This window comes from Myotis myotis, unplaced genomic scaffold, assembly GCF_014108235.1.
Source record: "Myotis myotis isolate mMyoMyo1 unplaced genomic scaffold, mMyoMyo1.p scaffold_m19_p_11, whole genome shotgun sequence".
In the NCBI taxonomy this organism is placed as follows: Eukaryota; Metazoa; Chordata; class Mammalia; order Chiroptera; family Vespertilionidae; genus Myotis; species Myotis myotis.
The window spans coordinates 25,698,031-25,758,978 of record NW_023416315.1 but is presented as its reverse complement, the minus strand read 5'-3'; the positions used below and the strand labels follow the sequence as shown (position 1 = coordinate 25,758,978).

General features: G+C 42.8%; 1 protein-coding gene and 1 pseudogene across 6 annotated transcripts; one reads left to right on the top strand and one right to left on the bottom strand.

Moving 5' to 3' along the window:
• Positions 1-2,731: 2,731 nt before the first annotated feature.
• Positions 2,732-7,970, bottom strand: SP8 (Sp8 transcription factor). Of its 6 annotated transcripts, none has more exons than XM_036327944.1 (3): positions 7,856-7,970; positions 6,996-7,413; positions 2,732-6,835 (listed from the first exon to the last, which is right to left on the bottom strand). In XM_036327944.1, exon 3 carries the CDS (start codon positions 6,800-6,802, stop codon positions 5,339-5,341), a length of 1,464 nt encoding a protein of 487 aa, XP_036183837.1. In that variant the 5' UTR covers positions 6,803-6,835; positions 6,996-7,413; positions 7,856-7,970; the 3' UTR covers positions 2,732-5,338. The 6 variants fall into 6 exon arrangements, with proteins under 6 accessions (XP_036183837.1, XP_036183841.1, XP_036183839.1 ...); XM_036327948.1 differs by having other exon boundaries at positions 6,996-7,092; XM_036327946.1 differs by lacking the exon at positions 7,856-7,970 and adding an exon at positions 7,456-7,846 and having other exon boundaries at positions 6,996-7,092.
• A 20,777-nt stretch (positions 7,971-28,747) lies between these two features.
• LOC118665692 lies at positions 28,748-29,485 on the top strand (annotated as a pseudogene).
• Positions 29,486-60,948: the final 31,463 nt, after the last annotated feature.

Below are 60,948 nucleotides of genomic sequence, written 5' to 3'. Positions count from 1 at the left end.
GAGGCAGCGTTTTGAAAGGCTGGGAGCTCTCCTGGGCTCAAAAGCTCCCCCTGAATTCACTGACAAGGAAAATGAGGGAACTTTGGGCAGTGCAGACAGACCTCAGCTAGGAGCCCCGCTAGAGAAGCAGAGGGCGCCGCCGCTGTCCCCGCTGCGCGGCAGGAGTGCTGGCCTGAGAAGCAAAGTTAGGGAGTGGGGGGCTTAAAAGAAGCCCCAGGAAAAGGACTCAAAAGAACGGCCTTGGAACCGCAGTGGAAAGCGGCAGCTTGGAGCCGGCGCTTGAGTCCTGCTTTTTCAGTCACCCCCACGCTCCCCGCGGTCCCCAGAGCTCTTAAAGCCCGGCCGTCGTTAGGAGCCGCAGCAAAATGTAGATGGCTGCTTCCTCGCCGCCAGGAGTCTCCGCAGAAAATTAAATTAAATTAAACACGCGCCCAGGGACCAGAGAAAATAGATCCCCCTCCCCCCCGACTAGAGCAAATCAACACTTGTGTGCACAGGGAGTGCAGCGAACCTACAGCGATGCCCACTGGCGCGCATCACCTTAAGCGGCAGCCGGAGCCCAGGAGAGCGAGGAATTACCGGCTCCCCTTTAATCCGGAAACAGGGAATAAATAGGACACAAGCACATTCTGAATCTTATTTTTTTTCAACAACAGCATCAATTGTGTATGGAGCAACGTCTTCAAAAGATGCCACCCAGAACAACAGTCCTAACTTAAAACCGAGCAAAGCTTTCGTCTACCCTTCACGCCTTTTGCTTCTTAACATGATTTTCTTTCAATGCAGTGATAGAATTAACTACTGGGCTATTTTTTTTTAGAAGAGCAGACAACTGTAGAAATCATGTTTTTAAAAAGAGACTTGATCATACCTAAATTTTTCTTAAATGATAATGCCCGTTTGGATAGAAGCAAGAAAAACTCAGCAGGAAAATAAAACCTTTTTTCCCCCAAATTACCTGCACCAAATCAACCCCCCTTTGAGGCTATTTGTATGAAAAATTGAGCAAAAATGCAGAACTTCTTTCATTATAATATTTACCTCTACCATTTTAGGTGAGAGGAGAAAAATCAAATCCATACTTCTTTCTTCTAAAGTCCCTACCTTAATTTACCAACCTAAAGGATCATCAGACCCTTTAGCTAGTCCTCTAAAATAAAATATTTACTTTAAAGAAATTCCTCTACAGGCCTGCTGTAACATTGCATTTGAGAATCTCACCAAAAGATCTGAGGAGGGCTGAAAATTTTGATGGCAGGATTATCAATCTGCCCACTCAGGAGTCCCGTCTCATCACCTGCTTGTCTTTAATTCTTAATTTCAGCAGTCTCTCCATCAGGGAAACTCAGTTGAGAAGTTATACCAAGATTGGAGTAAGAGGACAGTGGAAGAAAAGCAAATCCATCCAGGAACTTTTTCAAAGAGCAGTTGATAATAGGAGAGTAAGTAACTCATCACATTTGCTTAAATTTAATTTCTACCATAAAATATTTTCCTTGATAGTCCAGCCTCAACAAATCACAGTCATGTATGTCCCAAAGGGAAAGAGAACATCCTCAAAGAAGTTGAGCCAGAAAAGGAGAAAGCAGAATGAGGAAGAAACACTGAAGTTTGGGGAAGAAATGAGACAGGTCAACAGAAAGGCTGGATTGAGACTGGACTGACATACGCTGGCCTGACCTCTGGGTCAACAAGTAGTTTAACTCTACCTTGATCTGAAAGACTGGAAGCTTGTCCCTTGGTTCAAAGTGAAACCCAGCATTTGGTTTCATTTGAGTGAGCCTCCAAGGCACTGTTAGAGGTGCTTTATCACCGACAAGGCAGGGAGAATTCACAATTTTGCATTCACCCACCATCCATCCCCAAAAGGGAACCCAGCCCACCCTGCAGAACAGCAATCCAGAAATACTGTTCAGTAGTCATCACAACAAAATACACCAACACTAGAAGGGAAAGGAGGAGCGGAAGAAAGTGAAAGTTTTCCATTTACACTACAGAAAAATCCGTCCCCCATCAACCACCCCCAAGAAATCATCTTCTAGAGACAATATCTTTGCCATCATCCACCTCTTAAATCAAATGTGATCTGTATGTAATGCAACTGATATTATAAATGCACCAAGCAGCTTTCCTTACCTGCCACTACATTTAACTCCTTCAGAACCGTTTCCTCCTCAGCACTGCAACTTTCAATAAAAAAGAAACAACACTTAAATTGTGTTCTGCATGTTATTCCTAGGAAGAAAGTGACAGAAAGAGACTATTTTACTTAAAACCAAAGAATCAGAGCAGCTTGCTTTCCTAAAACCATAGGGATTGAAGATCACAAATATTTGCAAAACAGCAGGATCAAGACAGTCTGCTACTGAAGCCCAAACTGCACTGTCCTAAAATATTTTACCCCTCATTGATTTGTTCCTTCTAAATTTACAATATTCATAGCACTCTGTATTTCCACTTGTTTATATGGGTAATAAGGACTTAATATACCTTTCAGTGGAAGGTTTTCAGTTTGAGACATACACCAAGACTGAACTTGGGGTGAGGGGAATGCAAACGGAAAGAAAGAAGCTAAACTGAAAAGAATCTGAACACACTAACTTTTTATTCAATTTGATTCAAAATAATATTACTCTAATAGTGAAATAGTTTGATATAATAACAATCAACATTTAAAGTAATTTTTTTATGTTTCAAAGTATGGCTCAAGGAACTCATTGCTTAAATGCACTTAGACATAACAAGACAATTTTTTATTGGCATCATTGACACCTGTGAACAATAGCCTAGTAAATAGATTAAGGTTTAACCTTCCTTTTCTTTGGTGGCTGTTTAGAGACTTTAAAAGAACAGATAACTCATTTCAGCAGGAATCTACTACTGATATTTACCTCTACATAATCTTTAGCTAAGACATGGAATGCCAAAAACAAGCTTTTGTTAGCTTGACCTCCTCCACCCACTAACAACAGAAGTTATCCCCGAACCCATGTTTTTATTTTAGATGTATTGATCTTCCAGTGTAAGTCTTGCCCTTTTAAATACCAAATGCGATCAACCTGAGTCCTTCTGGAGGGTGAGAAGGAAGCAAAAACGGGAAATTTCTTTGAATTGTTTGTTGAATTAGTCCAAATTTTAAGAGGTCAGTAAATCCTGATGCTTTGAGCTAAATCTACTGGTAAATAATTAATTACATTTCTTAGACACTATAATCTTCATCTTGGTAAATAGAGAAAACAGTTTTGCCAAATAAATCATTCTAAGTAATATTAAAGGCGATTATTTAAATATTACCACAAAACAGGATTATATTTTGTTTAAATAGACATTTAACTGAAAACAAAATGCAAATGTCCATAGTTTAAACAGGAAAAAATACAAATTAACTGGCCTAGTCTTTTATCTGAGTTTATTAATACCATTTAAAATATTACAAATAAATCAATTACATCTCATGCATTTAAAATGCAAGTCTAAAATGTTCTAGAGAAAGGCTTTTCATTTCAATGTGAAATATCCAAATTATTTCAACATTACAATGAGCAATTAGTTTGCAGAATTTGCAAACATTTAAATGTAGTGTCAGGAGTGTTTGTTAACAGTTAACAATATTACCTTCAGGAAATACACAAAGGCCAAACTTAGTTGAGTTTCACTTGGACAATTTATTTAATACATGGGTTTTGGCAAACCCAGTTATGAAATATAGGAGAACTCTCACTTTAACTATACCTGAACTGCCAGCAAATGCAAATAAGTACATGCTCCATTAAATTAAATGTCACCCCACATTTATCAAATATTGTCTTACAGTTTGATAGCTATCTAAATTAATATTCGAGCAACACTAGGCCCTGAAAGTGCGTTTGTGGCTCTGCACCTCCAGAAGTGAGTTCAAAAAACCTGCAGTCTTCAGAACTGCAACAATAACTCTTAATATTTTCTTGTAACCAAAAAAATCAAGTTTACTTCGATATATTTTCAAATATTTACTGCAAGTAATGTACAAGAAAAATACTATACAAAATAGTCTCCTGGACAGCTGCACCTCGCACCCATACGCTGGTGGGGTTATAGTTAATTGGTAACTAATCTAGAACGATTCTCCTGTGGTACAAACCATTAGGTTCAGATATATTTTACAAAGGTGTTTCCCCTCCCCCTACTTTCCCTCTTTTGGCATTTAAATTTAAACTACAGCCTCGTCTGATATCAACGATAGCTTCTTCACTTGTTGATAAGTTTAAATCACACAAAAAAGTTTCCAATGGATTGCAAGGATTTACAGATATGAGTTCTATACAAATTGATGTCTGGACTAGCAAAAAAAAAAGGGGGGGGGATTAGGCTCGGGGGTGGAGAAAAACGAGGTAGAAAAGGACAAACATGGAGATAGAGAATCTGTTCTAACCGGAAAGGGGTATTTTTGCATAAGAAAGACACCTACCCTCACCCCACCCCCACCCCATAAGTTAAATTAATTCGATCAAAATAACTTTGGGATCAGTATTAGCACAGTTTTGAGAGAAAGACTTGCTCACTGCTAGAGGAAAAGCTATCTAGGCGGGAAACCAAGTGAAGGGATGCCTTTTTTTTTTTCCTTTAGGTTTTTAGTTTTAAAATGTTGTAGGGATGAAAGAAGGCTGCTGTAGGATTCACCAAGACTGCCCTTAGTTGAAAGTTGCATCGGTTCCAACTCAGGGAACAAAGAAAAAGGGGCAGAGCTGAAGCTGGGGCAGAACTGAAGGTGGGACGCTGAACTCCGCAAACTCCGCATCTCGGCGCGGACAGAAGGGCGCCCGCACAGAGCTCGCACCGCGCGGCGCAGGGCGGGCGTTCGGGCGTTCGGCGCCGAGTCCGCGGCCGCCCCGGCGGGGATGCCCCGCGCGGGCCTCCTGCCTCGCCCTTCCCAGCCCGAGCTCAACCTGGTTCCACCGAATTGCTCCGGCCCCGGCGCAGGCCTGTCTCCCAGGCCCTTGGAATCGTTCAGCTCTCCATCCAGGGCCGCTTCCCTCCAGAAGGCCCTTCACACAATGGGATGGAGGGATGGAGGGATGGAGGGAGGGAGGGGGACAAAGGGAGGACGAGGATGAAGGCCCGCGAGGCGCGCGTTCGGGCTGTGCGGGCCTCCGACGGTGTCACCGGGTGGAGAGGGAAAGCCAGGGCCCCCGGCCGGCAATGCGTGTTACTTACATGTCCACATGCCCTTTACAGAGTTAGGTCCCAGAGGGAGTTAGACTAGAGGGACAGAGAGGTTGGAGCGGAGGCCGGGACAGACGGGGACCAGGCGGAGTGGGGTGGGAGGAGGTCAAGGGGAGGGACAAGCGCGGGGTGCGCGTCACTCCAGGCCGTTGCGGTGCCCGGGCTCGGGGGGCTGCAGCAGCTCCGGGGAGTGGCAGGGCGGGCTGCCCGCGGCGCTGTGCTCGCTGTCGGTGTCGCTGCCCTTCTTGCCGCCGCTGCCGGAGCCCGCGGAGCCGCCGCCGCCGCTGTGCGTCTTCACGTGCTTGCTGAGGTGGTCGCTGCGCATGAAGCGCTTGTTGCAGACGGGGCAGGCGAAGCGCTTCTCGCCCGTGTGGGTCCGCAGGTGCCGCTGCAGCTCGTCGGAGCGCGTGAAGCGCTTGCCGCAGAAGAGCCAGTTGCACACGAAGGGCCGCTCGCCCGTGTGCCAGCGCAGGTGCGCCTTGAGGTGCGACGTCTTGCCGTACACCTTGCCGCAGCCCGGGATGTGGCAGCTGTGCAGGCCCTTGCGCCGCAGGCTCGCCCCCGCCGGGCCCAGCCGCTCCGCCTCCTGGCAGTTGGGGCAGTCGCAGGTGGCGCGGCCCGAGTAGCGGCGGGCGGAGGAGCGGGGGGAGCCCCCGAGCGGCGCCGACGGCCCCGCGCTCAGCATGGAGCCCCCCGCGCCGGCCAGCGGCGACGGGGCCGAGTCCGGGTAGGAGCCGGGCAGCACCGGCTTGAAGCCGTCCATGAGGTGCTGCCCGGCGGGGCTGAGCAGGTGCGAGGAGGCGCCGCTGCTGAAGGCGGAGTGGCTCAGGCCCGAGTAATCCGAGTTGTAGCCCCCGAGGGGCGAATGCAGCGAGGTTTGGAGCCCCCCGGCGGCCGGGTGCAGCGAGCCAGGCAAGGCCGCCGCGCCGTTCGGGTTCTGCACGTCGATCCAGCCCGCGCCCACGTCCCACCAGCTGGAGGCGCCGGCCGAGCCCACGTCGCCGGCGGCGCCCAGGCCCGGGTGCGAGGGCTTGAACCACGACTCGTAAGGGTGCGCCATGCCCACGCGCGGGTAGATGCCCTGCAGCCCGTCCACCGAGGTGTGCACCTTGGAGATGAACACGGGCTGGTGGGAGCCGTCCTGCGAGTGCGCCGAGGAGCCGCCGCCGCCGCCGCCGCCCCCGCCGCCGCTGCCCCCGGAGACGCCCGGGGCTGGGAAAACCGAGTAGTCGTTGGCGAAGGGCGAGGTGGAGGCGGCGGCCGCGGCGGCCGCGGCGGCGGCGGCGGCGCTGCTGGAGGTCAGGGAGAAGGCGCTGGAGCCCGGCGAGCCGCCGCAGCTGAACGAGTCGGACACCAGGGCCGCGGCCGCCGCCGCCGCTGCCGCCGCCGCCGCCGCGGCCGAGGACGAGCCGCCGTTCCGGGAGGCCCCCGACACGCCGAAGCTCGAGAGGCTGGAACCCACTACATTGCAGCTGCCGGAGGAGGACGACGAGGAACGTTTCCAGGGGTGGAAGCCCTTGCCGAAGGAAGAGGAGCTGTCCGAGAGGGAGGAGGGCGACGGGCTGGGGCTGCCGATCTTGTTACAGGTAGCCGCGAGCATGGCCAGAGGAGTCGATCCCAACCGCGGTTCTTCCTGCGGGAAGGGGGAGAGGGAGAGGGAGAGCGTGGGGGAGGGGTGGCGGGCAGAGGGCCGGTGGGGGAGGGAGGAAAGACAGCGGCATCAGCTCTCCGGGAGACCTCCGAACGCCCCGCTGCACCCCGTGCCTCGCTGCGGCGCGCCGCCACCAACTCACCTGGCTCCCCCAACAGCCCCGGCGCCCGGCTGCTTCCTACTCTACGGGAGGGGACAAGTTTGGCTGCCGGCGTCCGATCCGGGAGCAAAGCGCCATGCTAAAGAAGAGTCGGACAGAGAGGCTCACCTAAACGACACTCCCGTGCCCCCGAGGCCCCGGGCGCTTCGAAACCAGCAAGCGAGCCAAAGTCCAGATTCGGGCGAGAGGAGCTTCCTTCGCCGAGAAGCCCGGGGGGAACGATCGCATTGCTTTTTAAAGCGCTCCCCGTGTAATCCAGAAAGAGTCTCGAAAATCCCGTCCCGGCCCCCAGAAACCCCTGCTGGGCTGTGTCTCCCGGGCCCAAAGCGGTCAAACTAGAAGGCTGGCTCACTTGCTCTTCCCGCTGTTCTTTTAATTTTCTTTAAAAAAAAGAAATTATCTACAATAGTAAAAAAAATAAAATGAGACGGGTTCAACGTACCTGGAAGACAAGGCGGACTGCGGGATTTTTTAAGGGGATGAGGGGAAATCTGCAGTTTGCCCAGGAGGAAAAGCTCGCTCTCTGTACCCCCGAGACCGTCGCCTGTAAAATGGGCAGGGCGCAGGTCTCCCGGGCGGGGAGAGACCGGGCGCGGCGCGGCGGCTCGCCTAAATGCCCTGCGAACCTTTTCCTGCGCCGAAAAAAGTGGCTCTGCCCCCCTCTCCCCCTCTTTCTTTTCTCCAAACTCACTTGTATTTAAAGAAGAAGAAGGGGGGGGGGGGTGGAAAAAACTCTCAATAGAGACTGATAGCCCGTGGCCTGGCCGGGGCGACTTCCACCCCCTCCGATCGGCAATCAAAGGAAACTAATGAAACCAGCAAGAGAAAACCCTGAGACTCACCCCTAGAAGTGAAGTTGCCATCACACAAAAGTGCCCTCCTCCTCTCAGAGGATCTTTTTTATATTGATAAATCAGAGGCAGTGTTTTTTTTAGAGGTGTGCAATACAATGATCAGTTCCGCCCATTCCGCCACAATTGTAGCTCCCTCTCCGGCTTTGAAGTGCCGCGAAGGCGCGGCCAGCCAATCTGCAGCCTCGCCGGGCCGCGCCGCGCGCGCGCCGTGAGGTCATCGGCGCCGCCGCCCGCCCGCCGGCCGCCCGGGGGGGGGGGGGGGGGCCGGCGGGAGGGGCGCGGGGGCGGCGTGTGAGTGTGTAACAGTGCAGCCGTGTGCGTGTGTGACCGAGCTGGGAGGCAGTGAGCCCCGGGAGGAGGGTAGGGAATGTGAGTGTGGCAGTGGAACAGTGGTGAAGGAGGGGTGCGGGAAGGGGAGGGACAGTGCCGAGAAGGGGGTGGGGGTGTGGGTGACAGTATCCCTGCGTGTGACCAAGGGGGGGAGGGGAGGGGAGAGGGACAGATCCATAAAGTGGTGAGGGGAAAGGTGTGAGTGTGCTCTAGGGTACCCGAGTGACAAACCCAGGGAGGGAAGGGGAGGTGGGTGTGAGTGTGTTTGGTGGGGGAGAGGGAGGAGTGTGAAGCTGTGTGTGTGAAAGAGGAGGGAGGGTGGATGCGTGTGCGCGCTGGGTGTGGGGGAGAGGAAGGCTGTTTGAACGTGTGTGTGTGCGTGTGTAAAGCCGGGGGTGGAGAACAGGAACAGTGCAGGAAAGTGCTCGTACGCAAGAGAGAGTAGAGATGGACGATTTGAAGAAGGCATCTTCGAAGTTGAGCGAGGGAGGCTGGGTCCACAAATACGCACCAGCGCCATCCCTGTCGCCAACTTCCTCTGGTTCCTTGTACCTAACATCTCGAGCGATCGTTTTCTTAACTTCTTAGACACCGTCACTGTATCTATTGAAGAAAATCGCACTGATTCCTACCCTTCCTTTCCCGACTCCGTAGCGGAAGGGTGGAAGGTGGGGAGGCTGGGGGATGTTTTTAGGGGTGAGTGAGGGCGTGTGAGCGCCTGCGTCCAGGAGTTGTTACTTTGATGCGGTGGTTTTCTTGTCCTTTTTTTCCCTCCCGAGGTGGGTTCATCTTTGGAAGTGCCAGTCTCACTCTAGGGGACGGGGTGTGTTTGTCCCGTGGCGATGAGTAAATTTCAATACAAAAGGATTAGGTAGAGAAAGGGGCGAGAGAGCATTGTTTTTCCTTGGGGTGAGAAATTGAGGAGCGTTTTGTGGAATTTAGGAGTCTTCACAGGAAATCACCACTGCCTCTTTCTGAGGGAAAAAATTAGGATTTTGATTGATATGTGTGGGTTTTATTTATCTGAGAATAGAGACAAGGTTTTGACAAATCTTGGACCACATATATGGAGGCGTCTGTGTCTGATAGTGTTTGGGCCAGATATCTGTGAATGCGTGTGCATGTTAATAGGTGCACTCAGTTCAAATTCAGTGGGTTTTAGTCACTTGCTTCCATTTGTGTTACTAGTTGCCTTCAGAAATGTCATTACAATTTCACTGCCACCACAAGGAAACATCTTAAACCACAGAAAGCACCACACCAGTGTAGCAAAAAGTCCACAGCCCTTGGCGCCCTATTGAATATTCATTTGGTGTTTTTTTTTAAGTAATTCATATTTCTAAGCAGTTATAAATGCTCTCAGAAATCTAATTTTAAAGCAGAATTGATTAAAATGTTACTAGCTGGGAGAATTGTTTGGTTTTTACTGGGTAAACATTTTTTTTTAACACTCAGAGCTTCTAGAGATGTAAAAAAAAAAAAAAAAATGGAAAGAAAAGAAAAGAAAAAAGCCCTCCTGGGGTTTACCGAAATCCAAAGTCAGGTAGTAATTTGTGTAAGTTTCATTGAACAGAGTTGAGGCTGATGTTGTGGTGTAAGAGTGTGTGTTTCTGACCCCTTTTCAACATTGTTGGGATATTGACTGTACATCATATCTATTGATTAAGGGGGTAAGGTACACTCTCCGACTTTGAAGTAAGTGTGAAGTAAATTAATGAACTGCTTTCTTTCTCTGAAGGCTGACGCTTACCATAAATGTCGTGTTTCTCCCTGCAAGCCACTCTGAATGATTTTAGCGTGTTGAGAAGGCGTGACAGGCCAGCCCAGAAGGAGGAAGGGGTGGGGGAAGGAGGGAACTCCGCTTAACAAATAAAAGAGAATTAACTTCATTGCTTTGGTCTTCTTCTATAATGATATTCATTTTAAGGACCTAATACACAGTTGTTCAAATTTAGGGCTTAATTCTAATCAATACCGGCACCCTCCAAGGTGGGGAGGGGGGGCTTTGAGGGAAGACTCCCTTTATGAATAGTTATTTAATCTTTTTATCTTCCTATCTTCTGGAAGGAAGTGAGGCAGGACTGTCAAAAAGTTAAATACTGATTCTGAGAGTAAACAGAGGCATTAACCACTGTTTCTTGAAAAATTACTGTTTTGAGATACCTACGTCTAAGTCTCTTATTTCTATAAATTCACTTTAGAATCATGAATTCTTCCTATGACAATGGGTCACAAAGTATGTGTGGATTCTTCAATTCACATAAGGTTGGCTTGCATTTGGAAGGTTTTCACAGGGGGTTATATGTGGATCTTTCTTCATAAGAAGATTATATAACTATATTTATTCCACTTACTCCCATTTTAAAAGGTAGGTATTTATTTCATAGTACTAGTATTGGTCAAAGGGCATTTTTTTTTTCTTAGACTACCCTCCCAATAAGTGGTTAGTGCTTGTCCTACAAGGTAAGACAGCCAGAGTAAAAAAGGAAAGATAAAGAAAATTATATAATTGACCAAACATTAAAACAGCCATAATGTTGCTTCTGGTTCAAGTGAAACTAGTCTAATGGTACCTCTTTCTCTACGTTCCACAAGTGACTCCATCATTTTACCCTTCCCCTCCACCCCCCACATAGGAGAACGTCTGAAATCCATTGTAGATACAGCCTGTCTAGCAAAACATTTCACATTGCATAGAACTCAGTTTACCTTTTGATATTGATCCTTACTCCTGAGTATTATACCATGATACTATAGAGGTCTGGACGGGAAAGGGGGAGGAAGGTAACTGCAGGCTTTCTAGCAAATTAAAAGTTTCCCCCACTCCATGTGAAGTTTAATGTGCTGGCAGGGAGGGGTAGATGGCTATTCCACTGTTTCTTACAAACCTGTGGGATCCACTTCCAATAAAGCTAAAATCTATTAGCATTCTGTATGCATCTGCAGCATAAATTTCATTTGAATTTCAAATTTAATAAACCAGGAGGTTTTTAATCATCCCTGGTTTTATTTGTTTGATATTAACATGCTTATTGACCGGGTCTGGTGACCAGTTTGATCATTACAGGACAGCAAAAAGTTAATTAAAACGACCACAGCCCCTTAATCATATCATCTGTCTCATCCATGTCCTTCTCTTTATTACCGGTGATGATGGATAGTCTCCCAGATTAATTTCTCTGTTTCTTCGATTTGGACAACAGCTTTTGGGACCTAATTTACATCCCGGGAACAACTTGCTCAAGTATATCTAACACCTTGCAGCTACAATATACATCAACATCTCCTTAGATGGAGCAGAAAAGGAGAGAGGGAGGGAGGGAGAGAGAGAGAGAGAGAGAGAGAGAGAGAGAGAGAGAGAGAGAGAGAGAGAGAGAGAGAGAGAGAGAGAATGTGTGTGTGTGTGTGTGTGTGTGTGTGTGTGTGTGTGTGTGTGTGTTTCAGGCGGGTTTGAAGACTAGTCAATGTTGCGACTTGGAAGGGCTTATGCTTTCGAAGCCAAAGACATAGAAGGTCCTAAAGCAAATTAGAGGCCTCGATCCCTGCTTTTCCTTTTCAGGGAGTGGGGAGTGAAATATGCCTCTGCTGTTGGGTTAAATAGATTAAAATGTGTAGGCACAGCGACAAGTAAATAAAGCTATTTGCAACCATTCAAGTACAATTAGGGATTTATAGTCGAAAACATCAAAGTTCTCCAGGCTTTCAAGTGTCCGGCATCACATTTACATCAAATACGGTTTTCAACGTAAGTGTGGTCCGGTCCGGTACATACAGAGCACTGAAAAAATAAATGAATCGGTGTGTGTGTGGCGGGGGGAAGGGGGGAAGCACATGAACTACATAGGCGCTACCTCTGCTGGGTACGCGTAAGCCGGGCTCCGCGCAGCCGGCTTCCCGAGAGTTGGCACCGACGCGCAAGCTCTGGAAGCAGACGGGCGAGCCGACCGAGTGGATGCGGTGCTGCCCCGCATCCCTGCCGGGCGCCTCCCCGCCCCCCCCCCAAATAAGGAAACGACCCCCAATCCCTGGCCACTGTGCGGGGACCTCGCGCGCGGACGCGTTGGCTTCTAAGTAAAGCGGGAGGAGGGGCAGGGAGCCAGCCCAGCGCCGCCGGCGCCTGCGGAGAGGAGCGGGCCGGGCCAGGTTAGGGGTGTCTCCTGGTGCGGACCTCACTGGACAGTTTCTTTCCGGATGAAAAGGCCCTGTGGGTTCCTGAGGGGGTGCCCCTTGCCGTCCACTCCCGCTTGCGGGCGGCTTGACTAGGGAGTTGCCTAACGTTTCCTGGGAAGGGAGGCAATAAAAGCTCTCGCTGGTGGTAGATTGTGGAGCGGTAGGAGGGAAGGGATCAGGCGGCAGAGCCCAGAGAGGGCTGTGTTTTCCTGATTGGAAAATGGGAACTTCCACGCTGAACAATAGCCCCTATTAGTGAGGTTATTTGGTTTCAAACTGTCCGGCCAATTTTATAGCCGAGCCCTTCCTTCCCTGGTCCTGCTTAATTGGATGCATTTGTTGACCACAGCAAAGCCATAGTGACTTGATCTGTCCCACAGGCTCTCCGAGTGGGTGCAAAGCCTTGCCTTGGGGACTCTTTTTGAGTACCTGGGACCACTCAAAATAGCATCCTTTTTTTTTTTTCTTAATTGGCTCTATATTTTTCTTCCACATCCCACTGCTTAATATTTTTTATTCTCTGCCACTTCAAAAAATCCCAGAGTTAGAGATGGCTTTAACTAAGAGACTGTCTCATCTAACTTAGGATATCCCCTGTGTTGTGCTTTGATTCACTGGGGCATTCAAATTCAGAAGTCAAGGAGGACTTTCTCCACGCATCAATCCTATGAATATGTAGGTACATTCATAGGCATCGGTAGAGACAATGGTATCTAAACTGGTATCTCTCTAGTAAAGAAAGAAAAAATATATTTCCTTACTTGTTCTCTACATGCATAATTTCATGTCCTCAGAGTATGTTGATATGACTGAGTGCTAGTTCTGCAGGCAGGCGTGTACTCTATGTTATATTTCATATTCATCTCTGCCAGCCCACAGATGAAATTGATAATGAATTCCACAGCACTTCATAGTCCCCCTTCATCAGGCAAATGAAGAAAACGTGTGAGGAAAAGAGTTTGCCCCTTTGAGGAGGCTGAGGCATTCGGACCAGTTCCTCTGACTGTTTTCCTAGAATGGATTTGTTTAGGCTGTTTTCTCTTCTGTTGTTATATATCACTTTCTCACAGCTAACATGCAGAGTTAAAAACTACTAAATTCTTATCCTCAGCGCTATTGATTTCTTTTCATTCCGTTCTGTTACTAGGGGAGGTAATGCTCCCAGATTACCCCGTCGTCTCCTCCAGACGGTTGACAATTGCAATCGCAGTTTCGGGAAGATAAATGTTACTTTGGGAATTGTGTTTAATTACAAATAATCTAGGCGCTGCACCGGGTCTCTGGCTTTAACCACACATGTGTTCACGTCATTGTACAAGGCTTATAAATGGGTGATATATATTTTGGGGGGGTGGTGGTGATAGTTTTGAAAGGGGGTACAGTTCGCTTTTCTAAAATCAGGGAACAAACTAGGATGCGCCCACTTGGGGTTTTTCAAGGGACCCTGAGAGGTAACCCAGATCAAAATAACACCAACAACGAAAAGTGTTGGGCCTACGCATACTTGAAAGCTTAAGAAAGAAAGAAAAACTGCCACTGGCATTTACCTTTAGGTCAATTTTACGAAAATAAAAACCTGAAAATAAACCACTCTTTGTTGAGTTCTTAAAATCCCTTCTACAAACCCATTTCTGTAGAGAGCATTTTTGAGCGCACGTATTCCTTTTCTGTTTCTGACAGAAGTTATGTCGATTTCCCCTGAAATGGCCCAATGGGTGTTTTTTACAGTTCCTCTTGTAACTCAGCTGCTACCTTTGTGTGTCTCATTCTTTGCTGAGATGGCAGCTCAGTTAGTGCTGTTTGTGTGTGCTCGCGTTCTTCCTCTAATAGTCTTATTAACACGAGAAAAGGTGGCGAACAGGTTATTCTCTTAACCTGACCTGGCTGTAATAGTAAGATGAGCAGCACTGAACAGATGTCCCCATTTACGCCGTCCTTTTCCCACATGCCTGCTGGATATTGCAGGCGCGCAGGAAGCTCGCTGCAAACCTGGCCCATTTCAGGCCATAATGGCCACGTTATTTCGGCCCAGTGAACACGAACAAAATCGCGTGCTTTAGAATCATTCGACTCTGAGTCCAGGAAAAGGCGGGGGGTGTGGTGGCAGTGGGGGTGGCTAGGGAGGGGTACGTCTGTGGGGGGGGGGGAGAGGGTGGGGAGCCGATTTCACCTCGGATCGCAGGAAGAGAACTTGCTCAAAAGAATTTTCCCCCAGCAAAGATGGTATAATTTACAGCGCAATTTAATAATCCGAGGGGCAATGCAAAAGCCCTTTGCGTTGTAAACCGCTTCTAATTACCTGCCAGAGCAATTAGCTGACTATCACGAAGAAATTAGATCGCTCAATGTAGCATAAATAATGTGAATAATTTTGTAAGAAGAATGGAAAGCGAGACCTGGTGTTTCTTTATAAGGAAATAACACCTCGTACTGTACGAGCCCTCCATGAACACATATTAATGTCTAGGCATGCATGGCAATGAGTCCGAGCAGGGCCCCTGGCTGCGGTTCAGCACTTCCCCCTTTTACTATGCGGGGTGAAAGTCGGCTTCCAGGCCTCCGATCTCCAGCCTTCCAGCTCACTGTAATTAACACGTAGCGACTTCAATGGGAAAACCTGTTTTCCAGATGATTTTTACAATGCAGCTTTATGTCTCATTTGGCAGTTTAAATAGCTGGAGTTGTTTTCTGGCTGCATCCCTGCTATCATCTGTTGAGCATATTTTGCTTAGAATATTGAATCCCAACCAAAACTTGGGTGCAGGGCTTTCACTAAGTTGTTTTTTTTCTTAAGAAGTAGGGATAGCAGAAGCCACTCTGAGGACACCAGGGCAAGTCATTCCCGTGGGGACGTGAAAAATACTTGCTTCCTTGAAAGAGGTTGCCAAGTATATCGGAATGTTTTTGTGTGCTTCGCTGTGACTTTATTTCAAAAAACGACACCAGGCGAATTCTATATGTAACTCATATCACTTGACTTGGTGTCTCCTAGAAGGGGGGTTTGCATGGGGAGTTCACCCAGGCTAGCAAAGCATTGTGAGAGTAAAGCAGCTAATTTTGGAAACTGCCAGTACATTTAGGGATCTGATAACGCCACCAAGCTCCTTGTAATTTAGTGGGTTTGTAAATTACAAATGAGAAGACAACTTCAAAAGATGTTTGGAAATCGAATGTGTGCTCCAACACCTACACACACACACACACACACACACACACACACACACACACACACACACACTGTTGCCCACAGCTCCCCACACTTGCCAGTGCCTCCAAAATGAAGGGAGTCCCGGCCCCAGTCTCCCGGGTAAATGAGATGAATCACACGTTTGGGTCAAGTTGAATCAGCCCGCAGAGTTTCCCTGGGAACCAAACTGAACTGGACCTGTGTGTTGGCCACAGCAAAAGGTGTGGTACGGGTCCCGCATTTGCTTGGTCCTGCACAGCCTGTGGGGTGAGTCCTGCCCCAGCAGCCCTCCTAGTTTAGGGTTAGTGTCCCCACACCCCACTCATCCCTACACACGAACGCTGCAGCGAGGTCATTTCTAAACATCTTCCACGCCTGGTGGCAGGGAGTTTTGCAAGACTTCGCCATGGTCCCGGCCCGCCTGGCTGCACACGCCCAGTTTCCTTCTCCAGAAAAGACAGAGAGGATTTTGCTGGGGACTGGGGAGTTCTAGATGGAAACAGAAGGCATCACAGTGATTGATTTCGACAACCCAGGCTACGAAATGGATCACTGCTGTTTATGGCCTCACGTCTATGCACCACCTTACCCCCTCCCCCCTCCTCCCCCCCCCCCCCGCCTTTAAATAGAGGGGCACGAGTTCAGGGCCACGGTTATAAGGGGCAGGATATAAGCCTACAGAGAGTGGGACACACGGGACAGATGCCGCCCCCACTTTGGACGGTGTTTAAAATATCCACATCAGCTCTAGGAAATTCGAGACGTGATGCCCTAATCACTGGGTTCAAGGGCATCTGCCCTACCCTATTCGAAGTCCCTCTTCCAAGTCCAGACAGAAACGCCCATCTTAGACAGTACAGGGGACACGTTTTTATTAAGGATTGACAAGTATCGACTCCAGTACTCAGCAGAGGTTATTTAAGAGGAAATAAAATCTTGATTTTGCTTATGGACGCTGGAGAAGCAATAAATGTTGCTCAGATACTGAGGAGGCATTTTCCTACAACCCTTACCCACAGCTCAGTGTCTCCCCAACCCTTAGCACCACCCCTCCCCCAATGCTGCCTTGAGGATTCCCCATCTTAAATAACAGGGACCCTGCTGGCCATCAAAGGAGGCTGCCCCATTTTAATTCAAAACAAGACCCGGGATTGCAGGACTTCAGGGGGTAGGAGAGTAAGGATCAGACCTTTTCCTCTTGAGGTGTCTGCACTTACTCCCCCATAGTCAATGTAGTGTCCCCTCCCCTTTGTCTTTATTTAAAGGATTCCTTTCACATTTTTTTTGCGATGCTCCTTCACGTGAAGGAAATAAGATGAACTGATGACAAAGATGCCTGTAATTGCTCTAAAAACATTTTCCAATGGGGCCTGGTAAAGCAAACACCTGGGTCTTTGATGGGCACTGAAGAAAGCAAACATTGGAAGAACCAAAGCCTGCCACTTTGCAGTCTACACTAAGCATTTACAGCCCTGAAATGGACCGCTCACTGCCGCCCAACCGGCAGCGATTAAGGACAGAAAGTTCTCGTTTTTCTGTAGATGGTGCTTCAGACAATTTTGTAGATTATGTCTATTTTAACGTAGGTGAGCCCTCCAACCCCCACCCCCACGAAGCTGGAAAAAGCCGTTGTTGCAAAAATGGGACCATTTGATAAGTATTATCCAGGGTTAGTTTACTCGAAGCTTTCTAGATAAAAATGTTGGAAGGGCTTATGGATCCACTTCAAAACCTTGTCTCCTTTGGTTCAAGAAGTCCTCTAAGCTTAGAGACAAAAGTCAGTGATTTCTACAATTCTGGCATACTAATCAAACTCTAAGAAGAGGTGTGCAGCAAACTATTTAAGAGCCAAAGTCAAACCAAAAGCAGCATTTTGTTGTTGCTAAAAGACACCTGCACTATTGATATTATCGACCTACTGATATTAGGTCATTAAAGAGTATTTGGTTCAAATTTCAGTCTTGTAATAGATTTTAGCAAATTTAACTGAAAACAAGCCAATTAACATATAGTATTAAAGTTTCAAGATAAGTTTCAAGATACTAGTTTTATCAGGTGATTTGCTGTTGACTTACCAACAAATCAAAACTATTTCTTAAATTCAAGCTTCCGTGATTGGAATTTCTTTCTCCTTTGGCCAGCTACCTAACATTTAAGAAAAGGAATTCCCACACGGCTAGACACAGGTGGGAACATTGTTTAAAAGTCTGCGGAAGGAAATAACCACCCGGCGTTAACGTGAAAAAGCCCAGATACGGCCCCGTTTGTACCGCAGTTGGAGGTAACACCTGGGGGCCCGACTGTCCCAGAATCACCGAAAGCATCAGCGCCCGCCAGGCTCCGCGCACGAGCAGGCGGGCCGAGGCCGCCGGGAGCCCGGGGACCCGCGCGTGCCCGCCGCGGGCTGTCCAGGCACCTTCCGAGGCTCCACGCGCCCCGTGCTGTTTTGCGCTACAGAGTTTACCAAAGGCCTTGAGTCCCTTTTCTGGGCCAGGCCCGGCTAAGGGGTCAGCCAGGAGCCGAGGGCTGGATGCGGGCAGAGAAGGAAGAGGCGGGACAGGCGCCCTCACGCCGCCTCCCACGGGCCCGACGCCCGCGCCCTCCGGACAGAAGCCTCCCCAGACCTCGGCGTGGCCGCTCTCCTGCCCCGGGGGCTCTAGGATAAGAGGTGAGTGCGTCGTGGCCAACTTCCCACCCGTCGCAGGGCCGGGAAGAGACTGAGCGACGGTGTCTGGGTCGCCTCGGGAAGGCGTCCCAAGCCCGGGCGGCGCGGCGCGCAGGGCGTCTCCCGGAGCCGGAGCGCGGCTTCGCCCAGCCCCGCGCGCACGCCCCGCGCCCAGCAGCCACACTATTCGCCTTCCTTCCTTCCCGCTCGCCCGTCCCTCCCCTCCGCGCCTCCCCTCGCCCCACCCGCGACGGCCGCCGTCCCAGGTCCCCGCGCCCCCCAAGGCTGGCCCCGAGCGCAGGCCCGCGCCGCCTCGCACCTTCTGCCCCGGGCGCCGCCCGCCCGCGGGGGGCGGAGGCAGCGGGCGCGGGAGGCGGGAGGCGGGGGCGCGGGAGGCGGAGGCGCGGGCGCCGGGCTCCGCCGCGGCCCGGCCCAGCCCCGCCCCGCCCCACCCCCGGCCCTCCCCTCCGCTTAGCCGCGCTCCCCCTGCCGAGCGCCGCCCGCTCCGCTCCCGCCCGGCTCGGACCCCGCAGGCCCCGCGGCTCCAGGGCCGGGAAGCCGCGTGGGCCCCCGCCAAGGGGGAGGCGCCACTCCGCCCCGGGGCGGGGGCTCCGCGCCCACTCGCGGGCCGGCCACACCAGCCCCTGCCCGCCTGCCGGGCGGGACGGCAGTCGGTGTGCGGCGGGTCCCCACCCCGGCGCTCAGCCGCCCGCCCCGCTCCGCCTCTCCCCTCCCCGTCCCTCCTCCTCCCCACCCCCCGAGGGCTCACACAGCCGGCGGGCGGGAAGGTGCCGCCCTCGGGGCGGACGGGGGCCGGCCGGGCGGGAGGGAGAGGCTGCGGCCGCCGGAGGGGCCCGCGCGCCCCGGCCGCTGACCCAACTCCCGCTGGGCGGCCTGCGCGGCGCGGGGCGGAGGAGGCGGCGGCCGCGAGCGCCGGGGCGTGTGGACCGGAGGGGGTCGCGGGCAGGTCAGGCGGCCGGGGACCACCCCACCGGGCCATAGTTGAATCCCCGCCCTGCTGGTCTCCCCTCCAGATGTTGCCGGCCTGCACGGCTAAGGCATCCTGGGGAAATGTATACGCTCGTTTCTCTGTCGGCGATAACCCGTCAGAACCACCCAAAGGCTCGTTAACGTGCAGATGGCTGGGCCTGGCCCCGAGTTTCTGCTCAGGTCGGTCCGGGTGGGAGCCGGTCCTTTGCGTCTCTAACTCGTGCCCACGCGGTGCCGAGGCTGCCGGGGCGGGTACCGCACTTCGGAGTCTCTCCGCTCCCTGACTGTGGGGAGAGGGTCGCGCTGGGATCTCAGGCGCACTCACTGCCAAGGTGGTTTTACCTCTTTGGAAGGTCACCTCTCTATTGAATACCGACTGGATTTTCTGGGCGGAAGCTCACAGTTTGAGACTGACCCCAGGCTGGCGCGTAATTCCCGGGCCGGTGGTGCTTGAGAAAGCGAGGCTGGATAGACGTGGACCAGAGAAAGCCCTCACCTCTCATTCACAGCCGACCTGGGCAGGTGGGTCTCACTGCTCCCGCCCAAATTCAAAAGGGAATCAATGATACAATGACAGTTTCCTGTCTTATAGGGTTTTAGGTACTTTTTTGTTCAATTCAATTCTCTGAATATTTTTGCATGTTTTATATTTTACTGAGGGTTGTAAATCATTTTAAAGCAGTGCAAAACAAACACCTAGGTTTCAGGGAAGATATTTGAATGAAACTATTTTTAAAAGTCACATTACTGTTGAAAAAGTCTCTCTCTCTCTCTTAAAAAGCGTATCTATATATTTAAAGGGAACTTAATTAATTTTAACACTTTAAACATCTCCCCTGTCCTCTCAAATCTGGTTCCTCAAAAAAAAAAAAAATTTTTTTTTTTAAATTCTAGTGTGAAATATATTTTCACATTTCAATCCAGTTAGTTGAGGAAAGTTGAGAGTTAGTTGAGGAAAACTACCCCAAAAGAGACCCACTAAACTTTTCTTATTCCCAGTGGGCGGTGTTAATCATCTGGTTTGAACCTTGTAGTTTCCATTGTCAAATACTTGGGTTCTCTCAAAGGGAAGAAAGTTGGGGACTTGCATTCACTGTTTTTTCAAGAGGAGATTAAACACAAAATCGATTTAATGGAGCATCTGTAATCTTAAATACAAGAAGTCAAGAGCGAAGGCTATAATAGAAAGGTTAGCTTTCCTCCATTGTTCACACAATCTAACTCATATTTTTGGAACTTAATTATCAATAAAAGCTACTGCATCAATGCAATACCGTATAGGCAAATTACAAGAACCTTTTACTTTTCCCAATTGGGTTTAAATTGCAAATCTTAACACTGAACAGTGTGCTTCTGGCACTGAATATTCAATACAGTGAAATGTGTTTTAAGTGAACCACCCAAGGGCCCAGGAACATTTGCTTAATAATGATACTTTGCAATTCTATAGGGCCTTTCAGGCAAGGATCTCAAGTGGAATGCTCTTTAACTATACCCTGCATGGGAAACCTTGGGAATATTTTAAAGTGCTCACTTAAGGCCTACTGGAAAGAATCTTTAGTATAGATTTCACAGTATGGTTTTAAGAAATGAGGTATCACAGAATTTTCAGTCTCAGGGGTATCAAATTCATGGGTGTTTGCTGGGTACTGAATATTTATTAGTTATTCTGTGTAAAGCTGAAAATGTGTATTTCCCCCAACTATTTATTTTGAAAATTTTCAACTTTTAGAAAAGTTGAAATAATACTACAACGACACATTTAATTTCAGTGAACACCTACATTCCTTTCATTTATGTTAACATTGTTACCATTTTGTGCTTAGGTTCTCTAACTGTAGATAGATAAATAGATAGATAGGTAGATAGATAGATAGATAGATAGATATTGACATAGTTTATCTAAATAGATGGGTAGATATAGGATATAATTGTTTGCTTGTTTGTTTAGTCATGCACATACATATACTTCTCTCCCCACTCATTTAGTAAATTATGAACATCATTGCACTTCTAAATTGCTTCAGCTCACTTCTGGTTGAAGGGCATTCCTCTACCCAACTATAATGCCAATAAAAAGAATATATTCTCATCATTTAAAAAAAATTCAGTGACTCTTTTTTAATTCAGAATGTCCATAAAACTTTAAAAAAATATTTTATTGATTTTTTACAGAGAGGAAGGGACAGGGATAGAGAGTTAGAAACATCGATGAGAGAGAAACATCGATCAGCTGCCTCCTGCACACCCCTACTGGGAATGTGCCGGCAACCAAGGTACATGCCCTTGACTGGAATCGAACCTGGGACCCTTCAGTCCGCAGGCCAACGCTCTGTCCACTGAGCCAAACCGGTCAGGGCATGTCCATAAATCTTATGAGTATTGTCTGTGAACTTAGAAAATGAGATCTAAGTCAATGCTAGTATAAACAATTCTAAAATGCTATTCTATTACCTAGGCAACTTGGGAATTTGAAGATCCTGAGGTTCTGATTAAGGAATTGCTATAGAAATAACATATATTAAGTGTTTTGAAATCAGATTTCAAAAACAATACAAGAAACCGAAAATCTTTTTTTAAAATATATTTTATTGATTTTTTACAGAGAGGAAGGGAGAGGGATAGAGAGTCAAAAACATCAATGAGAGAGAAGCATCAGTCAGCTGCCTCCTGCACATCCCCTACCGGGGATGGGCCCCAACCAAGGTACATGCCCTTGTCCGGAATCGAACCTGGGACCCTTCAGTCCCCAGGCCGACGCTTTATCCAGTGAGCCAAACCAGCCAGGACCCGAAAATCTTTTTGACATGCTTATGGAACACAAAAGAAACATTTATATTCCAATTCAAGTTCCCCTCCCCCCATTAATCTGCTTTTACCTTAATTAATGTTTGATCTAAATTATCAGAATAGTGGTCTTAATTATCCACTTCATTTTGGTAGCCAGTGTAGACTTGACCAAAGTGAAAATAGCATTGGCAGTTATGTACTTTGAGAAGTGTATGTAGACAATTTACATAATTTAGCTAAAATGGCCAATGAATGGGTATCATTATGAATGTCTAGACTTAGCTTTTATGGGTAGGCAGAAGAACTAAACCTCTCCTTTTTCCAGTGGTTGCCCTCCTCCAGCTTTAAAGATTTGTATTTTTCCTGTATTGAATAAAATAGTCTCATATTTTTAATAATATAGGCATGTTAATTAAAAGTAATTATCCAAAGACTGTCAAGTATATCTTATTGCTTCTTATAAGTCCTTGAATTATGACATAATGTGTGATTTATCCCACTTTTAGAAATATATATAATTACATATTTACCTCTGTAGTGTTAGCAGTGCCTTATACTTAACATTTATTCATTAGCCTTATTCTCTCTTCTATAGAAAGTCAACTTCTAACTGCATGAAATTCCTGGGGCTTAAAGCCATCTTTCAAATAAATGTGGGTAGGGTTTTAGGTGTGATATTCACAAAGCTTTATGTAATAATGAGTGGGGACATTAAATTTGATGCATACATTTACCTCCTTGGGTCAGAATCACTGTCACTTTGACTATTTAAATGTAATTTTATGTTTTGTTTACTCTTATGTAGTTCACATTTTTAAGCATGTTTTTCTACACTATTTCAATAAAGTCTTCAGCTTCTAAAGCTATTTCTCAAGGCAAAGCAAATGTGTTGATGGTTGAGTCCATTCTATTAAAGAACTGCGATATGAATAGTCATCAGAACTTAACCTTCAGAAATGTATGGCTTAGATATAATACCAAGTTTTTGACAACTACTTACAGTTATTGTCTTTGTCCCTGGGACATTTGTTTCTACTGATCTCTGAAAGAAATTGAGAATAAAAATACTTCTATAATTGATATGCCTTTCCATACATTTGGAGAAGCTGTAAATATAATGACTGAACTACAAATCAGGAAAACTGATTTCTGTTTTCAATTTGACTGATTCTCTGTATGAGGTTAGATAACATATCACTTAAGCTGCTGGAGCCTCAGTTTGTCCATTAATAAAATAGGGATATTACTTGCCCTGTCAACTACATAAGATAGCTCTGAGGATCCAGTGAGATAAGATTTGCGAATTATCCTATTTATCAAGAACCTGCTCCAGACAAACATAAGCAGTAGATGCCTATTTCAAGATATTTGTAGTCCCTGAGTAGGAGAGCAAAAGTGCAGGGTGTCACCAACACAACATATGGTTGAGAATTGAGTATGTGTTTAATGAGTTGTACAAATCATTACTTTGGATCCTTTGGGAGTTGCGTGAACACACAACTAGGGGTCTTTGGTGGATTACAAGAAGACACATGTAACAGAGGTGGAACATTTTGAGGATTACAACTTTTACTTTTCAGATTTTTGATGGGTAAACCTACGACACACACAGAGCAGCCCTTATTATTAGACACATTTGATAAGGCTAAAAATGGAGCAGTAGCATACAATACATTTCTAGTAAAATATAGGTGGAAGTAAAAGGTAATACTAATGAGTTAAGGAAAAATGAATTGTAGGTGTTTTACTTGGATTATCAGGTAAAATGATGTTCTGAGACCTAATCAGTAAATACTGCCTTGTACCAGTATCTTATATATAAAGACAGCTGGCTTCAATTTTTTTTTTTTTTAATTGAAGTAAATGGGGCTCCAAGTCTGTCATCCTCTTTTGTTTGTCAGGGATGAGGTCCTGCCCACTTTGGGGCTCTGGCTCTACATCTGTCATTCCATTCACCAATGAGTCTCAAAGTCGGGACACTACAGCTGTCCTATTCTTTTCAGCCTTTTCTGGGATGGAAGAGATGAGACAACTGGCTGGCTGGTCAAGGCCTCATCACATATTCAGCAAGTCTGTAAGAGCACTCTCGTGTAATTGCATTGTTCTTCCCTTTATTTGTAGAGCAGAACTTTTCGATTTAAAAGGTCATTGGAATGTTTATTTTACTGTGTGTCCCTTTTTAATTATTTTGCTATGAATTGCATTTGTTAATAAAACAATGGTGTCAAACTGTTAGCCATAATTTATGTTCTACCATGCTCATGTGAGCATTTGCACAGACAGAAGTAGTGAGTGAATGGAAGAGGAAAGGAGGATCCAGTTGGAAGGTTCTGGTTAGGTTTCTTTCCAAATAAGGACTATGCTTTTGACTTTCCAAAAAAAAAAAAAAAAAAAAAAAAAGACATGTAGCAAATAGTCTTTTGTGTTTAGAAGTAGCATATTCTATTAATTTGGTATTAAAGGCTTGGATCTGTCGCAGGAACTAGAATATACTAGTAGAGAAGCAAATGGTTTACCTATTGGTTGGTGACTGGGCTGGTTCTGGCTAAACTCTGCAGCTTTCAGTTGGATGGAGTTGGCGGAGACAAGATTAAAGTTCACTTGGGCTTTCTTTTCACTGCCTTTTGAGTGTGCGTGTGTTTGAATTAATCTTTAATCATCCCAATGATCCTGATGGAAAAGTGCTAATTCTAAGGTCACTCTACAGGTGGGTTTGAGCAGTCCCGTCGGAACAATCTTTAGAGCCAACAAACAGAAAACCAAGTTTCAAGGAAGATATTCCAAACACAAATTATGGGAGCGACAGATTAATTCTGATGATAGTTTCTATTTGGAAATTCAAGTTTATTTTCTATATCTAAGAGTATTTTGCCAAAGAATTCCATGCCCAACTAAACTTACCATCGGAAACTTAATGGCATAAATAATCAAGAATATAAGCTTTCTGCACATACTAATACATTGATACACAGAAGTTGAGCAGAGTAGCTGGTATTAAAGCTAAATCAGAAAAAAATTGAAGATTTTTCTTTTTAATTACTGGGGGGTTAGAAGTCCTTTCGTCATTTGGAAGATTAGTCAAATATGAGTGCTGTACTGTAGATTTTAGCAAGATGGGAGTCATTACATCTAAATCTGGCTGTGTCTGCATCAGAACTTGAGCTTCGTATAATTCTTAGGTTTGCCCATTCTTTTTCTTTCAACTTTGTTCCCATTTTAAACTGTTAAATGTTCAACAGCAGAAAAAAAAATCAGAAAAATGCCTTACTCCATTATGTTCTACCCAAATACCCAGGAAGCATTGTACTGAGGCATCTCTAAGGGTGCTGTCTGGTAGTCCTTGCTCAGTTGCCATGAAGTTAAATGCATCATCTTGACACACGGTCATTACATCCTTTGGCTTCTCCCTTGAGTCTCATTCGTTTTTAACCCTGGCTATGCTTTTCACATTCTCTTGAGAAGGTCTCAGAAATCCTGTTATCTGGGCCCAACAGTCAGAGATTGTTTTCATTGGTCTGGGATGTGGCCTGGGCATTCGGATTTTGAAAGTCCCCAAAAGACTTTGGAGAAGTGATTCTAACCTGCAGCTGTGGTTAAAGAACCATTGACTCAAGGGTGCGCTATTTTGAGTGTGCTCAGATTTCACAGCTTAGCAGTTCCTCTCCAGGTCTTCCCTGCATGTCTTCAGTAAGGGGCGGAGCAGGTAGGGTAGGTTGCATGAATCCTGAATGGGACCAAAGTAAACAGGACTCAGAGCCCTGTAGCATAGAATATCTTTTCTTATTTAATGACTTCAATATCCTGTACTAAATGCCAACATTGCTGTCAGAGATTTTTAAACTCTTTTAAAGGGCATTATTATTTCCTAATGTAATGCCGTGTACCTAGAAGCACTTAGTAGATTTTTTTAAATAATAGCTAATTTATCATTCTTTCTTTTTTTTTTTTTAAATATATTTTATTGATTTTTTACAGAGAGGAAGTGAGAGAGATAGAGAGTTAGAAACATCGATGAGAGAGGAACATCGATCAGCTGCCTCCTGCACATCTCCCACTGGGGATGTGCCCGCAACCCAGGCACATGCCCTTGACCAGAATCGAACCTGGGACCCTTCAGTCTGCAGGCCGACGCTCTATCCACTGAGCCAAACCGGCTTTGGCTATCATTCTTTCTTTATACCCATCCCTCATGTACAGTAGACTCAATTTTATTATTAAGAGGAAAAGGCATAAGTTCACATTTTTTCATTAATGGTTATAGGGAATCTTCTCTCAAACTTTTACCTGCAGAAACTAAAAGCCTCCTCGTGTATTGGTGATTCTTATATTTTGCTTTATCTTTTTTTAAAAAGTAACTTTCCTACTATAACTTCCTGGTTAATTCTCTGAGGTTTTCTAGGCAGACAATCTACAGGTAATCATAATTTGATCTTTTCTGTAATTATAGTTCACAATCTCTTACCTGCAATCCAGTTTGAAAATGGAAAGTGTAAGATTGGCACTAAAACCTGACTTGAATAAATGTGAGGCTGTTTACAGTCTTTATGCTTCCATTTTGTGTTAATGTTCATACATTTTAATGTAGAAATATTATGGAGTATAGAATGCTGAATCAGTTTCTGTTATTACATGATATACAGTAAATTAACTTTTCTAAAATATGAAAACTTCTAAATTCTGTAACACATCTAATTCCAGAGGAATGTGGAATCCTTTATCTTGATATGTTCAATTTTTGACCTCTGTATCTAGTCATATTTAATGTCTAACTCCCTATTTGATTTTTTGGTCAAACATATAATGTAAAATTATAACTATTTTGTGAGTGCATACGTCATTAAGTTCTTTTTTAGTAATGATGAGGTTGATTCTGCCATATTTCTTGAGCAAAAGAAACAGCCATTGATTGCAACAAAAGTTTTATGTGTTGAAGGGAAAAAATTGTATTGGAGTGAAGTTGACTAGAGCTTGGTTTTACTCAACCATATTTAAAATGCTGACACAGATTCTGAAAAGTAGCTTGGAATACTTTGTCTTCATTTCACCTAACTGCAGGACACTGGGAAGTTATATAACTGAATATCGGGTAGACATAATGATCAGATTATATACACAAGCTATTCAGTTACATATTAACTGTTGGTGGTGATTATTTTAAATTGCAGTATACTCACTATGGTGGTGTGTGTGTGTGTGTGTGTGTGTGTGTGTGTGTGTTTAATAAAGACAACTCTATTGTCAAAAGCTACATCAATGTAAGTAGTCTCTGAAGAAAATATGATTTGGAAACTTCTAGTTAAATATAGCGGATTGAACATGCATACTTTTCTGTCCTCTTGCCAGAAAGTTATCAAAATCATAATGAAAGGATATAAGAGAGCAAAGTAGAACCAGAAAGGAAACTAAGAAACAAGTATTCATGGAGTCCAGGAAACAATGCAACCAAAGAGAGAAGAAGTGAAGGTATTTGGTTTAGAGAGAGCAATCAATCCAGATTGAAACAAGAAGCTCTGGGAGGGAGGAGAAAAAGAACTAAATGAAATGGAGGTAAGCAAGCTAACAGATACAGAGTTCAAAACAATTGTTATAAGGATGATCAAGGAAATTAGTGAGAACTTCAACCAAGAGAAAGCAACCATAAAAAAAGGACAGAGACCATACAAAGAACTAGTCAGAAATGAAGAATATCTGAAATGAAGAATGCACCAGAAGTAATCAACATTAGGCTAGATGAAGCAGAGGACTGAATCAGAGATTTGGAAGAGAAGGTAGCAGAAAACACCCAATCAGAGAAGCAAAATGAAAAAATAATTTTTAAAATGAGGAGAGCCTAAGGGACCTCTGGGACAACATCAAGCGTAGCAATATCCAAATCATAAGGGGTACCTGAAGGAGAAGAGAGAGAGCAAGGAATTGAGAACCTATTTCAAGAAATAATGACTGAAAGAAACTTTGGAGGTAGGACTTCAAGAGAAAAAAAAACACTCAAAAGTAAGACTATTTGATGCCCATAAAAATTGATGAATTTTGACAAATCTGTTATAGCATTTGGAGAAAAAATAGCCAGAAGTATATAAACCAGTGTTAAATCAATGAAATTAACAACTTTAGGCAAAACAAAAAGGTTAGTGAGAGGGGAAACATAATCAGAATATAACTGTTGCCCAGCCAGCATGGCTCAGTGATTGCGTGTTGACCTATGAACCTGGAGATCACATTTTGATTCCTGGTCAGGGCATATGCCTGGGTTGCGGGCTCGATCCCCATTGGGGGCATGCAGGAGGCAGCCGATCAATGATTCTCTCTCATCAGTGATGTTTCTGACTCTCCCTCTTCCTCTCTGAACTCAATAAAATAATAATTTTTTTAAAAGATATAACTTGTCTTAATAGTAAAAAATATTTACTAATTATTGCTCTAAGTAAAAATTTTGATATACTATATTGGTAAATGAGGGAGATATATGTGTATTTTTTTGAAAGAGATGAGATGGTATAAGATAGCTCAATCGTTATTCATATCATCCATAATAGGAAATCAATAGGTAACATTAAAAATATGTATTTATAATTTGAAAATATGTACTTAATGACTGAAAAGTGGTTACTTTGAGCTGCAGGATTTGGTGTGGGGGGTGGAGAGACACGGGAATGGAATGGGAAGCCCTTTAATAGTGTTCAATTTTTATATCATTTGCATGTATTACATAAACATTAAAATTAATTTTAATAGATACCTTAAAAGAAAACAACATGTGGTTTGAGGAAATACTCTCAAATTGTTATTTCACATCCAAAACAGTTAACAGATACATGTGTGATTTTTTTTTAAAAAAGGCTTCTCAAATCTAAATATTCTTGTTAAGTTGTTACTTTTGGGAATGCTAACGCTAAAGTTCTCAAAAACTCAGTTCTACGGACTCAATTCCAATCAAACCATGAAAAAACAAAACAAAACAAAACGGGTTGCCGCCACCGCTGCCGCCATCGGGCCAGCCCCTCGGGTTTCAGCGAGGCTGGGTGACGCTCTAGAATGGGAGACAAGCCAATTTGGGAGCAGACTGGATCCAGCTTCATGCAACATGACTACCAGTTATTTGATAACGACAGAACCCAACGAGGCGCAGTTTACATGGACGCATCATGGCGTAGGTGGGAAGGACAGCAGTTCCAAGGGAAGATGCCATGTGGAGAAGTGGTCTAGCCTTCCGTTCCAGAAATCCAGCCCAGCGCCAGGGCACAGGCCCACCAGCCCGCGCCAGACAGCTGCTTCCTCAGCACGGTTGTGGGCCAGCTCAAGGCCGATGAAGACCCCATCATGGGGTTCCACCAGCTGTTCCTATTGAAGAACATCAACGATGCTTGGGTTTGCACCAATGACATGTTCAGGCTTGCCCTGCACAACTTCGGCTGACCTCCTCCCAGCCAGGCACTCATGCTGTTTCCTCCTCCCTCCTCCTCCAGATACACACTCCTCCAGATGCTCCAAATAGCAAACACAAGTGAGCAGGACCGAGGTGGGGGTGGGCGCCGGGCGCTGCTGCTACCTAGGTTCTGTGCATGATGTTTGGACGCTAGACTAGTTACATCTGACAGAAGTTTGTGTTGTACCAGCGCATGCCTTTCCAAGACTTAAGTAATGCAAAAGCTTGTCTTTTTTTTTTTTTTTTAAATCTATTAACAAGTTGCTCTAGTAACCCAAAGAAGTGAAAGAGAAAGCAGCTGCCTCACCGTCCAGATACTGATTTGTTCCGATGTTTTAATGCCTCATGATACAATAAAACCACAAAAATTTTCTTAAAAGTAAACAAAAAAACCCAGGTTATAACAATGGAGGAAATAACTTACATATTTTGGCTTTTATTCCACCTCTTTGATTTCTTAGTGGCAAAGTACAGTAGAGGCAATATTCCTGGGTTTGAATAATATGATATGTGATCTTGGGCTAGTAGCTTAACTTCCCTAAGCACTGGTCTCTTCTCTAAAATCAGATAAGAGTCTCCATCTCATAGGGTAGTTGTGAGAATGAAATGAAATGTATTACTTAGCAAAATGTTTACAATGTCACAAGCATTTATTAAATTTACGACTGTTACTCTTTATTTCCCCTTTTCATTTTTCCTAGAAAAAAAGGGGGGGGGCAGTATTTAGCTCTGTTAATATGTGTTGCCTTCTACCACTGGGTAATTAGCCTATTTTTTTTTTAACTTGTTCCATTAAATAATTATCTTGTTATCTCTAGCTACATTCATTTATATAAACAAATGATTTATGGGCCATTATATGCTCTACAACTGAACTAATTTCTTAATGTGTCTTTATTATATATTATGCAATAACTGGTAACTAGTTTCTAATGTTCTGAGGGAGTAAATTTAGTAGTAATTAAAATCATGTAGGACTTTCTTTTGTCAAGTTTAAATTGGCATATATATAAAATCTGATTAAACCTTTGATGATGAAGTGCAGCTAATTTATTACCCCCATTTGGCAGATGAGCAAACTGAGGTTTGAAGACAGTATATAATTAGTTACAGGCTATGTAGTTTATGTCTTTAAGAGGTATTTCATTCTATTCTAAGTATAATACATTATATGCCTCAGTTCATTGTAACTTTATTTTAGCACTGTCATAGGTACTGATGAATAGGTAGTGAAACAAAGTTTCAAAACTTGAATATGTAGTCAGTAATAACTTTATGCCACAAATTGGATGGCATTTCTAATCCTAAATAACAGCGGGGCTACCCTTGGTTGCTTCCAGGTCAGTAAAGCGTTTCCCCATCGATTGCTCTGATTGGTTTATTTATGTATTTATTAATTCAATAACTACCAAGGGCTGTCTATGTGTTAGGCACATGGCTTGGTGCTGGATATCCACAGATGGAAAGGTATGGATATATTCCCAGAAATTGAATTGCTGGACCATATTGTAGTTCTGTTTTTAATTTTGAGTAACCTCCACACTGTTTTCCATAGTGGCTGTACCAATTTACAATCCCACCAACAATGCAAAAGGGTTCCCTTTTCTCCACATCCATGCCAGCATTTATTATCTCTTGGCTTTTTGATGATGGAAATTTTAACAGGCATGAGGTGATATCTCATGGTGGCTTTAAGAATTTTTAAAACAGAATTAAGAAAGAATATTTGATGGAAATTTGAAATATTTGCTTCCCTTGAAAGTAGATCAGAAATCAGCTTGAGGTCTAAATGACATACAAGTATGAGACAAAGATGGTGTTTGCAGTATTACTAGGAAGCTAAAGTTAATCACCTCTTAGAACTTTATCTGTGTACCCCATTGGTTTCAAACTTCTTTGAGAGTAATCTTAGGCCTCTTTATTTTCCTTCCATAGAAAACACTAAATGAATACTCAAATGAATTAAATGAACACCAAACATGATGAACTTGAGGTCTGAAATTCTTGGAATGAACTCTAATTTAAATTTTTATTGGGGTCTAATAATTCTTATTCATACCACTTTAAAAGAATATACTTTATTGATTTTTTTGGAGAGAGAGAGAGAGAGAGAAGAGAGGAGAAGAGAGGAGAGAGGAGAGAGAGAGAGAGAGAGAGAGAGAGAGAGAGAGAGAGAGAGAGAGAGAGAGAGAGAGAGATAGGCTGCCTCCTGCACATACCCTGACTGGGGATTCCACCAGAAATTTGAGTATGTGCCCTGACCAGGAATGAAACCCAACACCTTTTGCTGTGCAGGATGACAATCCAACCAGTAGAGCTATACCTGCTAGGGTTCCATGCCACTTTTAACTATCACTTCTGGGTAGTTTGTTAAAAGATAAGACTTTAAATTAATTTGCAACATTAGATAGGGTTTATCATGTTCTTTAGAAAACAACTTAATAAAACAATGGAATTGTGAATAAGATATGCTGGATGAACTATGATGATATATTTTTAAAAATAATCATTCATTGTAAAATAATGGTTTGGAGGAACACATGGAATCGTTTTTGTAAGGCAGACTGTAATTACTGTGTTTCTTTTGGAGTACTAAATATTGGACATAAAATAGGAAGAAAGAAATTAATATTCAAAATACATAGTGTCTTTGGTTTTTTTAAAATTATGATTTTGTGTGTGTGTGTGTCTGTGTGTGTGGCTCCTAAAGCACTTGGAAATCATATACATTTCAATCCCAGGAATAGTGGTATTGCCAAAGCAAAACATCTTCTATTTACATATCAATATCCTCATTCAGGATGACTGAATACCTTCCTCATTTATAATGAAGTGGCAACAACTACAACAATCAAATTCTAAGACATAGATACTAGATTAAGGTGACTGGGCATATCTCAGGATCAAGAAGCAATATTTCAAAAAGTTCAACCTGGTCCCAATGGATAGTCCTTCTTAAAGCTATTTTGAATTACTGCCAGGTCTCTGGCTATGATTTTGCAATCCCAGCCAAATAATTCAGAAGACCTTTGGAGGAGACTATCAGAACTTTCTGCCTCATCCAATGACGCAGAGGGAGTGTTGATCTGTTTTCACTACACCATCCATCTTTTATTGAGAGACCAAAAGTTTGAACTTATAAAGTGACCCATAGAAGTCAATGAACGTTGTGGTTTCACATTAACCACAATATTGTCATTTCACATGGAATGTACAATTTCATCACAATCCACTTTAACCCTTTTATGTTCTCAAAGCAGCAGGAAGCCAGCTTATGTGCTCAGTTAAGTGGCTGTGGACTTTGACTTATGTACATTGTGTCATGCTCTTCTCATTGAACTTGAAATATCTTGAAAGGACAAATTAGAGCATTTAAAAACTGAGCATGATTTATTCTGGAGACATTTATTTTAAAATTTAAAGTAATTTATTAGTTTATCTTTTGACAAACATCATTTAAAAATCATTCTCCCTACCATTTTGGCACAATATTATGTTATTTTCCTCCTCACATGAATTTTAAAAAAAAATATTTTTATTGATTTCAGAGAGGAAGGGAGAGGGAGAGAGATAGAAACATCAATGATGAGAGAGAATCATTGATCGGCTGCCTCCTGCATGCCCCCTACTGGAGCTCGAGCCCACAACCTGGGCATGTGCCCTTGGCTGGATTAGAACCAGGACCCTTCAGTCCACAGCTCAATGCTCTATCTACTGAGCCAAACCAGCTAGGGCCTCACATGCATTTTTGTATCCTCCATTTTTGACCCTTTACCTGCCCCATCGATGAAGAAGCATGATTCCATAAAACTTAAAGGACTAAAAGCATCTCAAATCATATAAGCAAGAGAAAGTATTAGTACAGCTGATTTTCATGAAGTTTACAATAGTTCAATTAATGCATGCAATTAATTACTTACTTTTTAAAAGACTCCATAAATCTTTGATTTCTATACGTGATGCTGTAGAAGGAATGGTAAATAGCCTGATTGGAAAAAGAATTATTTTTCATGTTGAATTAAGTTCATTTTTACAGAGTATAAGAAAAAATAATAAATTGAAGAATCTATCAAGATTGTCTATTTAGTATTAATGCTTATTAGTATTGGCTTTGTATTATATTCAATCACTGTTACATTTTAAGTGTCTAAAACATCTGAGGTTAATTACTAGTTAAGGATCTACCATCTGATCCATTAGTGTAGCTGATAAGAAGGTGCTCAGATACAGGGTTTAAATTAGGCATCCCTAGCATCACCAAAGTGACCAGGAACGTGGATTTTCTTAAGCGAGGATGAAGATCTTATGGGGACTGTAAGTGCAATTAGTGTCAGCAAGTTCACCAAAGCACCAGAAATAATCTAGCCTCATCCCCCTGAGGACGTTGAGGGATGTTTGTGGAGAGCATGGCCACTGTAGAATTGAGGCCACAAATATCATCACTATATAGCACATTAGGGTGTAAGCAAAGGCAGTGGCCCTATTCCACTAACTCCAGCCTGAGGTTAGAGCTGCATTCAGCCAGTAAATTTTTATTCAGTCCCTACTATGTGCTACGTGTGGGAAATGCAACAGGAAATAACAGCAAAAACAACTTGTTGTTATCAGACCTGGCTTATATTTTTGACAAATAAAATTCTGATTACTTGTTGAAACGAAAGACAATGCACTAGGATTAGAAAATTCAGATTCAAATTCTATGCCCTTAGTCTGCAATCTCTTGTTATGTAACATTGGGTAAGTGATGAAATTCTTCAAATGTTTTGAATCTGTGAAACAGACATAATATTTTCTACCTCATAAGGCTATGAGGATTCAGTTTAATAATACACATGAAAATGTTCCATATTATGTAGCCAGTTACTAATTATTGTTCTTTTAGTATTGCTGGTCCCTATGAGACAGGGCAGGATTGTGGTTAAGAGGGCAGGGCTGCCTGGCCGGTGTTGCTCAGTGGTTGAGTGTCGATCCATGAACCAGGAAGTCATGGTTTGATTCCCACTCAGGGCACATGCCCAGGTTTTGGGTTTGATCCCCAGTAGGGGCCATGCAAGAAAAACATTAATGATGTCTTTATCCTTCTCGCCCTCTCCCTCTCTCTGAAATTAGTACAAACATATTTTGTAAAAAAAAAAAAAAAAAGGGCAGGACTTTCTCAGCTGGATTTTTACTCTGCCACTCACAAAGCTGTTGTGAGGATAAAATGAGTTAATATATCTAAAATATTTAGAATAGTGTCTTGCACATAATTAGCACTCAATAAATATTAGTCATTATTTACGAAGGAGACTTACATAGAATCTTTCTCTTTTAAATTTCTATTACTTTTTTACACAGATCCCTTATTGCTTAACCAATTCACAGTATTTACTACCCTCTCCCTAGTAACCAGAAGCAGATTTCACAACTAAATATAAACATTTCTAGTAGACAAGACTTGCATTGTCACAAAAATCAGGGTTGTTATTTGTTGCAGACCTGTTAATAAATGAATAAGGTTGAAAATGACCTCAATAAGTGCATAACTGTCAGACATGAAATATGAAATACGTTTTACATCTTTCAGAGCTACTTTCTGGATAAACAAATTTGTAAAAATCCTAAGAATGAATATTTAACTCTGACAACACTTATCAAATGTTAACAATTTCCAGATAAGGTCCAAATCTCTTCAATATGTGAAACACTGATGGTATTTTATTCCTTTTGTTTCTTAGTTTCCTTTAATAAACTGTGTATTTAATTGCTCATGATGACTGAAATTCATTTATTAATATTATTAAAATTTATTAGCATTCATGGATGGTTAACTTAATTGGTTCACATTAATCATGATTGGATGCCGTTATGGATGTGTGAACTTTGCCCCATTTAGCAGTTATGACCTATATCCCCTATCAATTATCTATGTCCTCACAAATACATGACATTCATTACCCTGAGAAAAAGCTATATCTTCAAGGGAAAGGTATTATTTACAGTAAAGATAAAGTGACATAATAAACGGTTGCTACATACGATGGCTTGAAGAACATAGAGGGTTTTTTTTCTCTTACAACAAGGGCAGCTTGGCTCCATGAGATCATTCAAAGATCCATCAGCGTTTTCCTTCAGTTTGCACAAGCACCCAGAGAGCATTATTGCCATCAGTCAAAGTTGCCCCCTATCCAGTTTCCTCCCACTGGAACGAGAAAAGAAGACACGAAACATGCCCAGTGTCCTAAGGCTGAGGCCAACTAGTAGCATTTCTCACTTCTCACATTCTATGGCTGCACCAAACCCCAAGGGATGCTGGGAAATTTGGTCTAGCTGTGCCCAGAAAAAGAAGGAAAATGGATTTTGCAGTTTCCACTAAATATATTATTTTGTTGATTTGCAGAACTACATCACCAAGATAATCTATTTCAATAAACTTTTTCTTTCACGGATTCACAGCAACTTAAACCTGCTTTTCTATTCTGTTGGATTGCTATTTTGTCATGCTGTGTGCTGAGCAAAACTCGTGGTTGGGAGTGAAATACTCAATGATTTGGGCTAAGACTTTTACAAACTACCTATCCTGATTCACCAAACATTAGCCTATCATACTTGGGTTAATTTTATACACCACTCCTATTGTTTTGGGAATGTTTGTCCTGTAGGAGAGCCTCTTCTTTCAAAAGTAAGCCCACCTGGGGATTATAGTAATCTTTGTTCATGATTAAAATTTCTCTGTCCTTGTTGCTTTGTATTTTACCTTTCCCAGTAGCTTAATCCACATTCCATGGTTTTGTGATGAACTCTGAATATGGAATCTGAGAGTCAGTTTCATGAGCCTCATCTGAACATAAGGCACATCTCTTTGTTTCATTTAAAATTTCTGCAGTAGCAGTGATTACCTCGCCTTTAGTTTTGTTCACTGAGCAAAGAATTTTCTTTTGAGTTTTTTTCTCCCCTTTCTTTCTTAATTGGTGTGGTCTGGTGGTTGATTTTGTGGATTTTTTTTGGCGGGGGTGGGGGAGGGTGGGGATTGGGAGGTTCAAAGTATTGACCAGTGATTCATAAAACTGATTTTCTTTTTTCCTTGCAATTAAAATAAGCAGTGACATTTAGCTATCTACGAACACTAGCCCTACTGTCCTTAGTGTTAAGATAACTGATTAGTTCCGCAGTCATGGCGAACACCTCCCAGCATTCACCTATAATGGGCCATAAACTTGAAAGCCTTCTAGGCCTCTTTCCTTGTGCCCGGGTGAGGCTTGCAGAGTGGAGGAGGGGCACCAAGCCCAGCGGAGAATGAGTGAGAAACACTGACAGAATCACAGGGGAATGGGGAAAAAAGAACTTAAGAGGATTATGACAAGAAAGGAAGCATTTGGAGTCCTGGGAGGTGATGCCAGTCAGGATCTCTGAGTTGCTAAGAAAAGAGAAAATTTCCCCATCCACATGTAGGCCTTGGGCAAGGAATTTGCGTCCTTCTCAGATCCCTTGCCACCTCCCTCCTTGAGAAGTGATGGCCCTGGGCGGCCAACCCCTCCAAAGAAGGAAGCTTCCTGGGAAAGGTGGCTTTCACTACATTTTCATGGGGTAGGAAAAGATGATCAGGATACATCTGAAAAGGCAGACCAACATGACTCGGAGTGGAATGTAGAAAATTGCTATTGAACAGTGGCTATTCAATTTAGGGCCTTCTAAGAAGGGCTTTTCCACGAAAAGCCTTGAACTTTCTGAAGGAAGGTCAGGCAACATAGATCATTTAAATGAAGATTTTAATCTTGAAGTGTGTTTTGATCATATTAGATTGTATAGGTCTCTCTCTCCTCCTCCCCATGCACATGTTGCAAATATTCAGTGCTAGACAATTTTGAATTTTTTAAAATTACTAGGCTTGTTGCTGATCACATAATTTTCTCTCATGAGTCTATTTCCAATGCCTGTAATTTAAACAAATTGGCAAATGTATTCAAAATTCTAAATATATATAGATGCTCTTTGTAGAGGTGGGAACTCTATTCTTTTCTTAAATAACGGGAAATTTGCAGATAATTTAAGAATAATGCCAAATGCTTTAATGGAAGCCAATTCATAAATAGTCATGGTATTTTAATGTCCGACAAAATTATTTTGAAGGCCTGAGACAGCAGCAAAGAGATAACTGTTAAACACATCCTTTGATAACAGCAGAGCCTTGGGGGCCAGAGAATTCCACAAGTAGCCAACAACTAAAGGAATCCGCAGGGAAAAAAATCCTTATTTGTGACCATCACACCAACAGACATATGTCTATATGACATGACCATCTTTTCTAGGGCGTTTTTGTTTTTTTAAAATTAGGACTTTTTTTTTTTTAGAGCAGTTTTTTTAGGTTCACAGAAAAATTGAGACAAAGGTACAGAGATTTCTCATATACCCCGTGCCCCCACACATGCATATTTTCCCCATTATCAGCATCTCCCACTAGTGTGGCACCTTTGTTACAATTGATGAACCTGCATTAACACATCATAATCACCCAAAGTCCATAGTTTACATTACAATTCACTCTTCCAGTTGTATAATCTATGAGTTTTGACAAATATATGCACATACAGCAATCACTCTGATATCCTACAGAATATTTTCGTTGTGTAAAAATCCTCTATGTTATGACCATTCATCCTTCCTTCCCCTTCCCTACCCCCTCCCCCTGGAAACCACTGAACTTCTGTCTCCATAGTTTTGGCTTTTCAATAATGCCCTGTTGTTGGGATTATACAATATGTAGCCCTTTCAGGCTGGCTTCTTTTACGTAGTGATATGCATTTACGGTTTCTCCATGTCTTTTCATGGTTTGATAGCTCATTTCTTTTTAATGTTGAATAATGTTCCATTGTCTGGATGTACCACAGTGTAGTTATCCATTCACCTACTGAAGGACATCTTGATTGCTTCTAAGTTTTGGCGATTATGAATAAAGGTGCTATAAGCATTCATGTGCAGGTTGTTATTGGACATAAGTTTTTAACTCCTTTGGGTAAATCCAAGGAGCATGATGGCTGGATTGTATGGTAACAGTATGGTTAGTTTGTAAGCAACCACCAAACTGTCTTCCAAAGTAGCTGTACATTTCGTATTCCTACCAACAATGAGAGTTCTTGTTGCTTTACATCTCATTAGCATTTGGTGTTGTCAGTTTTCTGAATTTCGGCCATTTTAATAGGTATGTAGTGGTATCTCATTGATGTTTTAATTTGCATTTTCCTGATGACATGGAGCATTTTTCATATGCTTCTTTGCCATGTGTATATCTTCTTTGGTAAGGTGTCTGTTAAGGTCCTTGGCCCATTTTTTAATTAGGTTGTTTGTTTTCTTATTGTGGAGTTTGAAGAGTTCTGTATATTTTTTGGATAACAGTTCCTTTATCAGTTGTGTCTTTTGCAAATATTTCTTCTTGTCTGTGCTTGTGTTCTCTCAGCATTGTCTTCTGCAGAAAAGTTTTTAATTTTAATGACATTTGTTTATTGATTATTTCTTTCATGGATTGTTCTTTTGGTAGTGTATATAAAAAGTCATCACCATACCCGAAGTCATCTAAGTTTTCTCCTATGTTATCTTCTAGGAGTTTTATAGTTTTGTCTCTTTCTATTGGTTATAGTATTGGGGTTTATAGTTTTAGGTCTGTAGTCCATTATTTTTTTGTTTTTCTCTAATTTATTTCACTTAGCATATGCCCTCAAGGTCTATCCATGTTGTCACAAGTGGTAAAATTTCCTTTTTTCCTCCCCAGTTTCTTTTTTTTTTAAAAAAATCTTTATTGTTGAGATTATTACAGATGTCCCTCTCTCCCCTCCCTCAACCCCCCATTGCCTCCCTCCACCGTGTTCCCACCCCACCCCAGGCCTTGGCCATTCTATTGTCTGTGTCCATAGGTAATGCATACCTACACTAATAAAAGACAAAGATGCTAATTGACTGTACCTTTGCTATGCTCATCAGCCAATCAGAAGAGTATGCAAATTAACCCAACAAAGATGGCTGTTACATTTGCATACTGCAGGCAGATCCCGCTGGGGCAGGCACCAGGGGATCGGGTGTGCCATCTGCCACCAGGGGAGCGGGACTAAGCCAGCAGGTGGTTATCTCCCAAGGGGTCCCAGACTGTGCGAGGGCACAGGTTGGGCTGAGGGACTCCCCCCTCTCCCCTCCAGTGCACAAATATTTGTACACTGGGCTTCTAGTATGCATATAATATCTTTGTTTAATCTTTTCCCACCCCCCACCCCCTTCCCTCTGACAATCGTCAGTCTGTTCCATTTCCGTGCCTCTGCTTCTGTTTTATTCACCAGTTTATTCTGTTCATTAGATTTCTTATTCATTTATTTTGATTTTTAGATTCAATTGTTGATAGGTGTGTATTTGTTGCCATTTTGTTGAGTGGTCATCTATCAAATCCCTGTTGGATCCTACTTAATGGTCTGCACTATACTTGTATACTGATTAACGTGAAGGTAATAAGGCATGACAGTGCTGGTTCAGGGAGGCCCTTGACTACAAATTCATCAACTTGGTTGCAGTAGTTGTAGCCACAGGACATTGTCATCAGTGCATTGTACTTGATCAGCACTGAGGCTGAATGTTTCAGCTGAGGTTGGAGATGGAACAAGGAGCACTTCTAGCTCTTCCCATGGTGGGATCTGGCCCCAGCCTCTCACTTTTCACATTTTATCTTGTATAATTTCGTCCTGGCTCACTCTGCTCTCGCCTCACCACCTTACTTCTGCTCCTTAAATGGGCAAGCTACTTTGCACTAGCTGTTTGCAGTTCTCCCAGATTTTCTAGTGCAGAACTCACTTCAGCCCATCAAGAAATCTCAACTCTAAAGTCACCTTCTCAGAAAGGTCTTCTGCAACTAGTGTGGCAGTGCCATCTCTCATCCCCAGTTATGATCAAATTACTCTTTTATTTTTTTCATAACATTAGTCACTCTCTAGAAATTATCTCTATTATCCTTTTTTTCCTTTGATGGCATCCCCTACGAGAATGTAAGCACCAAGAGAGCTGGCACTTAGTAGGAACCTGATAAGTGTCTGTTTAATGAATGAATAAAAAGAATTCCCATCCAGAGAAAACCCCATCCTTTTAACCCCATCCTTGCTTTTCTCAGCCATCACATTGGACCTTCCATGCCCTTCCATTCATTTTTCAGACACAAATCTAAATTTAAACAGGTATAATGTAAACAGACTCCGATCCTTCTTCAGATGGGGAGTCACAAGTCCAACCCTGGGTTCTGTAGACCCTTCTCCTCATCAGGATAGAGTCTTGTAGGCTGTTCTGAGATCTGAGATTCTGTATTCCCAATTGACCTTGAGACTCTTCACTGGTCCTAGGTCACAGTTATGCCCTCCTCTATTGGTCCTAGTTGTCAGGACTTTTTGCTGCTTGTTTTCTAACCACTTCTCTCTCTCCCAATCTCTCTGAAGCCCTGCCCTTTGCAAGGATGTCCAGTTCCACATGAACAAAATGCCTAGATGACAACCATCTGACATCTACTGGCTCTCTCTCCTTCCTAGCAATCTCTGCTCCCCCTCCCCATCCCTACCCAGTTTAATTATGCTTAGCAGTCCAGAAAGTGCCCATAGGCTGGGGAAAAGCAATGCCATTGCTCAAGGCTGCTCAGGATTGCTTGCCCTTTGGAGAGAAGAAAAACAGCAAAGCTTGAAGTTCTTGCTTTACTTTCAGAGTAAGCATTTCTTGTGTTGTATATATTTTATTTTAAAAGCAGTGAATACATGCAGCATTGATATGATCAGAAAAGTCTAACAAATTGACATGGGGATTTCTGATGTCTCTCCCTCTTGCTTCCTTTTTATTTATGCTTGTACCTTAAGAATCTAAATGTAGGAATTCTGATACTGTTCCTAAAATCTAACTGGTCTTGATATCATGCCCTTTGTGGACTACATGCTCTATGGCATCTGGTGCCAGCAGGTGGGAGGGAAGAAGGTAAAGTTAAGACATATATTCTACCTCCCTTCCGACTGAGTTTCCATCCAGGCCACAGCTCTTGCCTCAAGGATTTCCACAACTACAGCTGCTCCTTCTGGGCCCTAGTACCTGCTCTCCCTCTTTCCCCATCAGGTCTAAAGGAGGGCATAATACTCCACTGTTACTACCCTGCCTCATCCATTGGTTCCTCTTTTCCTGCACCACTATAAATGGTCACTTTATAAGCCTTTTCCAGTGATCTTTACAAATGAGTCATTTGTTCTGCTGAGACCCTGATTACATGGGATATGAATTAGGATAAACGTATTAGTGTATTGGGCATTATATATGTGTAAACATTTAGAAGACAATAGGAGAAAACCTTCAGGACCCAGGACTAGATGAAGTGTTCTTAGACATGACACCAAAAGCACAATCCATATAAGAAAAAAAAGTAATAAATTGGGCTTCCGCAAAAACTTTTGCTCAATGAAATACCCTGTTGAGAGGATAAACAGGGAAGCTTCAAGTGCAACAAAGACATTTGTAGACTATTTGTTAACCATACTCAAGGGCAAAGCCACAAGCACCACTTTACTATTAGTCATATGTCATTGCTAAGCTGTGTCAATAATTGTTAAATTGGCAAAATAGCTAAAATCAAGATCCCAATATTCTCTAAGGGAATATTTTATTTTCAATTGTTGTTTAACTTAAAAACTTAAACTTTTACAAAATGGGTTTTTCATATATTATCTCTTTGTGGAAGCATTTCTAAGAAAGTATGAAATCTATAGAAAAATTTCTTACTCTACAAATGTAAAATTTCTACTTTAAAATGCTAGTTATTTGCTCCTTCAGAATATTCAAACTTGTACAGAGACTTCACCTATTGTCCAGGAGCCCTGGGCACACTTTCAGAGAGTTACTAAAGAGATGTCACCGTTCAGTTTAACGCCCCTCTGCATGGTGAAATCAGGGTTCTCTACACCCCGAGAAACTAACTCTCCACCCAGCTCTAATCTTCTCTTGGGTCATAGCTGTTGTGGTTGCCAGCTCTGATATTTCTCTTCTGTGATGGTCAAAACCACAACTCTTACAAATATGCTATGAAGAGTTGTACACAGGAGTGGTAGATACACCAACTGAGCAGTGTGGGGTATGAGAGAGGCTATAGCTGGTACCAATTTGTTCTCATTCAAGGTGACAAGCTTCTCGCATTGGTTACTAATCCAGGGAACTTGATGTTTGAACAAGGTAGAAGATGGGCAGATATCTCATCAATTCAACTAAAAAGGGGAGACACCAGTCTGATTTCATTAAACCTTAGACTTATATGCAGTACTTCCTCAAAAGCTAATGTAATATTTCAATATAACTTTTCAAAAACTCATAAGAAAATATGAATAGCATTTCAGGCACTTATATATGCTACTGTCATGTAAAAAATTCCTTGAAAATTTTTAGAAAGACCTAAAAAATGTTCTCAAAGACTGGGGTGCATGGTTTGCCTGTACTGCCATGTTCAGGAATGCTCCTGCAGTGTTTGATGCTAATGTGCTTTCCAAAATATGTTAAATATTTCCTTTGCAGTCTTTATCTTGTCTTCTGGAGACACATGAATTCCTCTTTTTTATATACTCATGTTTTAAATAACATCCAAGTTATAAATAACATAGTTTATAAGTGAACAAACAACCCAAAACTTAATAAGAGTTGCTATCTTCTCATTTTATAGATTAAAGAGATGACATAGTGGAAGGATACCTGGATTTGGATAGAGGCACCTTTGTCACCTGTGTGACTCAGTAAGTCTTGGTTTTCTTACTAGTAAAATCTACCAGGTTATATAGGTTTCTGGAAGGATGAATGAAATCTTAACTGTTGAAGTGATTTGCAATGTAAAAGACTTACATTACGACTAACTCAAAGATCGAAGTTAGTGGTACTGACAGAGATTGGATTTAGGTCTTCCCAAGTGTGGTTCATTGATTTATCCTGTAGATTTGTTCCATATTTAATTTTGTTGCTCATCTTTTAACATTTTCTAAAGCTGGTTTGAGGACAGCGAGTATAGTTTTCTACAACGTGACATAAAGAGTACCAGAGCAAGATTATATCTGTCACAGATGAAAATACTCTATTTATGTGTCAGAGTAATCTTTCATTGGTTTATGGACCCAAAATTCTCCAGGGGGACTCACAAATCCCCATAATGTCTCTAGGTGCCAGGTTTTTCATTTGGAGCTCTGATTTAGTTGACAGATGTGTAAAAGCCTCATGTAGCCAAATGACTCTACAGTCAGTACAAAGTTGACAATACTGAAGACTGGTATCCCAGCTAAGATTCACTGGGACCTCCAGCCAGACTATGGTTTTCAAATCTCATACTAGAGATTAATGTTATTTTATGCTAATGCCAATGCTTTGCTCCCCAATGCTGTATCTTTAAAATATCACATGTCTTCCCAATGTAGCAGGAAATCAGAAGAGATCAATAACTGCATTGAGTTCGTTAGAGGTGTGGGGAAAACTGTTTTTTGAAGAGTCACACACAAATTAGACTGGGGAAAAGTTTTTATTTATAATAATAAAAATATAAACTCTTAAAAGATAAAACTTTGTTGGCTGTTAAATATTGAATCTCCAGTTGTGCCCTGTCACTAATAAATAGATTTGCCTACAGTCTTGCAGACAGTAATGGGTAGAGCTAGAATTAAAATCCAGGTCTTCTGGTGAACCCAGTTTGAGTGCTCTTTCTACTATTACTATCCCTTAGATAAAAATGTTAATTGCATGTTAGTAAGATAGTTTTGGTAAGCACAGAGATTATATTAATGCCCATAGGACTGATATTAAATATTAAGAAGTCGTGTTAGTAAGAATCAATAGGAAACAGACACTATATATATGAGAGAGAGAGATTAAAAAGAATTGGCTCACATAGCCATGGAGGCTGAGAAGGCACAGGGTCTGCAGTCAGCAAGCTGTAGAACCAGGAGAGCTGAAGGTGTAGTTTCAGTCCAAGTCCAAGGGCCTGACAACCAGGTGAACCAGCCCAAGTCTGAGTCTGAAGGCAGGAAAAGGCCCCAAAGTCCCAGTTTGAAGACAATAGGGCAGAAAGAGCAAATTCTCTCTTATTCCTCCTTCTGGTCTATTGAGGCCTGCCCACATCTGGGAGGGCAATCTGCTTTACTCAGTCTACCGATTCAAATGCTAAAATCAGACATTCTCACAGCCACACCCAGAATAATGTTTAATCAAATATTTGGGTACCCAGATGTATTTAAATTAACCACCATCAAAGTGGGAAAATTCCTGAGTTTTTGTTTTAGATTTCATAATGTTGATAATGACCCCCACGTATTTTGCATTCCTATCTTTTGCTCTTTGCCTAATTTCAGGTTATTATAAAATTCTATTATTTTTAATAAATGATATTAGCTATTTTTTTAGTGACAAGAACAAATAAAAAGTTTCATTTTGTAGTGCATGCACGCTATATCAAACATGAGTGAGGATGTAGAGCAAAGACATCTGACCTTACATAGAGTAGACGTTTTCTATTTATAAATTTTTAAATGGTATCTCCCAGTCACTTTCAAATCCCTGAGTTTTAATAAACCCCTCTGAGGTAAAAAATTACCTCCAAAGGCCAAGTAGATAATGTAAATGAGGTAAGCATTTTGGAGTGAGTAACATAGTGAGGACTATGGCAAACTGGAAAAGAGAGCATGTGCCCTGTCTGTAGGGGGTGGTCTACAATCAATCCATTCCTGTGTTGACATATGAGAATGCAAGTCCAGGATTGCAAGTTCATAATTTTTTTTAAAAAGAATTTGAAGTGCTGTGTTTTTATTTTTAAATTTAAAGTCGTAACTAGTTCTAGTTTAAAAAAAATGCTCAAACCTAACTAAACATGCCTGCCATTGTATCTGACCTGTGGGTCTTCAGTTTTTGAGATCCGATCTGAAGCATTTCATTTCCTCCTATAAAATTATTTCATGACAAGTAGAAGGCAACAGAACACACTTGAGAGAGCAGATGCTAGACAATCAGCCAGGCTCAGTCTTTAATGCTCCTTTCCATAACTACATGATTCAGATTCATAAGCGTGGGTCTCAATATCTCTAAAGCAAACTTCGGATGAAAATTCTAAGTATCTCCTGTATTTGGAATCTGCTGAGTTAACCCTTGTTGATTTGGAGGATCCTTTCTGTTTTTTTTCTATTCTCGTCCAGTGCCCCAGGGTCACTCTGAAAAAACAACCAAAGAGGTTGATCCTTTAATGGTAGAATTTCAGTTGCTATTTGGCCATAAATGGAAGGATTTTGCACAGAGGGCAGGCAGGCACTGCCAACTGCAGCAATACATATGGCTGATTTGGTTAAGGTAAAAGCATGGCCTTGAAATAGTTTGTATTTCACTAACAAACAGGTGGGGTTTTTTGTTTGTTTGTTTTTACCAAAATACTCTATTTACCATTTATTTTTTGCAAGGATAAAACCAATGTCTTAGGAAAGGATGGTAAAAAATTTACAATATAATTTAGAATCATAGGAAATTCTGCTTCTAGAATATTCTATCATGTTGTGTGCGTGTGTGTATGTGCACCCGTGCACGCATACATATGTTTCTATCTAGGGTTGTTACTCTTCCCCTTAATAACTAGTTTGATGCAAAAACTATGTAACAATTTATCATGAATGCTGAAAACTGTTCTTAGGTTAAATCCAACAGTCTCTACTGAATTTATCACTTTATAAAAGCTATTGTGTAATTTTAACTGTGAGATCATTTGTGTAAAAGCTTGTCTCCAATGGTGGCTGCCAGCAGTTCTATCACTGTACATGCATGCTGTTCCTTCCATCCAAGGGTGGAATCTTATTTCCATTCCTCTTGGATCTGGGCAGTCCATGTGATTTGCATTGACCAACAGAATACAGCAGAAGAGTCTGAGCCAGTTTTAGGAGTAGCTCATTAGAGACCCAACAATTTCTGCTTCGCTGGTCTTGGAAACCAGCTGCCATGTCGAGTAGCTCAGGCTAGCTTACTGAATGGGGAGGGACCACGAAAGAGTGAGATGCCCATGGAGGAAGACTGGGATGCAGACCTTGGTGGATAATTCAGCCTCATAGGGCTCCCAGCTGAATGCAGCGATGTAAATCAAATCTGCTGACAACATGTGGAGCACAAGTCCAGCCAACCCACAGAATTGTAAGAAAAAAATCAATCATTTTTTCTTAAGTCATGTTGTTTTGGGATGGCATCTTATCCAGATAAATAACCCAAACAACCTGCTTGTTACTAATGCTCATATCTTGGCATCTTCACAGACTTTCTGACTCAGTGGGTTTAGATGAGGCACAAGGATCTGCTATTTTAACAAGATCCTGGAGTAATTCACATGCCAGGTAGTATTTCCAGAACCACTGCTCAGGGTCATTACTTTGAAGCACACCCAGTGGGTGCTCAAGAAATTTGTTGTCAAGTATTAAGAAAATTTTAGAATTTTTTTTTTAATTAAATCTTTATTGTTCAGATTATTACATTTGTTGCTCTTTTTTTCCCCCCATAACTCCCCTCCTCCCAGTTCCCGCCCCACCCTCCGCCCTCACTCCCCACCCACTGTCCTCATCCATAGGTGCACGATTTTTTGTCCAGTCTCTTCCCGCATCTCCCACACCCCTTTCCCCCCCAGGAATAGTCAGTCCATTCCCTTTCTATGTCCCTGATTCTATTATAATCAACAGTTCATTCTGTTCATCAGATTATTTATTCACTTGATTCTTAGATTCACTTGTTGATAGATGCATATTTGTTGTTCATAATTTGTATCTTTACCTTTTTCTTCCTCTTCCTCTTCTTAAAGGATACCTTTCAGCATTTCATATAATCCTGGTTTGGTGGTGATGAACTCCTTTAGCTTTTCCTTATCTGTGAAGCTCTTTATCTGACCTTCAATTCTGAATGATAGCTTTGCTGGATAAAGTAATCTTGGTTGTAGGTTCTTGGTATTCATCACTTTGAATATTTCTTGCCACTCCCTTCTGGCCTGCAAAGTTTCTGTTGAGAAATCAGCTGACAGTCGTATGGGTATTCCCTTGTAGGTAACTGAGTTTCTTCCTCTTGCTGTTTTTAAGATTCTCTCTTTATCTTTTGCTCTTGGCATTTTAATGATGATGTGTCTTGGTGTGGTCCTCTTTGGATTCCTTTTGTTTGGGGTTCTCCGCGCTTCTTGGACCTGTAAGTCCATTTCTTTCACCAGGTGGGGGAAGTTTTCTGTCATTATTTCTTCAAATAGGTTTTCAATATCTTGGTCTCTCTCATCTTCTGGCACCCCTATAATTCTGATGTTGGTACGCTTGAAGCTGTCCCAGAGGCTCCTTACACTATCCTCGCATTTTTGGATTCTTTTTTCATTTTGCTTTTCCGGTTGGGTGTTTTTTGCTTCCTCGCATTTCAAATCATTGACTTGATTCTTGCGCTCCTCTGGTCTGCTGTCGGGAGTCTGTATAATATTCGTTATTTCAGTCCGTGTATGCTTAATTTCTAGTTGGTTCCCCAATATAAGATCGAGGGTCTCATTAGATTTCTTGAGGATCTCACTACATTTATCGGCGGCTTCTAGACAGTTCTTAAGAGACCTTAAAAGTGTGGTTCTGAACTCTATATCTTCCATTGACAATTTTGTCCTGTTTCTTTGTCTCCGCATTTTGTTATGCTTCCTTGGTGCACCTCCTAGTGGTCTTTGTTTGCAGTCTTATAGTTAAATCTTGATTGTTGTAGCTAATTCCAGGGAGGGTTTGACCTCTAGGCCAAGTGGCTATGAGAATCAGCTGTGTCAGTAGTGAGAGAACTTCTGTCCTCTAGGGAGGTGCTAATCTAGCCTTTGCCTGAGGCTATCCGGCAAATGCCTCTGTGCAGGGCTTGGGCGGGGCGGGTAGAACAGGATCAACAGGGTGGGCCGGAGAGAGCAGTTATGGCGGCTCTCAGTCCTGTCCCCAGGGGCTCTGCCTCTCTGAGTCCCAGCACCCGCTGCAAAGCTCAGAGAGAAAGCTGCACTCGCTCTGACCAAAGCCAGACAGTCCCGCTTCTCCCGTTTGAGTCTGGGTCCCTAAAGACTCGCCCGGATCTGGAGCTCAGAGTCTGCGACTCCCTCCCGATTGAAAACGCCAACCGCGCCCTCCGCCGTCAGCCCGCTCCTCGCACTCCGCACCTCAGAATTTGACTTCAGCACTGCGCCTCCTCTGAGTGTCCGTATGCGTTTCTCTTTCCTCCTAGTTGTAGGACTTCCACTCAGCCAGCGTTCCTGTGGTTCTGGGTGATGTCCCTTCCGTTTTTTGGTTTCACTTTTGAAGTAGTTGTTCAAAGCAGCAAACTCCGGCGTTAACCTATGCCGCCATCTTGGTTCTCCTAGAATTTTTGTTTATAGATTTTCTTAGTCTAAAAATTATAAAGACATTAAGCTGGACTATTCATAGCCTGTATATTAAGTGGTCACCTGATTCACAGGGCATGCTATTTTTCTAATAAAGGGGACCTTCTAACACAAGGAGGAGTTACCATTATCTTCTTTCAATTTTTTCAGAGCACTGCAGTTTACATGTGTGCCTCTTAAGCAGACTTAGAGTGTCCTATCCTAAATAGTAGGATCTTCACAATGTTTAGTGCTAAGATGGGGACTGACCGTGGCCATCTCACGCCTTACAGAAGTTCAGTAGTTATTCTGAGACAAAACACTTGGAGGAGTTGTCAAACTAAAGATAAAAAGTGCATTTTTCTTTCACAAATACAAGGTTCCAAGTTTTCTGACCTTTCTGTGATAGGTAACTCTAACTAGAATGCTACCTGTAGAAAATGAACACACACACACACACACACACACACACACTGTCACTTATTCTGTGCCAACAAAAAAAGAAGCAGTTTTCGCAGTTAATGAACAATTTTTCTTTTTTTTTTTAAGGAGTATTTTTAAAACAGATACTGGGACATGTTTTCACTGTTATTGCATAAAATGATGTGTTACATAAGAAAATGCTTATCTTGGCATACTTAAAAAAATTAAAAACCAAATTTGAAAATCTGTTTTAAAATCAACTTGAGAGTTTCCATGTCTGTGAACACATTTGTGATTAGTTTGCAACAACTGATGGAAATTAGAGAAGATGGGAATTTACTGGCTGAATTTTGCCAAAATCTTCGTATAATTTTTGAGTGGGATTGAAAAGTGAGCATCATGATTTAGTAAGCGCTGCCAAATGATGCACTTCTCTCCTTTGGGATCTACATATGTTTCTGAGAAGTCTTTTATTATAAAAACTATGCAGCAAAAGAAACTGAATTTAGAAGCAGACTTTCAAATCCTGTCACAAGAATTTGAAAAGTTGAAGCATATTATTATGTTAATAATTTAATTGTTATGCCTTCAGTGAGAATCATGTTTTAAAAAATACTATTGACTGCCCTAGCCAGTTTGGCTCAGTGAATAGAGAGTCAGCCTGCGGACTGAAGGGTCCTGGGTTCAATTCCAGTCAAGGGCACATGCTGGGGTTGCAGGCTTGATCCCCAGTGTGGGCATGCAGGAGGCAGCCAATCAATGATTCTCTCTCATCACTGATGTTTCTATCTCTCTTCCTCTCTTTTTTCCTCTCTGAAATTAATAAAAATATATTTTAAAAATTCTACTGACCAATAAAATATTTTATTCTTCATTATCTTAGTCTATAAAATTTCCTGATTTTGTTTTAAGTGTATATAATATGATAGTATGTGTATGTAATTTAAAAGTAAATATATGACTACTAGAGGCCCGGTGCACAAAAATTTGTGCACTGGGGGGGGGGGGGGTGTTCCCTCAGCCTGGCCTGTGCCCTCTTGCAGTCTGGGACCCCTCGGGAGATAACAACCTGCTGGCTTAGGCCTGCTCCCGGGTGGCAGAGGGCAGGCCCAATCCCTAGGTGCAGCCCCTGGTCGGGCTCAGAGCAGGGCTGATTGGGGAGTTGGGGCGCCGCCCCCTGTCATGCACAGAGCAGGGCGGATTGGGAGGTTGCGATGCCACCCTCAGTCACACTCAGGGTAGGGCCGATTGGGGGTTGGGGTACCGCCGCCTGTCACACTCAAGGCAGGGTCGATGGGGAGGTTGCGGCGCCACCCCCTGGAATGCACAGAGCAGGGCCAATCAGGGGGTTGGGGCGCTGCCCCCTGTCACACACAGAGCAGGGCCCATCAGGGGGGTTGGGGCTACGTACCCTGTCATGAACAGAGCAGGGCCCATCAGGGGGTTGGGGAGCTCCCCACTGTCAAGCACAGAGCAGGGCGGATCAGGGGGCTGGGGCGCCGCCCTCTATCACCCACAGAGCAGGGCCCATCAGGGGGTTGGGGTGCCGCCACTCTCACACTCAGGGCAGGGCCGATGGGGAGGTTATGGCTCTACCCTGTCACACACAGAGCAGGGCCCGTTGGGGGGGGGGGGTTGGGGAGCCGCACCCTGTCCCACACAGAGCCGCAGCGCAATCAGGGGATTGGGGAGCTCCCCCCTATCAGGCACAGAGCAGGGCTGATCAGGGGGTTGGGGCGCCTTCCCCTGTCACGAACAGAGCAGGGCGGATAGGGAGGTTGTGGCCCCGCCCCCTGTCACACACAGAGCTGCAGGGCAATCAGGGGGTTTGGGCGCTGCCCCCTGTCACACTGATCCCTGTGCCGGGAGGCCTCTCAGCTCTGCTGATCCCGGTGCTGGGAGGCATATTACCCTTTTACTATATAGGATAGAAGCCTGGTGCACGTGTGGGGGCCAGCTGGTTTGCCCTGAAGGGTGTCCTGGATCAGGGTGGGGGTCCCCACTGGGGTGCCTGGCCAGCCTGGGTGAGGGGTTGATGGCTGTTTGCAGCTGGTCACACACCCTTCAGGGTGAGGGTCCCCACTGGGTGCCTGGCCAGCCTGGGTGAGGGGCTGAGGGCTGTTTTCAGGCTGGCGGGTGACTGAAGCTCCCAACTGCTCCTTTTTTTCTTTTCTTTTTTTTATTCTGGGCCAGCTTTAGCTCTGGCTCCAGCTCTGAGGCCTTTGCTGCTGAAAGCAGGTATCTGGTTTGTTTGGGTTCTATAATCGAAACACTGTATCAACTCCAGCTCTGAGATCCCGGAGGGCTGAAAGCAGGTTTCTGGGGTTTTGTTTAGCTTCTATATTTGTAACAGTGTTTCACACTGCAAGCTCAGAGGCCGGCAGCGGCAGGCGGGGAACATTGGAGTCCTCCGTCACTGAAGCAAGCAAGTCTCATGTTTGCTTCAAGCTGCTTGGCTGCCGGCCGCCATCTTGGCTGGCAGTTAATTTGCATATCTCGCTGATTAGCCAATGGGAAGGGTAGTGGATGTACACTAATTACCATGTTTCTCTTTTATTAGATAGGATTGGCAGTTCACACTTGAACGTTTTTTATTGATGGAATGTGCAATCCAAAAAATATTGGAACCCAAAGTTCTGGAATATCAAGGATATTCTATAGTATCTCCCATGCATTCTATTGTGTGGGAAGTAGTGTATTTTTGATTAATGAAAAGTTTGAAGAGCTGGAACATAATTTTAGGCCTTTCATAGGTAAGAGAGTGGGGTCCTGGCTTAGACTTATCTTCTGGCAGATCACTTGCACTTGCCACTTCTAGAGTCTATTTTAAAATAACACAGATATGCATATATGGTACCTCATGAGAATTCTATTTAACATATACTGCAAGTAATGACACATTTCTGAGTAGTTCAGCTACTTCTATGGTTTAGAATTGATGTTCCATTCTCTATCTTGAAAGTAGAATGAAGGGACAATAAAAAATTGACAAAATTGACTTTTTATTTTACTTTCTCTCTCTCTCTCTCTCTCTCTCTCTCTCTCTCTCTCTCTCTCTCTCTCTCTCTCTGTCTCTCTCTCCTGATGTTGGGGAAAGCATTATCAGGGAGAAGCTAAACTTCCTCCAGCAGAGTTTCCCAGTCATTCGAGCCTTCAGGAAGGAAACCCACTTTTGTTTCTTATTCTTGCTCTCCGGAGAGTGGAGAGGAAGCATTTCAGTCTGAGCACCGTTCGCCACGCGGTGTGTGGTAAGTGCTTCACTTAGCAGTGGCACGGGCTCGTAGGTAAAGTATACTTCAGTAAGTGGAAGGAAACCTTGCTGAATTGTGCTGAAGCAATTTAGGCCTTTTATTCCACTTCACCATCGGAGAAGTTCACTATAAGCAACTTTACAAAGAGGGTTACCATTGAAAAACACACTCTGCGGTAAGCACTTTAGATGGCTTATGTAGTCTCAAGTGCAAGCCTTTTAAAGTTTATCAGGAATTTCCCCTTGATATAATAGATATTATAAAATTGAAAACCACAAATGCCAAACGAACAGAGGTGAAATGTTATTTTTATAGTAGAAGGTATAATGTCAATAAAAAGAAATACCCGTAGAAAATACTTCCCACTTTATTACTTTTATGTTTTTTATAATATATTTAAACAGGTATTACAGCTCACCCTATCCATATTTTATAATGTAGCCCCTCCCACATTATTATCATTTTATCAGCCACATGTGTTAAACTAGTATTAGTTATTTACACCCTCCTCCTACCTCATGCCTTTTTAGGTACATGTTTATTATCTGTTTTGTGGTGGGGCTAATGGGTAAGGAGACAAATTGGAGAAATTTCTTCAAATAAGAAAGGGACAGAGACATGGAATGAAAGGGATGAGAAGGAAGACTTAGGTGACAGGGAGAGGGAAGAGAATGTGGGGGGGGGGGCGTTCAAAGAAAGAGAAAAGGGATTAAGAGTGGGAGGGAAAGAGTTTTAAAGATTTGTCTTGCCATCCACTATGTAACTCCTCCCTCAGCCACCCCACAAAATCATAAATAAAATTAAGTTGTTGGTCCATACTTTTGAAGTATTCATATTTGTATATGATTCTGGCTGTATGTGTGAAGTTGGCTTTATTTTTCTTTTAAAATGTCAATTTATTGATTAACTTTAGAGAGAAAGGAAGGAAGAGAGAAACATTGATTGGTTGTTCGACTTATTTATGCATTTATTGGTTGATTCTTTTATGTGTCCTGATTGTGGATCAAACCCGCAACCTTGGTGTATAGGGATGAATGCTCTAACCCAGCCAGGCTGTGAGGTTGGCTTTAAAGTATCAGTGAATATGAAAAGAGTGGACTATGGAAAACAGTCTGGCGATTCCTCAAAAAAATTAAGAGCTATGATACGACCCAGCAATCCCTCTCCTGGGTATATACTCAAAAACATGTATTCACAAAGATATATGCACCCCTATGTTCATTGCAGCATTATTCACGGTAGCCAAGACATGGAAACAACCAAAGTGTTCTGCACTAGAGGACTGGATAAAGAAGATGTGGCACATATACACAATAGGATACTACTCAGCCATAAGAAGGGACAACATACTGCCATTTGCAACAACATGGATGGACCGTGAGAAAATTATGCTAAGTGAAATAAGTTAGTCAGAAAAAGCTAAGGACTATATGATTCCACTCACATGTTGGATATAAAACTGAAATTTGTGGACACAAACAGCAGTGTGGTGGTAGCTAGAGTGAAGGGGGTGGGAGGTAAAGGGGACCTAATATATGGTGATGGGCGAATATCTGACTGAGTGGTGGGCACACAGTGCAATCAATATACAGATTTTGTAACAGAAATCCATACCTGAAACCTATATGATCATATTAACCAATGTCAGACCCCAATGTCACAGATTGGAGGCAGTTCCCAAAATGGGGAATATGAGAATGACATTCCTGCCCTCCCTCTCAGTGCTGAAATTCCTTTATACAATTTCTGGTCATATGTAAAAAGGTAAGAATAGGTTATTTTGTTGTTGTTTTTTTGTTTTTTAGTTTGTTTTTTTTTCACATCTCCCTCCTCTTTTTCTTCCTCTTGTTTTATGTCTACCTGTCCTTTCTTGCTGTTTCTCATTTTTTATGCCTAAAATTGTGGATTGTAGATTCCAGTGAAAGTATGAAGGGACATAGAGCACCTACAAGTAAACATTCTGGTTTCTTTCTTCTTCATCTCTGGTCAAACTCAAATTTAATGAGTTTCAATCATATGTTTTGTTTTCTTGGGACAATCAAAAGGGCGAGTCAGAGGGAAAGAGAACATAAGGGAAAATGAGTAAGCAAAGACACTACTATGGAAATAATGAGAGTAAGGCCATAAAAATTACATTAGTCATTTGTTTCTGATTCACGGTCTTCTCTTTCACCATGCCTGTGCTTGCAGCATGTTTATGATGGGTTGCTTGCTTGTTTTGATGTCAGCTTAGGTTTCCTCTTGCAGTAGGTAACTGTTGAATTGCTGAAGGTGGAGTTCTGCTGATACTTGAGTTGCTTCAGCTACAATATTGTAAAGAGGGGAAAAGAGCAAGTGACAGCAAACAGATTTTCCCATGGACGCCTGGATCACCTGTGCCTTGTTTCTGTCTCTCCACTTTTTCACTCACTGCTGCAGGGTTCTGTCATTCATAGTGTACCCTTGCTATACTTTTTTTTTTAATACAGGTTTTTTTTTTCAATTACAGTTTCATTCAATATTATTCTGTATTGGTTTCAGATATACAACCTAGTGGTCAGTCACCCTTGCTCTTCTGATAGGATTTTACTGAACTCCATCTATGTGTGGCTGCACATGGGTGTGGACGGCAGCCCAAAGCTTATGCCTGGCCTGCCAAGACATGGAACACCCACTTTCTTTCTTAATGCCAAACGTTGGCTGTGCTATTTTTTAAAAAATCCTCACCCAAGGATATGTTTATTTATTTATTTACTTATTTACTTATTTACTTATTTATTTATTTATTTATTTATTTATTTATTTATTTATTTTTTTAGAGAGAGAAAGGGGTAGAGAGAGACATTGACTTGAGAGAGAAACATCAGTCAGTTGCTTCCTGTATGCATCCGACTGGGAATTGAACCCGTAACCTTTTGGATATGCCAACCAACTGAGCCCCCCAGCTATGGCTTGGCTGCGATATTTTTGACCACATCTAAACAACTGTGAACTAGAGTTACAACAGAGGTCATCAAACTTTTTCTGCAAAGGACCAGATAGTAAAGAATTTAGGCTTTGCAGGCAATTTTTTAGTCTCTGTCCTCACTATTCCACTTTGCCATTGACGTGCAAAATATTTAAACAAATGGGTGTAGTTGTGTTCCAATAAAATTTATGTAGGGACACTGTAATTTGAATGTCATATAACTTTCTAATGTCATAAAATATTATTGTTGTTGTTTTTTTAACCATTTACAAACGTAAAAACCATTCTTAGTTTGTAAGCTGTCCAAAAACAGGAGGTAACTTGAATTTGGCCTGCAGGCTATAATTTGCTGGATGTGACTTAGAACATTGTTCTTTGCTACTTTATTATGCACAACACAGTTAGTGGTTTAGAACAACAGCGATTTATCTCGCTTGTCATTTGTTGGTTGGCAATTGGGATGAGCTCAACTGATTGGTTCTTGACTAGTTTCACTCATTTATCTATGGTCAGCTGTTGGTTATCTAGTTGGCTCTGCTTCTAGGGGTTACTGGCTATCGGCTGGGGCAATTGGGGTGATTGGGTCATGTGCCTGTCATCATGCAGCAGACTAGTCTGTGCCTGTTCAGATGGTGGTTCTAGGAGCAGCCGGAATAGGCAAGCTCCCCTGTGTGAGTACTTTCAAGGTTCTGCTGGTCCCAAGTTGCCAGTGTCTCATTGGCTGAAATAAGTCACACAGCCAAGCCAGAGTGTGGGAGGATTAGCTAAGGCTTGAATACAGGCAAGTGTGAACAATTAAAGACTGTTACTGACACAACTTACCACAGAAGGTCTTTGCCCTGATTATTACATCCCTCCCATGTGCAAAATACATATCCTCCTTTTTTTTTTCTTTTTCCCTTATTTTTTTCTCCTTTCTAAGACACCCTGAATTTCATCCAGTCACAACATCGGCTTCAAAGTCCAGGATTTCTTGACATATAACCATATCTGGAAGTGATTTTTTGGATGCAGCTCCTCTTGATCCAGTTGCACTAAAAAGATAAGTTATACAGTGATAAGACAAGACCATGAGAACTGCAATAGAGAGAACCATTTGAAAGCGGATTCTTGGGGGACACATAGCAGTCCACAGGAATTCTGGAATCTTGCCAGGCACATGTTGCCTGATCCCCGTACCCCAGGGTCAGGACATCTCCCTCAATTAGGCTGCGACTCAGCTTCCTGGGAGTGTTGCTTCAGTCTGTTGTTGTCTGCAGCTCTCTGGGAGTGGTACCCTAGTCCATTGTTCTTCATAGTTCTTGGCTCTGTCCTCCGAGATGTCATTCCTTATTTATAAGAAATAGCTTGTATATGCAGATGAGTATCTTTCTCAATTCATTCCTGTAGAGGGTTGGGGCCCAGAAGGCTCTTTGTGTTTTGAGCTGACCTGCTCTCTTTCAGTCCAAGATGGTGGTGCTTTTCACAGGATGCAGAGTTGACTTCAACATTCTGAGAGCTTCCTATGAATCTGATTTAGGTCCAGAAGCGAAGCCCACAGCTCTTATTGAGAAAGGCTTCTCTTTACTTGCGTGTTCAGGCTGCTAAGGAAAAACACCCTTACGAATTTTAAAAGCCATCTTTTTTTTTTTTTTTTTTTTTTTTTTCTTTTGTCTAACAGAGTTTCTCCTATGCATGTCCCTAACATTTTTAGAATTCTTAACAAAGGGACTTATAGTTACACTTTGATGTGATCTTTACCCTGAAGCTGTTTATCAATTTGTCAATTTTCTCTGACTGGGAAGACTGGAGAGAAGGACAACTTTGCTTTCTTCTCAGTATGTCCTGGGCCCTCTAAATTCCCCCTAAGTTTTGCTTACAGACAGAATTTTCTTGGATTCATCTCTTCTTTCCAGTACCTTACCATAAGCAGCTAAAAGAAGTCAGCTGACAAGTTTAACTTTCTGTGAGACAATCTCCCTGGCCAAATCCAGAAGTTTACCAGTTACCACAGGCAACATTTTTACTATTTATTCCACAATGACCAAACTCAGGTCTCTATTTTCTTAACCTGCTACAGGAGTTTCCTTATCACTTTCATAGCCTCTGCTAACAGTGTGCTCACCATTTCTCCAGTTTTCATGAAGTTTTTATTGTAGCTCTTTCAGTCTCTCATCAGCCACCTAGTCCAAAGCCACTGCCACATGTTTTTGGGTTTTGTTACAGAAGACCCCTACTTCTAGGTACCAATTTCTTTATTAGTGTTTGTTGCTGCAAAACAAAACATCCCCAAATTCATGGCTTAAAACAATCATTTGTGTCACTCATGACACATGTGTATTGGAAAATGTGAGCTGGGCTCAGTAGGACAGAACTTTGCTGGTCTTGGCTGGGCTTACTCATGCATCTGTGGTCTTGGACAATTAGAGACTCAACCTCAGGTGTTGGCTCGCTGCCGAGAGGGGCCACAACGGTTCTGGGCACATGTCTTTCATTATCAAGCTGGCTAGTCTGAGCTTGCTCACACAGCAATGATGGCAGGGTTCCGAGATCAGCCAGAGAGGGCAAGCCTTAATGTGCAAGCACTTTTCAAGTCTCTGCTATGTCCCATTTATTATTGTTATATTGGTTAAAGCAAATCACATGGCCAAGTCCAGACCAGAGTGAGTGGGAAGGAATTATCCTAAGGGCTTATATTGAGGGAGGTGATGAATTCAGAAAGGTGTGAACATATTGGGGCTGTTATCACAACAATCTATTAGTCCGATGCTAAGTAGAATAGACTATCATCTGACACATAGAAGGCCTGTCAGGTTTCTAGAGGAGTTATACTAGCAAAAGAGCTGCCAGCTTGCCAAAAAGGTCACTGTTTGCTGAAATTGCAAGTTTTGAGTGATTGGTTTGCCGATAGCTTATACATAGCTTGGGAAATCCAAGTTATGATTCTAAATTTGGTAAATGGAACTTGCTGAATATCAGAGTTACCTAAATTTCTGCAGTGTGCATTTGGAGCTTGAACTATCAAAACTGAAGGGGATGGAAAGAAAAATGCTTCTGAGGGTGGGAAAATATATAGAGAAAAATAACAAAAATTAATATCTAACATCAACAAGGATCATGTGCCAGACACTATACTAATAGGTTTTCTTGGATTTACCATTATCTCTTTTACAAACAGAAAAATTAGCATTAAGCTAACTCAAAGCACTGTGTTTTGTTTTTGTTTTGTTTTAAGATCTATGGAGCATGGACTACTTAGTGTAACTGTGGTGTTGCTGATGATTAGGGGGTCTCTTCAAGCACTGGTTGTTGGAAGTTGAAGTTTATGGAAAAGTATAGGTTACTTTGGGGTCTACTGGTCATTTCTGAGTCTCCTTATTGTCATGACTATTACTGTTTGGGGTAGTTTACATCTTTATAATGAAACTAGAGGCCCGGTGCATGGGATTCATGCACTGGTGGGGGGCGTGGCCTGTGGGGATCTGCCTGCTGTGGGAGCGCAGTCATCCTGGTCAGCCCAGTAGTTGTGGACCTGCCCTCTGAGCAGCTGCTCCCTGGTCCAGCATCGTCTGTGGAGCCAGAGCACTTGCCTCTCCAGAGGACCCAGTCGGGGCCAGGCCCAGGGACAGTAGCACTGAGAGGCAGCGGAGTAGGCCTCAGTTCCTCGGCGGCCACAAACCCACCTCCCAGCCTCCTGCGGGTGTCCAGAGGAGGCAGCAGGGAGCAAGGAGGAGGAGGAGCCTGGGGCGAGGAGGCAATGATTGCAGCCCGGGTTCCTGCCCATCAGCCTAGGGTTCACAGCGGGAGCAGCCACTTATCCCTGTCAGCCAACCAGTGCTCCCACTGTGGTAACACACTGGCCACCAGGGGGCAGCTCCTGCATTGAGCGTCTGCCCCTTGGTGGTCAGTGCACATCATAGCAACTGGTCAACTGGTCATTCTGGCCCTTATGCCATTTGGTCGCTGGGCTTTTATTATATAGGATAAGATGAGCTCAAACTGAAATCTTTTTTCCTTGCCTTTACCAAGTAAAATATCCTAGTATAATAATTGGCTCTTGGCAAGAGAGATCATAATGTAATTTCCTTTGCATATTTCTCATCTATTCTTTATTGACCCTAAAATGCAAAAGAAGAAAGAGCAGAGATTAAAATATTTGCTATTCATAATTAGGGTAAATTATATAAATTTACAGGAAAGTTAGCAAAGAAATACTGTAGTTAGACTTCAGGAAAAGAGTGAAGAAGTAGAATTGTTAAAGGTGTTTTTCTTCAGAATCTTATGTCAAGGTCAAGATTAAGGATGGAAGAATGAAACAGACCAAGAATAGTCATAGACTTCCCTCTAAATGGGTAGAATATAAACACATTAAACTCTGAAACACACATAATTGAGATTGAGAGGTGGGTAGGTGGGGGTGAAAGAAGATTCTATAAAGACAAAATTGATAGTCAAACTGTATTTTTATATTTAAATTCCTTATTTTGGAAGTGATACCTCTGTGAAAGAAAAAGGTGCTTTTTGTTGTTGTTCTTGTTAATCCTCACTCAGGGATATTTATTTTTTATTTTTTTATTTTTAGAGAGAGTGGAGGGGAGAGACACACACACACACACAGAGAAACATCCATGTGAGACACATTGATTGGCTCCTGCAAGTGCCCTGACCAGGGCCGGGGATCAGGCCTGCAACCAAGGTACATGCCCTTGACCAGTTTGGCTAGGGTGAAAAAAGTTTTTTAAATGTTTAAACTGAGTTATAAGTGAGAAAAGAAAATTTGAGAAGTGTCTCATGTTCAGATTTGTGACTCTAAAATACAATCTATAACTGGCTAACTATGGCAAAAATAAATGAGACACATCAGCAGTTAAGAAGGTACCTTAATTTAGGCTGGTAGACATATACACCATACTGAACAAATGGAAAATTCTGAATCCCTTACAGAAAATTAAATGCATAAAAAAATTCAGATTGACAATATAGTACAATGTTGTAGAAAGGGTAATAAGTCCAATCAATTGTAGAGTACTTAAATTTTTTAACCTTGATTTTCTCCTTTTTTTCCCCAAGAGTATTGATGCATTTGTCACTGTGACATTATTTGCAGAAATTCTTCTGTTTTACTCTTAAATTTGAAAAATTTTAAACCTTCATAAAGTTATTGAAAACTTTACAGAATTTTAGGACATCTATGTATATTTCACCTAGAGTCTTCATTAATCAATATTTTTCCATATTTGTTTTATCTCTTCATGATACTATACACAATCATTTATCTATTACCTATCTATCATCTATCTATCTCTCATGCTGAGTTCTTCGAGAGTATATTGCAGATGTCATGACTCCTCACCCCTGAATATTTATAGTATATATGTCCTTACAGTCTTAAGCATTAATTTAGTTTAATACAGTTTAATGATCAAATTCAGGAAACTTAACATTAATACAACACAAATTACCTAATGTACAGGTTATTCAGATTTTTCCAATTGTCCTAATCATGTCCTTTAGAGAAAAACAAAACATAAAACCTTTTTTTTCTTTATCTAAAGCATCA

Coding starts and splice junctions, on each gene's coding strand:
- SP8 (XM_036327943.1), bottom strand. CDS start 7,876: ATGGCAACTTCACTTCTAGGG. Junction 6,836..7,855: donor TGGCAACTTCACTTCTAGGG/GTGAGTCTCAGG, acceptor CCCTTCCCGCAG/GAAGAACCGCGGTTGGGATC.